The 58,104-nt window shown below is 45.0% G+C and overlaps 3 protein-coding genes and 1 long non-coding RNA gene across 11 annotated transcripts; all 4 read left to right on the top strand.

Moving 5' to 3' along the window:
- The first annotated feature begins 7,175 nt into the window (after positions 1-7,175).
- LOC112888637 lies at positions 7,176-16,662 on the top strand. 3 transcript variants are annotated; one of them, XM_025954907.1, is made up of 5 exons: positions 7,176-7,380; positions 8,118-8,246; positions 8,373-8,482; positions 14,930-15,149; positions 15,276-16,662. In XM_025954907.1, the coding sequence occupies exons 2-5, from the start codon at positions 8,180-8,182 to the stop codon at positions 16,145-16,147; spliced, it is 1,269 nt and encodes a 422-aa protein (XP_025810692.1). In that variant the 5' UTR covers positions 7,176-7,380; positions 8,118-8,179; the 3' UTR covers positions 16,148-16,662. The 3 variants fall into 3 exon arrangements, with proteins under 3 accessions (XP_025810692.1, XP_025810691.1, XP_025810690.1); XM_025954906.1 differs by having other exon boundaries at positions 8,391-8,482; positions 14,930-16,662; XM_025954905.1 differs by having other exon boundaries at positions 14,930-16,662.
- Positions 16,663-18,581: 1,919 nt separating this feature from the next.
- On the top strand, positions 18,582-20,435 carry LOC112888929. The gene is made up of 2 exons (XR_003227968.1): positions 18,582-18,815; positions 19,128-20,435. It is a non-coding gene; the product is annotated as an uncharacterized LOC112888929 (long non-coding RNA).
- Positions 20,436-21,886: 1,451 nt separating this feature from the next.
- On the top strand, positions 21,887-26,562 carry LOC112888928. Of its 4 annotated transcripts, XR_003227967.1 has the most exons (4): positions 22,719-23,594; positions 23,700-24,159; positions 24,861-25,532; positions 25,875-26,562. XR_003227967.1 is itself a non-coding variant. In XM_025955323.1 (2 exons), the coding sequence occupies exons 1-2, from the start codon at positions 22,130-22,132 to the stop codon at positions 25,881-25,883; spliced, it is 474 nt and encodes a 157-aa protein (XP_025811108.1). In that variant the 5' UTR covers positions 21,897-22,129; the 3' UTR covers positions 25,884-26,562. The 4 variants fall into 4 exon arrangements, 1 of the variants encoding a protein (XP_025811108.1); XR_003227966.1 differs by lacking the exon at positions 24,861-25,532; XR_003227965.1 differs by lacking the exons at positions 24,861-25,532; positions 25,875-26,562 and having other exon boundaries at positions 21,887-23,594; positions 23,700-24,145.
- Positions 26,563-33,927: 7,365 nt separating this feature from the next.
- LOC112889725 lies at positions 33,928-34,951 on the top strand. 3 transcript variants are annotated; one of them, XM_025956486.1, is made up of 2 exons: positions 33,928-33,984; positions 34,281-34,951. In XM_025956486.1, exon 2 carries the CDS (start codon positions 34,326-34,328, stop codon positions 34,794-34,796), a length of 471 nt encoding a protein of 156 aa, XP_025812271.1. In that variant the 5' UTR covers positions 33,928-33,984; positions 34,281-34,325; the 3' UTR covers positions 34,797-34,951. The 3 variants fall into 3 exon arrangements, with proteins under 3 accessions (XP_025812271.1, XP_025812269.1, XP_025812270.1); XM_025956484.1 differs by having other exon boundaries at positions 33,929-33,984; positions 34,292-34,951; XM_025956485.1 differs by having other exon boundaries at positions 33,932-33,984; positions 34,278-34,951.
- The last annotated feature ends 23,153 nt before the right edge of the window (positions 34,952-58,104 follow it).

Raw genomic sequence — 58,104 nt, 5'->3', positions numbered from 1 at the left:
GGTGTGTTCATTTTGAGTGTGCCTCTAGACATATGATATATTAATATGAGTGAGGCACATGTGTGTATTTTCATGTACAGAAAAAAAAGGATAAAAGGATAGCAAACATCCAAAAGGATCTACAAGGGCATAGAACCGACTGATCTGCTCAATCAAAGTTCCCACGTTGTACGCATTCTATAAGCTTGTAAGATATTTCAATCTGCCACAAATTTGACACAAAGAATCTGAATTTCGCAAGATATTGTGAATCCCGATTATTTTAATTTGCAGGAGACCAAAGAAAAAGAAAAAATGAAATTGAAAACCCTTGTCTCTCTCCTCTTACTTCTCCGAGGCGACGTGGTGCTACAATGTCAACAACCAACCTGTGCACCGAAGTAGATAGCTTTTTTTTTAGATTAAAACAAACTTTGTGGCTGCTGGGATTCCGAAGTAGATAGCTCCCCTGCATCTTCTTAGAGAAATGAGACGAAAGGCAAACTGATAAATACTTATTATTTTGTTACCCAAGCCCCAAATCGTTGTTTATAGATTGACAAGCCCCAAATCGTTGTTTATAGATTGACATGTACACGATCGATGTCAACTCTTCCATAGGTATAAGGCCGCTCAGCTGGAAAGGAAAAAAAAGAACGCAAATTAAATCTTAATATTAACTTCATGCGACAGGAAGCTAGCTAGCTTCCATGGGTGATCCATTCGGCTCGCGCAGAAATCAGTTTTAAGTATATTCTGATCCATATAAAAGGCATACTAATCTATTATTATTGTCTTTTCTTTGATATTGGTACCACCACTGCTAGAAAATGGCCTATCGGTCCCGGCCAAAAGTACCAGCAACACCGATTACAATGGCGGCCGGTCCAGAAAGAGCATACCACGGCCCGGTTCTAATGCTCCGTGGTGCCAATAGTTCCACGGGCATTAATGTCGGGTCGTGGCGCGACCCGGTGCTAATGAGCGACCATTAGTACCAGGGTTGTGCCACGATCCGGTACTAATATCTCGCCTATAAATACCAGACCTCCCTCTCTGAGCTGCTACGAACTTAGCACTATTCATGGCAGCCGAGTGAGGGGAGGGGAGAGAAATTCTTGCAATTTTTTGGCAAAGAAAGGTTATCATTTCTTATTCATGTGATATTTATTTTTTTTAAATAGTTAGCAATTGATTTAGTTTATTATTATTTTGTACATGTGATAATATTTTTTAGATGTAGTTAGCAAGTGATTTAGTTTATAATTGTTACATTTATTGTTATATATGTGATAAATAATTTTTAGATATAGTTACCAAGTGATTTAGTTTATTATTTTACAATAATTGTTACAAATGTGAGAGAGTGTATTCAATTTTAGTTCTAATTTTGTATTCTGAATGAACTATTTTGACACTCTAATGATGTATATAATGGACCACTTGCAAAGTTATGAACCCTAACTGTTCAAGGATAAGGGACTAATTGTGAATGTGTTCAAGGATAAGGGACTAATTGTGAATGTGACAACTCATTATGAATTAATCCTATCTCCTTGAACAGTTAAAGTTCTGTGAAAGTCTAAACAAACTGAAGAGTATCAAAATAATTATATTGACTTGTGTATTCAATTATTGGTTAATGAGTAATTAGTATTTAATCCGTAGAAATGGCTTTGCAACATGGTGCATTAGAGCACCGTGCAGCCGGTCGGGTGTCGGTATGCAATCATGTTATGAAATGAATAATTTAGATCTTTTAATTAATCATGGTGTATGAATCCATATTGATGTCGCGAGGGGTTTAGAACTTGTAATTGAAAGTGCATCTAGGCAGGCGCCAAGTGGGTTTTGGTGAATAGAATGATACCATGATTAAAAAAACTAATGATCTTGTTGAGTATATGAGCAGGAATTAATTTTTATATCAATGGAATATTTGTGATGAAAGATATTAAAAGTAAAGATAAAAGGTTCATATGACAAGACGTGTGACTAGGCTATGATTAAAGTGATAATATTGACAAGCAATGAATACTATATAGATTGAGTTGCGTGTTCGATGAAAACTATTTATTCTCATATCTAAATGAAGCTGGTTGATAAAGTCATAGCACTAGAAGGGAATTTCTTGTGAAGAAATGGACAATCTATCAATAGAAGATATAAGTTGTAAAGAATTGTGAAGAATGGTTTCCATTGATGATTTAATTATGATACAAACCTATATGGAATTCTATGTGATGCAAGGATGAAGAGTTGGAATTCAGGACTAAGCTTGGCGAAGGGCAATTGGTTTGTGCCGAGGTACCAATGCTAGGGGGAAGAAATTTTCTTTGGATTCAACTTGAAGAATCTTGATCATGTATGTGTTCATATTAGCAAGTATCAATCTTTCTAGCATCTTATTGTGAAGATGGTGGTTTGAATTAGAAGTGGATTTTATTCAAAGATAATGGTTCAAGTCACTAGCTCAAGAAAGTTATGCTCAATTTGTAGAAATCAAATTGGATGCACTCCTCAGATTGAGAATGATCAAGGCATGATATGGTACACTTTTGAGAAACTTAAATGGTTGAAATGTAATCTATTTTTGATCTTGAGTATAGATGTGCCATAATATCAAGAGGGATGCATCACATTATATTTTGGTTTAGTCTCAGTGCTCAAGTAACCCAAATGCTCAAGTAATCCAAGTAAGTTGAGAGAGACACAAAAATCTCAGGTGCACATTGGGTGAAATTAATAGGGGCAACCTGGAAATTCTGGGTTTCCCAACTCGGAAGTTTCAGGTTTCCCAACCCAAAAGTTCTAGGTTTTGCAAACGTGGCACTAACGGCTAGTAGGTTTGAAAACCCGAAAGTATGAGAATCCGGAAGTTCTGGGAATGAGAATTCGGAAGTTCCAGGTTCTAACTATCACACAACGGCTAGTTTCTTTGGACCTAACTATTTATACCTTTGAGCCCCCTTCATGATGGGCTACTATTCCATGCATTATTCTACTGTTTGCTGGTCGTTCTAAGAAAGCTTGGTAGCCTTGTTGAGCTCTTCCCAACCTCTCTTTGTGAGATTGTGTGAATCTTGTAATATCTTTGAGTTAGGTTTGAGAGAGTGAAAGTTTGAGAGCACTAGAGAGCACAACAAACCTTGAACACTTGAGTTTGGCCGGAATCGTGTGTTTTGCATTTGTTACTCTTGGAGCTTTGGCTCCTAGACGACTAGATGTTGCCCGGCGAGCACCCAATTGTAATTGGGTAGGTTGTCGTGGGAAGTCTGTAAGGGTCGGTTTCCACCTCCGCAAGAGAAGAGAATCAATATAGTAGAAGGCCCTTGCATAGCGCCTTGGCGGGGAGGCTTCGCGGAACTCCCTCAACGGAGAATATGATTCACTGAGCTTGTGTAGCACATGCAATGAATCCGAACTTCGGTAAAAATCCTTGTGTCAATTGTGTTCGATTTTATCTTGTGGATTTGAGGAGCTCTTCATTAAACACTTGTGTTCTTAAAAAGATTGTTATTTTTGTAATTATAGGGGCTGTGTGGACCTGCTCCAGAAATTCCACTTAGCCTACTCTATATATGGGGTTTGAACTCGTATCCATTTACTCATAATAGATTTATTATCTTCACTCTGCTTTGTGTGAACCCAGAAGTTCCGGTTTGTAGAACTCGGAAGTTCCGAGTTCATCTACTGCCCTACTCAAATTCGGAAATTCCGGATTTGATAACCTAGAAGTTCCGGGTTTCTTAGGTAGTAAATTTTATCCGCTGCTTTGAAGTGAAAATTTGTAGGTGCGCCTATTCTCTCCCCCCCCCCTCTAGGCGACATCACAGTCCTTTTAATTGGTATCAGAGTGTGGCTTCACATCAAAGCTTAACCGCCATGAAAAAAGATATCGACAGCTAATGGGGTATTCTTTGAGCCACTTGTAAGTAATGGCTCTAACTACGCTTCTTGGTCTGCTCATATACGTAATGCTTTTAGGACCGTGGGTCCAAATGTTGAGCAAATTTTAGTTGCTAGCATTCTTTCTCCAAAGTTTATTGACCACATCAATTGGAAAAATATCACTCAAGAGGACTTGGATTGCACCAATTAATTGCGGAGTATTCTTTGTAAAGATATTCAGGAAGCTATATTTGAGATGAAAGAAATACATCATGACGCACATCTTATTTGGGCCAATCTCAAGGATAAATATGATGAGGTCAAATATGATGCTCAAATACAAGAAGTTAGTGAGTCTTTTGAGGGTCGCACAATATCAGCATCAGAAACTGAACCTCACATGACAGTAGGCAAGATTCAAGAAGGCAAAGATTCTGTAGCAGAGACTTCACCTTTGATGTTGCTACATATCCGGAAGTTCCGTATATGGAACTCTGAAGTTCCGGATTTAGCAGAGAGGCTGAAAGACACCAGCCAAGTGAAGAGTCCACTTTTGCAGGTCCTGCTCAGTCACTTTATGATCATTATCAGTGCTGTATGGCCATGTCTAAGTGACAGTGATGATGATAATGGGAAATTTATGATTGAGCTTGAAAAGATGAACAAGAAAAGTAGAAAAATAATAATCGAGATGATGAAGCAACATCAAGAGATTGAAATATAAAGGAACCTTCTCAGTGACAAAGATGAAGAAATCAAATCTCTTGCTCTAGTAAACAAGAAGGATCAGCTCTCACAGCTCAAGTGGATGAACTCACAATCAAGCATGTGGATTTGCAAGCTTTTTATATGGAGATCAAGGGCTCTAATGAAAAGCTTATAGAATCATATGCCATGTTAGAGGTATCTCATAAGGTTATGATCTCAATGATAAAATCATATCAACTAACTAACGATACTTGCTCACAAAATAAAAATAAAGCAAAACAATTTTGGTTTGAGCAAGTAATTATGGAAGATTGTAATGATGACCTAATTCAAGAGAATGAAGTGCTCCAGCAAGAGGTTGAGAGGCTCTCGAAGGAGTTGACAAAAATGAAAGGCAAAATTGTTATACAACCTTCTCAAGATAACCGTGAAACCATGGTGAAGAAGCTTCAGAAGAGATCAACCGTGCAAAGCTCATGCAACCAAGTACACAAATCCAACAAAAACGAAAGCCTCAGGCAAAGAAAAAGAATTTGGATCATATCAAGTGTTTCAAGTGCTCCAACATGGAACATTATGCTTCAATATGCTCAATCAAGCTAGAAGGCCATAAAACACTCTCCAAGAGATAGTGAAGCCTTACCGAGAGAAGATGCTTTGGCTGCTGCAAAAAGGGACATAAAATTGCAACTTGTCCAAGCAAGTCAAATGTGCTATTTGGAAAAACCGGAAGTTCCGGGTTTTCTAAACCGGAAGTTCCGGATTTCGCTGTGCAACATCACTGCAAGGTGAACAAAGGTTTCAAGAGAGCTCAAGCACAGTACTTGGAAGAGGAAGGTTGTTACAAACAATAAGAACAAGCCAGCAAGCAATCTCAAGCACAAAGTGTGTTACACATGTTGAGGAAAAGGATATCTTGGTAAGGATAGTCCAAATGGTAACACTTCTAAGTCCAACTTGATCAACAATCTTCATGTACAGCTTAGGAGGTCCCATGATGGCGTTTATGTTGGTAGGATGATAAAGTCATCAACTATTATTTTTATGATAAAGTCATCTTCATGTACAGTTATTTTCATGCATTATTTTAACTCAAACGTGATTAATAGACGTATAGTAGTGTATACCTCGGGTACGTGTATATATTTGCCATTGCTGATCGGCTCTTTTCCAATAGCGTACGTTTTCGGCCTCGGACATCCAATTATTATACAAAGTAGCTACCGCGACAAAGGTTAGGCACATCTTCTAAGAAAAATAGTGTAGCCAAAACACAGAAGCTCTGATGTACAATGGGAAATAACACATCACATCTAGAACAAAGCGGGAAAAAAATCAACATCAGCAATCTGCAGCTTGAGTGATCCTTCTTTCATGGCATGTTTCGTAATATTGACTCCAAATTCAAGTTAAGCTTTAAGGGGTCACACTAGTTGGTGTAGGGAGATTAATACGATGATTTTGCTGGTCAGAGATGCATTTAGTAAGTGTTGGAACAAAGACCTAATGGCTCTACTCAATACCATATTGTTTAGAACAAGCTAATTAAATATATAGTCCATTTATTTTTTAGTTGGTGCACGCTTAGTTTGGGTCAAAGAACCCACAGGCCTATAGTACCGAGCAGGCTGGTGGAGCATATGCCCGTCGACGATGGAGCAATAAATCCGCGGACACGTATGCCTCCCCTCCGCGTCCCCTCGCCTCCGAACGCGCTGTGTCCGCTGCCGGGTGCCGCCGCGCGGAACGTCAGGTTCTGCCGGAGCCGTGCCACGCGATGCAGGATCGGGGAGGAGCAGCCCTCGATCGGGAAGGAGGGAAGTAAATTAACACACGCTAACGCTTGGAGTTGTAACGCGCGTCGCGTCCGCGTCACACGATTGGCTTAGCCTCCAAGGAAAGGATGCAGAGAGAGAGCGTACGCGCGCCTTGCCGACTGGAGTAGGCTACCAACAAATCTACATAACCCTCGACTAATAATATCGGAATATTTCACCTCCGAACTGTAAAGTCGAATATTTAAATTCTTAATTTTGCAAAACCATTCAGTTAGTCCATTTCTAATTTTGCCAAGTAATTTTGTACACGTGACGTGCTGAGCTAGACGTAGACAATAAGATAGACCATCTGATATGTGTACAAAACCACTCGGCAAAACCAGAAAAGGAGCATTTTGCCTTCTCATTGATTACCTCTGCGACAAATTAACGACCCTGATCTGAGGTTCCTCTGCATGCATGGGCCACGGTGTTCCTCTTTTGTCGAAACAGGTTTCTTCTCGTGCCGTAAGCATATTACGACGACCACTTTAGGAAACTTAACTCGAAAATGGATTTTAAATAAACGTGTCTAATAATTCAATATATACTCCAGTCAGGTTGCTCGTGCTCACACCAAAACACACGTGCTAAGCTGCTGCGCACTTATCATTGCAAAAAGTCAGCATGATGAAACAACGGGTGGCTCCAGCTAGCCGCTGAAGTCACATATTTCGTCACTGACGCCGCTGCCACGGCCCGCCGTCCTCCCTGTCTGATCGTTGACAGGTCAAGTACTCAAGGAGGACGCGCGCAGCCTGCCTGCCTAGGTGTACAAATCAAGAGGACATCTCTGTCCCCGTTGCCACTTGCCTTCCTCTCCGGAGCTCGCGAAGCCAACCAGCTCCCGCTCCGTGCCCGTCACGCTACCTTCCGGCCGGCGCCGACGGCGGAGGTCCAGGGGAGCGGAGCTGGCCGGGCCGGCAGCTGCTCGCCGGTGACGTTCCCGAGTCCCGACCGGCCAGGCGATCCGCCGCCGCCCCAGGTCAGCCCAAGGACCGGCCTTTATTTTCCGTTCCCTTCTCTGCTAGCTGCGGAGCGACGATCGAGGAGTTCTCGTGCGAGTGCTGGCTTCCCGCTGTTATAGAGGGCGTCGGCCTCTGTTCTTGCCTAGCTAATCGTCGCTCGATTCCATTCTTTGACCGAGTCGATGTTGTTGGGGGCAGGAACATGCCGGACTCGAAGTAGCCTATGCCTATCTAGTACGTAGGTAGGAGCAGCTTGTTCTTGGGATTTTCGAGGTCGTCTCAGCTTCCACATGGACACATGGGGTGCTTGTTTGCTTGGGTCGGAGCTGATCTCGACGTTGATGCCCACGCGCCGGATCGGCCCGGATGTTCATACTTTTCTGGTTCCCCAGCTTTTCCCCGTCCGGGGAGCACATTAGACCTAGATCTGCTTCGTTCAGCAGGGATCTGCCTGCCGATCCAAAAAGGCAGAGCATCGCCTATGGTCCACGGCATGATCTCGTCGTCGTGTTGATATCGTGCTTTTTATCCTACCTTTTTGCATGCATGCATGATGCTGTAGCTAAGCGTTTTATCTTCCTTAGCTAGTGGTTAGTGAATTCCAATTAGGTGACAAACAGCTGTGGTTCTTTCCCTCTCAGAAAACTAGTTTGGACAGCGACAGAGATCAAGGTTGTTTCCCCGCTTTACCGTACATCTCCCCACCACTAATTGCGATTGACATCCCTCGTTCTCGTTGCTTTAATGATTGTAGAGCCGAGGACAGGAGATCGATCGGCTGAGTTGATCGAGTCGCGCCAAGACTAGGCGACGACCATGACCGACGAGCGCCACTCCATGGCTGAAGAGGGGCGCGCCGCCGCCGTCGGGACCAACGAAGCAGGTGAGGACCCACGCTGAAAGCATCTCGATCGTTTCCAAGTTTTTTTTTTTGGAGGTGGGATCGTTTCCAAGTTGTTCCTTTCGCGGTTGATTTTTTTTTCTTTTTTTCCCCCGACCCGTGTGACAGTGACTCGGCACTGGGCAGGTTTGCCGGCGCCTCTCCGGACAGAGAAGAAAGCCGGCGCTGCGCCACCGCCGGCTCCGCTGCCTCCCCGGCCAACGGAGAAGGCGGCTCAGGTAGGCGAACCAACGGAAAAGTAATTGAAGTCGTAGATTCTTTCTTTTTAAGTACTTCTCTGAGAGTTGGACTGGTTGGTGTGCTCAATTTTTTCTTTTCTGAGGCCTTTTGGGATCCAACTCGCACGTCGAGAAATTGACTCAACTGGCAGACCCAGCGACCTTGTCCAGCCGCCCAGGCCCCAGGGCTTGTGGAGCCGTGGTTCAATGGTCAACCAGTCAGCCGATGCTTCGAGATCTAGCCAACGTGCAACGACTTTCCCGTACAAGATAAATAGATTTTTCTAAAATTACACAGTACAACTTAGATACTCACGCATACTCATCCACTTTCAACGTACCTACACAAACTTTATTCCTATGAGCATCTTTTGAAGTCCGAGCTGGTAAATTCTCGAGATTGACGAAATCACAATAGGTACCTCGCTGTCGACGGGAATGTCACCTACCACAGATATTGTAGCACTGGAGGATTTTTATTCTAGAATGAATGGATATATCGCTTTGAGTTCATAATAACATTCTCGTACGACCTAACGAGTTTATATATATGGAAGTAAATTTTTCGAGATGAAAATGGTCTAAGAGCATCTCCAATAGGAGTCATAAATTAGGTCTTATCTTGAAATATAGGGCTTAAGATAAAAAAAAAGCCTCCAACAGGAGTTCTATTTTAAAAAAAAAACTGGCAAATCAATTTAGGACTCAGTCTCCCGGATCCTAGATATAGGACTCAATTGGTTGGGTCCTATCTCCCTTTTGCCACGAAATCTAACTGACAGAGACTTCTTTCCCCAATGCCTCCTCTCCAATCTTTCCCCAATTAGTTGTAAATGATATGATTTGAGATCCCGCTGTTGGAGTATAAGCTTTTTTTGGCCCTAAATATATCAAATATGTCCCTAATACAAATTATAGGACCCAAATATAAGACTCATGGTTGGCGATGCTCTAACCCATGTTATCCCAAACTTAGATTGCAGAGAACTAAAGTCTAAACCAATAGCTTTGGCTCAAAAGAAATATTTTTCTCATACAATCATAGAGCCGAGCTTTAGATTGCCCTCAACTGACATCCTCCACCTTCGCGCTAAGCTTAAGACTTCGTTTCACATCCAAACTAAAAGTACCTTACATGTGGGGCTGCAGTGCCATTTAATCGATGTCCAAACTAACCGCGTTATTAGATATAAACAGTATAGATTTTCTTGAGCAAAATATGAAAAAAATTAGTCTATGATAATATTGGTAAGTTGTGAAATGAAAATCGGTTGACAAGTTCAGTTTTTGCCAAAATTTGGATCGTGTAAAGATAACTCTTTCTTTACATAAAAATGAGATAGATGTTGCTTGAAAAAAAATTGAGTCCACGTTGTTAGGGTGTGCTGGGTTTCCTTTGTAGAGTTCTTGATGAGTGGAAACAGGTTTACTGAATACAAAGACTCAAAAAGAATATTGCTTTGATTGGTTACAAGGATGGATCAATGATCATACATGGACGGATGCAGTAATGTTGACATCTAAGACTGATGACTTGCGATACAATGCATCCACTGAGAGTCTGTATGAGCAAAGAAGCTCATTTTGGGTATATCCACGTGATAAAAATAAGAGCTTACGTTTACATCCATACATGGGGTTAACCAAGCCTTCTTCTCGTACGATTATTACGCTTAATAGTAATGGATTTCGCCAATCCATGGCCCACGAGTTAACGGGCTAAAGGAGCTGAGCCATTCATCCTTTTCTACTTTCCTGCCAGCCCTATTTTTTTTTATGGTCTCGTTGCTCCGTATGGCCAGTGAGCTAATAAAACGAAAGAATGGGTTACGTTTTTCATATGCTCTCCTCTTATAGATACGACGAAAAAGAAGAAAGTTTTTCGATCACTTACTTCGCTCATCTTTTTTGATCGGTTTTTTTAATGCAATTTTTTTTAATGCAAATAGATTTAATCTAATAATCTCTTTTAGATTAAGTCTTAGGTCTCGTTTGACCTGTGAAAAATCTCCTTTGTTGAAATGAAATGTTCCCAAAATTCATAAAAGAAAAGAAAAAAGTATCTAATCTAAAGGACTCATTTTCTTTTTTAGGATTAAGCAAAAGGGTTCGCAAATAAAAGCGCTAGTGCCACAACCAGTCCATAAATTGTTAAAGCTTCCATAAAAGCTAGACTAAGCAATAAAGTACCTCGTATTTTACCTTCTGCTTGTGGCTGTCTCGCAATACCTTCTACAGCTTGTCCTGCAGCAGTACCTTGACCAACTCCGAGCCCAATAGAAGCAATTGCCCAATATGGATCCAATCTTATTTTCTATACCTATTTCAAAAGCACGTAAAATTTTTATCTAAAATTTTGGTTGGTCTGTCTGGTGTTATTGACATGTGAGCCCGTATGCAAGTCGGATCAGCCATCCGTCCACAAATCAATCACGTAGATCTCTACAAATTAACGCACGGGCAACTACGCAATGCACGGGCATATTTGCCTAGTTTAATATAATGGGCAGCACTCAAACCTGATTTGTTTTTTTCAAAACAATTTGACTTCTCCGTGTGTTCCAAAATTTTGAGCTAGGATTTATTCAGAACCGATTGGACTCCTCTAGCGGCTCGTCGTTTGGGCTTGTGGGCACATGAATCCAGAAATGGTGGTGTGCTAGGGAAAGAAATTGAGGGTCTGTATGATAGATCTCCATCTAATTTTAATTCTCTATAGGAGCTTTATTTTTAAAAGAAGTGATGAATCCAGAAACGGTGGTGTGCCGTGAAAGAAACTGAGGATCTGTTTGGTTGTAGATCTCCATCTGATTCTGATTCTCTATGGGAGTTGATCTTTAAAGAAGTGATTCTGTGGCTGAAAGTAATTCTCTTTAATTCTCTAATATAAACTCTTAAAATTAGGATGGAGAATCACTCTATAGAATCATGAGAAGCTACTTTTTCCAGCTCCCAGTTGTCGGTATTTTACCGCCACGCCCACCGAGGGATACCCGCGAGGTAGTGAGTTTGTAGGTAAGGTGTCGCCGAGATCAGAAATTCGAAGGTGCAAGAAACACAAGGTTTAGATAGGTTCGGACCGCCGAGAGCGTAATACTCTACATCGTGTGTGGTTTGTATTTCCCTTAAGTGGTGATCGGCTGATCTCCTGGTGATCTATTGCATTGCATGAGGCACGAGTTGTCCCTCACACTTCCTTCTTGGGGAGGATCTCTGTCCGCCATTGTATAATCTTGAGGAACAGGGTTACATAGAAGTCGTAGTTGGATACGAGTCCTAGAGTTCTATCCAGTAGTTGGATACGAGTTCTAGATTTCTATCCAAATACTTTTCTGATAGTTTTCTACTGTATCCGACTAGTTTTACTGCTGCCCAAGTAGTTCTACTAAACTACAATTAGTTACAACCAGTGTATGGCATGGACCATATCCCACCCCTTATCTATAATATGTATGGCACAGTTCCGTATGTCTAGATCTGACACCAGCCTCTTAGTTTATTTTATAAAATTACTACACAAAATCAGCGGAGAATTACATTTATCTAAAAACTATTTAGTAGAAAAACTGTTTCAGCTGAATTCAGCGGAAAATCGGCTCTGGACCTCTGCCAAACACACCCTGATAAACGGTGGCACAAGAACTTCAGATTCGGCGACTCTCCGGTGGAGTACTCGAGGATCAGCGATGCGTCGGTGGCGAAGGCGCCGGCGCGGGCGGATGCCCCAGTTAGCCACTGCGCTGACGAGGGAGCTTATTTCGCCGGAGCGGCGAAATGTTGCTGCGGAGGAGGCTCGCCGGAAACGGCGATATTGTGGCGCGGTGGAGCTGTTAGCGATGTGACGTCGAGTAGTTGGCTAGTTGCGGACCACTGGACCACGGAGCTGGGCTCCTTGCAGTTGCAGATCCCGGCCGCTCTCCATGCCAGGTCAATCCCCCTTCTTCAGGTATCGATCCATCCGCCTCAATTCTTAGGCAGATCATATGAAGATTTTGGATACCATCCCTGGTACGAGCAGTACCTATTATAGGTTGGGGCATTAGATTTATCCATGAGAAAGAAGTGCTTATGGATGCAGATATGTTATTTTTTCCTCGAACGCGCAGGAGAACTGCGGAGAAGAAGAGAGGGGTAAAGAACCCTTAAAGTGTTACAGATATCAGGCCTGTAACCCGCCATTTTTTATAAACAAAAGAACTAACTAGCTTACTCAGATAGAACTCGACCAGGAGCACAAGACCAAACACTTAAATGTCTCCAAGACCAAACACTTAAATGTCTGAAGATGCTTGGCCAAGGAGGAAAGAAACTCCTCGAGCCCCAGCAAAAGACCACTGCAGCAGCTCCTGTTATGTACGAATGCATGATTTGGGAACATCTCAGTGTTTCGAAACAGTAAGGGTGTGAAAAACAGCACCGCACATGGATGGATTTGATGATAACCATTCTAAGCTTCAAATTTAAGGGCAATCGTCAGTTTAAACTTATAAGTAAGGAAAAGGTGCATATTGCTCTCTTGAACTCTCATGTCTGTATTTTGAACCCTGTATTATTAGACCCTTTAGTCTACAGCCTTAAATTGTTCAAACCAATGTGAATGGCCCTCTATGTCTGGATCGATTTGGTATTTTTGCAACGTGTTGCAGCTCTGCCAATTGTTTTTGCCATTCAATTACCCACATTGAAATGCAAGCAATACAAAACAATCTACAGTCAGTAAACATAGCAAAAGGGTAAAAAAAAAACCATTGCAATGTTGGCTCCACGTTAGATAAAAATGGTTTAGACATGGAGGGTGTATTGAATGATTTTGACTGTCCGACGGTGCGACGATTTTTGAAAGTTAATCTGTGTTATGCAGACGTTTTCCTTTAACTAATTTGCGAATAAAATCTGGTTATTTATCCTTGAAAACACCAGGATTGAATCTTCGATAACGAATGATGCCAAGGATGTATCTGATTGCCTAAATTCAAAAGTATTGACCCATGTTTCCCTGCTTAATGAAGTCACCATTTTGTTCTAGGAACACTGATGCTGAAATGCAGGGCCGTAGCTAGGAATTAAAGGCCCCTGTGCGGAATTTATAATGGAGGCGCTAAAAAATTGAAACTGCAGCATAACATAAATCAGCATTACATGAATGTTGAAAGTGAAAGATCATACTTTCACTTAATTATGAAACTCTTCAATATACAGAAGCCCTAGCGTTTAGCAGCGTGCAACAGGAAGAGACACATGTTTGATTCAAGAATTCAACGACAGATGCCGAACCAGCTAGGCTTCAAACTTGCAGATTCCTGATTCTGGTTATTTTCGTGGGCCTCCAAACTTGCCTTCATACTTGTACTGTCTTTTTCCTTTTCTATTAATTAAACTTTGTTAATTAGTACAAAATGGAGATTTGGGGCCCCCTAATTTTTGGAGGCCCTGAGCAACCGCACAGGTTGCACTGGCCACTCTACGGCCTTGCTGAAATGGTGTTCCCTGCGTTCTTGATAAACGAAAGGGAGTATAAGAGCTTAACAATTTTTATGGAATAATCCAATTCTAATGTAAGACAGTAAGAGTATTTTGAAATCTCTCATTTCCGTATTGACTTTCCAAAATACTAAAATGAGTCTAGAATTAATGCCTTTCATCTGTCATTTGTTGAAATTCAAATAAGTGTTGGATGCCCTCTCTTGAAAAAGGATGAGGCTAGTAGATCATAAAAGAAAGAGAAGAATCCTTTGGTAACATCTTTAAGCTTTCTGTTTGAGAGATAGCCGCAATGTTAAAGGCCCAACTTCACTTCAAAGATCACAGGAATCTAGGTTTATCCCATCTTGATGTATAAACTATAAAGACAATGCTATTTGACCTGTGATCCATTTCTAAGTGCTATTCTGGTAGCTTTACACATTGATACATCATCTAGCCTTTTATGATACTATAATCTATTATAAGAAGACATTAGGATGATTCCTCCTATAAATGCGCTATGCTGTCAGTCAGTAGTCAGTACCTTGGGACGTTGTGTTGTGTCCCTGCTCTCACTACGAATGATTGCGTGATTTTGTTGGCAACTAGAATTGGTTGTCCTGGTAGTGTATGGTGGGAAATTACTTATAATTCAAGTTTTATCTTTAACGTCTAATTCTTCATCGTGCAGAAAAATGGAATGGGTCCATGCTGTTTTTTTTGTTTTCTAAATGCATATCAGTAGCATATTCTCTGTCATCACCAGTCATCAGAGTGTGATGTTAAGTGGTAACTTCACTTGTTGCAATGGTATAACTTTGTTCCTTTTTTTTCTTTTGATTGTGAAATGGAGTAAGGTTTGCATTTCTTTGAACTAGCATAGAATGTATTCTGCGAGCAGTCATTTGGCGTGATCTGATCCTTGTACACAGATTCATGTATTGGCATTTTATTAAGTTTGATTTATAAAATTGTCAATTGCAGGCTGAAAAAGGTGTCAATGCACCTAGGGAACCATGTCGCACAGCCAGAGCCCAGGAGAACATGGAGTTTGGTGCTGGCATTGCTGCCTTTGGTGCAAGCATGATGGTGGCTTGGTACTTCCTGTCTCCAGATGGCAGAGGCTCACACAACCTGCGTTACATCATCCCAATGCTTCTTAGCTTCGCATGCTTCACCAGTGGTCTGTGCCTGATGCTGTTGAGTATGAACATCCTCGAACTCCCGGAAAGTGTTGTTGCTGATGTCCAAGACATGGCCTCCAAATGCCTCTCTTGGTTGTGTAGCATATTACCTGTAGTAACGCTGCTTAGCCCCTTGGTCCTTTCAGGCTATAAGATCTACAGGTACGTTGGTCTCACCCTTCTGGTTATTGTGACAGCACCAATTGCTTTGCTGCGATGGTACATTGGACGCAAGGCTGAGGGAGGTGGCATACAAGCAGCACTCAGTGAGCACAGGGAGCAGTTGGAGGATGCCTTTAAGTTCATCTCAGCCATCAGTAACTCTGCTAGCGCTGGTCTGGTTGCTTTGGTGGTTAACTACAATGTCACTGGTGGTTCAGGGTGCAATAAGGGTGCCATCCTTGCAGTCATTTTCTTCATGTTTACAACTGCCGTCTGGGGCCTTCTCTCAATGGAAATCCGGGCAAAGGTACTAGAGATCAAAAGTACAAGGCTCCAAGGATTCATCATCCAAGCTCTGTGGTTAGCAATTATCTTTATGCTGTTATCACTGGCCTGTGCGGTTTTCACAGAAGTTTTTGCTATAGTTGAGTTCTGGATCTTTGCTGCATTCACACCTTGGGTTTTTGCATCTGCCATCTACCTGTTCCTTGAGAACTGCATTCACCAATCTGTGCCTAGAGACAAAACTGCCAATGTGTCCCTGGAGCTGGAGGTCCAGCTCAACTTGAAGGCTGAAAGGGGGATCAAAGTCACCATGTGGTCATTTATGGCAATCATCGGTATCTTTGGAGGTTTCCTCCATGGCCATGACAAGATAGAGTCTCTGAAGGCCTGCATCGTCTTGTTCACCTCAGCGTTTATGTCTGGCTTTGCTCTAACTTTAGTTACTATCAGGCCAAACTTAACCAGCACCAGCCTTGCTGCAGCCACCAAGGCACTAGATTGGACTGCTGTAGCGACTTTTGTTGCTGCAATATTTGCCATTATCGTTGCAATGATTTTGGAAGTACTATAAGCCTTGCGAGTCATTTGGAGCAGATTCATTCTTTGCAACACAGCCTGCATGCCGATCTTTATGCAGTGACTATCAGATCAAGACATCAAGCAGTGAATGTCCCAATTAACTATCAGACCAGGGATTATCTAATGTACTAATCTGGAGCATTTAGTTGCTTTCTTTCTCTATCTTGATGAGAGGGGGAGCTGATATGGGCATTCTGATTCTTAAAATATGGTGAGATCAGCTCTTGGACCTGGCCACCTGGGAGCTTGGAAGATACCTCCTGCGACCTTGCTTTCTATAAATTTATACCGCAATGCTTGCTCTCGAAGGAAAAATGAAAATAAGACAAAGATACAGACAAGGGGAAATATAATTGCTTAAGGGTGAAAGTTTTTTTTCTTTATCCATTGCAAAATCTGACGGTTGTTGTACTGAAAATTGCCCCTGGAATTCTCACTAGAGTGTGAGCTCCAAGATCTGATTTGCGGCAAGTTGTATTTTTAGTAAAAAAAAAAAGTTAAGACGTGTGCTACTGTCAAACTGTATAAGTTTTGTCATGCTTGGCTTGTTATCCTTTATCTCACGTTTTCTTCCGCATCGCAAGTGTTTATTTATCCTGAGCTGAACTATGCGCATGCATATGTTTACGTGTTTTACATGTTCTTTTTCCAAATCCACTACTACAATATGGAGTGGCACACGGCAGCCTGGGCCGGCCGCAGCCGGCGGGTGGAGCTGCCAGTAGCCAGTGGGGGCTGCCGGGCTGGGGGGCACGGGGCTCCGGCCGGCCGCGGAGGGGAGGGCCGCCGGCGGCGCACGGGCGGAGGCGGCCAGCCGGCCAGCGGTCTGCGGAAGCTAGCGCGGGACGGAGGGCGTCTGCGTGACTGCATGAGGAGGCCGGGTTGGGCTAGGGTTGGCTTGTCGGGCCAATTTCTTTCTGTTTGGATCACGAATTTTCAGCAGTAAATTTCTTTTGTCAAAAATTTTAGGACAGGTCTAGCCCTACCTGAACTACCCTTTGCACCCGCTTCTGGGCCGAGCATATAAAGCCATCAGAGAGGACGCTCCAGGATTGCGACGAGCTGCTGGGAGCCTGGATCCGAGCGGGAACAGGAAACGGAGGGAACGATGTGTCACGAACACTGGCACACGTTCGGAAAATCGAAACATAGTCGGCAGGCAGCAAGGTAAGATGGAATCATCCTTGTCAAAAATATCAACGATGGACGAAACTGTCCACCTTTTAGATTAGGAAAAGAAGTAGAGGACCCACCCGTCAACATCACACAACGGATCAAAAGTCAACGACGGATCAAGAACACGGCCTATTCTTTGAAGATATAAATATATTATTTGTACCAATTGGTTTAAATAGATTTAGCTATTTGTATTTTTCTATAACTACTGTTACTCTTTAATTGAATCTAAGTAGGCAAAGAAATATTTATTTATTATTTCTATTTAAAATTTAGTTAGTAACTAAACATATTCCTTCCCTCCAAAAAAATCTAATCCGGAAAGGTTCCTCATTTTTTCAAGGAAAATCTAAAGAAATATTTTTTCACTATATTTGTTCCGGTTGTTTTGTAATTCTTTATTAATTATATTTGACATGTATTCTATATTAATCTATTTTTATTCCCAATGAATATGTAAATCATATACTATTTTTTTTAAAAAAATTAAGTGTATGTATGTTTATTCATCGATGTGGTCTTTTTGTAAGATTAGACCATTAGATGTTTAAAAAAAAATAACGATTGTATCCTTCAGTATTTTTGATTAACATGATAATTTTTTATATTATCTTGATGAACGTGGTGGTTTCATTTAATACTACTATATTATGATAAATAATAGATTGATAACCTAATTTCAATGTGGATAGATAGGATCACCTTTCTCGCGGCACGAGTCTGGTGCCTAGAGCGTACTGCCATAGCTTATGGTAAAATTTCTCCAAATTAAAACAAAAAACAAGCAGAGTGTCAAGTGCACACACATACTCCTAATAGAAAAAAAAAGAGTGCAAACTGCATCAACATATCATCTTGATACCAATATCACACTGGATGAAGCAGCGCGGCAATCTTAGAATAGCTTCTACATATTTTACATAGCAGCACATATATAGAACCACGAAGATCAAGCATGCTTCTCCGTGCCTATAAATGAAACGGTTGCTTCTTAAACGCTGCGTCGACAAAGGTAGTATGTATACATATGTGCCGGGCTGTTGGCACGCGCTTGACATCTTTTGCTTTTGCAGCCACCGCTCGGGGACGACCCGGACAGGAGACGTATCCGACTTTGACGACTTGGGGGGCAAGGCACACGCCGCGTTAACGCGGTTGCGAGCGGATAAGCGCTAGGGCCGGGAATATTACCTCCCGCGAAGAGCATATTCCGTCTCTATATAACCTGCCGTTACCGCCGCGCTTCCTCCCGGTTCCATCCATCCCATCCCCACGCTCTACTCTACGCTTGGACCTCGCCCTCGCTCCTCTCTACTCCTGGCACCGGGCGAAGTTTCCGCGAAGCTTCCTCGCCGGTTTAATTTGGTCCTTAACCACGTATAAAAGGCGGCGGCGACGCCGACGCCGGCGCGTAGCTGGGGAATTATCCTGTATTCTTGTTATTGACGGATGATGAAGAAACCAAAGCCTGCCGGCGATGACGGGTATCATCTTCCTCCACCCAGCACCTCGTCCCTGTCTTCTCTCTTCACCCGCACCCTTTCCCTGTTACTGGCTAGGACAGCAAGCAGATACAGGCAACTTCCTCTTCCCTTTTGGAATCCAGTAAGGATGGATGGAACGGGATGACTGAGAGACAGTTGCAAGCTTGCAGTTGAGAGGGATCAACCGATAAACATGCTGCAGCAGCTAAAATTTTGGCTCGAGAGAGCGGTTAGAAACTAAGCAGGTTGATAGATGATATGCATGGACTCATTAAGCACGATCCCAACTGGATGCAATCCATGAACGTGCAGTGCCCACGGCCTCCGGCATCCACCGCAGCGGTGCCCGCCGCTGGTCGGACCGGGGCGACGCGAGCATGGCCGGGTGCGGTGGGTGATGTCGGGAGCCACGCGCATCCGCCGGCGCCGGAACGCGGCAAGGTGAGTGGGTGGAGCTGGCCGTCTGGGTGGTAACTAGGGCGGCAAAGGAGGGGAAGCGGCGGCGGCGGCACCGACGTCCTCCGTGTACTGTGGAGTATGATGGCACAGATCCCGTGAAGACGACTCTCGGTACTGTAATCCCTCCTCTCTCCTCCTGTTGCTCCTCGATCTCTTCTTGCAGGATCTGGAGGATTTGTTTTTTCATAAAGCAGAATACCAGAACACAGTACCTTCTGCGGCTCGTAACGCCTCTCTCTCTCTCTCTGTTCATAAAGAAATATTGTAAAACCTAACTCTTTAGAAAATATTTTATTTTTCGTCGATCTCCTCTTCTCCCTCATTGTTTGTTCACAACGTACGTAGTGCGCCAGCAGTTGCATCCGATCAGCTGATGATGACTTAGGTGGCAATGGTAGTCCTTTCTTTAGGATTCTTTTCTTACGTCTTGCCTCCTCGTGTGTGTCGCCACCCTATTCGCTGGCCGGCCGGTCGTTCAACGATCACCCCTAGCTTTCTCCGTGTTTGAATTTGCATCCCGCGAGTTGCAAAAAATTCCAGTCCGTGGATAATCAATCAGAGGAGTGGTGGACCACCACGTGTGCTGCTAGCTTCACCGAGACCACACAGCGCGTTAGCTGCCCCCGGTGTGATTGTGCTAGGTTAACCAAAGATTAGTGGTGTTAACCCTCAACTTAGAGAAACCCTGCTGCGCGAGAGCTGGCTGTCGGTAGCTATGGGCTACTGCCACAGCTATAACTAACGCGTTTCAAATTGCAGATCGTTTTCGATAACTTAGAGATGCATAATTGTTGCTATGCATCTAAATACAATATTTATCTAGATGCATAATAAAAACTATATATCCTATCTAGATTTTTCAAAATAACCCACATTTTAGAATGGAGGGAGTACTTCGTATGCTCCTAATTGTAGGTGGTTTTAGCAAATTTAGATATATAATTTTTACTATATATATCTAGATACAGTATATACGTAGGTGCATAACAATAACAAAAGCAATGTATCTAGAAATTCTAAAGCAACATATAATTTGAAACGGAGAAGTAATGTACTATTTCAAGAAGACACTGTGCGGAATACATGCATGGTTCCATGAAGTCAGTAGCGCAGGCCGTGAGAGACCGCTTCGTTGCAGACTTGCAGCTGAAAAACATGCGGTGTGTTTTGCGACTTGCGAGAGTGGTTTAAGTTCCGAACCTCCTCTACGTGACTAGGTTCGTCGTCGTTGGTTTTATTTGGAGAAAATCTTACTGCGCGGCAATCCCTACCGGAGGACTAGGTTCGTCGTCGTCGGTTTTATTTGTAAGCACTTCTTCTTTGTTTTTTTTGAGAGAAGAGCATACTTCTACTTTGGAGGAGGAGAAAGTTGGCTGCCAATTCTTCTTCTTTTTCTTTAAAAAAAAAGTTAGCTGCCGGCCGGCACTTTGGAATAAAGGAGGAACCCTAGCGTGTGCTCCACTCGATTTCCTTTCGTCGCACTCGCACTGGTACGGCGACGCGACTTGGCAGGGCACCATGCCTGCTGGTGGCAGCTGGCACGGTGCAAAGTTCTGGTCGCCTGTCCTTGCGTGGCGGGTGACCCGCTCCAGACGCGTGCCAGGAAAATGCAGCAGCCGCCTGCGCGAATGCGATGCGCATTTCCCTCCTCCACGCCACGCCAGCGCTGGTGACGCCGTGGCTGTTCAGGTCGACGGAAATGTCCCATCGTTCTCGGTTTCGGTTCGGGCCTCCCTCCCCCGGGGAAAAAAGGAGGAAGATAACGTGTGCAGCACGCCGTCGGCACCGTCCCGAGGGGGCCAGACGGAACGCGACAGGCCGATGGTCCCCGTACTCTCCGCCAGATTAATCGGCTCCACCCACCGGCATGGCAGATGGCCGGTAGCGACGTGTGGCCCCCGACTTTTTGTGCGGCTTTGCAGGTGTGAAATCCCACCACTGCCCATCCGCTCGAACTCGTACTACCTACTGCTGCTAGCATTACCGTGCGCCGTCCCGTGATCAGTGGGGATGCAAACACCGGTATAGTATATGGTTACAAATGAGCTAATCTATGCGTAAGAAAGAGAGATGAGTAAAGTCCGTTTTGCCCCTCCTAAACTTCTGACGAGTTTGAGCAACCTCCTCTAACTCAAATCGTATCTCGATTGACTAAATATTAATTACTCTTTTAAAAACTCGATCAAAGTGAGATCAGATTAACTTAAGTAGAAATAAAATTGAAATAAATAAAGCTCGAGTCAGCTTACTCCACGTTTTATAAAAAGTTAATCCAGTTATCACGGTGTTTGTCGCGGCCCCATCGAAGACATAATATCTGTAGACTATCTACTCTGGAGGTACTAATTATATTCAAAAGGCCCGTTAACCTTTTTCGCCTAAGCTAAGAGCATTCCAAGTATAGTAATCTTTGCATTAATTCTCTTCGGGGGCATTATCGAACATTTGCTTGAGCAAGATGCTTCTCTCTCCTTGGGTTCACACCCTCATGGACACCGACGGTGATGCCCGTGGACTTTTCCTTTTGGCGTGGCTTGCCGGCAACTTCGTGCCTATCGCCAAGAGCATTATTGATTACGACGACGCATAATCTGACTAGTCACAGTTGTGCCATGTTGGTTGGCAAGTGGGTCATCCTACCTATTATTTAACATGTAAATAAAAGCAGGCGGCAAAACTTTTCCTTAGTTATAGCGGGCCGCGTTCGAAGCCCCGGATCGGCGAAAATACGGTTTCGGCCCTGGTGTCCGTTTACCGTCCCCTCAATCTCTCTAGCACCCACGCGCTGCGCGCGCCGCCGGCGAGCTGATTACGTCAGTCCGGCGTTGGCGGTTCCGTCACAGGGCCCACGTGTCATGTCGACCGAGAAGACCAAGATGGCGGAGGAACCCCTGCTCCCCGCGGAGGCGGGCGCCGCTGCGGTGCCGGGGCGGCGCGAGGCGGACGCTGGCGGCGGCGGCGGCGGCGGCGGCTTCTCGTGGCTGACGGCGCTGGGGTTCCTCTTCCTCACCTTCAATTCGGGCATGGCCATCTACCGGTCCAACGGGGAAGCCGCATCGGTCGCCTTCGTGGCGTTCTCCTACATCGACCTGGTGCTGCTGTTCTGCTGCCTCCGCTGGTTCGAGAGCGCCGCGCCAGGCTCGCCGGCGAGGGGACAACTCAAGGTGGCCGTGTGGGTGCTGACCACCCTCCTGACCATCGCTTTTTCCTACAAGGTGGCGGCAATCATGCCCGTGCCGGTGCAGATCCTCGTGTGGGGAATGGCCGCGGCGACCGTGCTCGGAGGATTTTACGCCTTCTTCCTGCACAGGGAAGGCAAGGTGAGTTCCGACGGCCGTGCTCCTCCTCGTCCTCGTTTTGCTTTACTAACCAAACTGAGCTCACCTCAATTGGCGCCTCATCACAGTTACTTGGTTTCGCATCTATTAAACATATGACACACGGAAGCCCAAAAGAAAAAAAAAGGGGATGAAGAACGAACTATATATGGGTGTTTAATGGGTGAACTTGTGATTTAAAATTTGGTTGGCACGAGAATTTAAATCTTGGCGAACGTTATGACTTGAATTTCAGTTGGCACGAGAGTTTGAATCGTGGTGGATGTTGTGAATCTGAATCTTAGTGGGCACCAAGATTTGATTTTTGATAGGATTTGAGGTATTTATGTTAGGGTGTGTTGCGATGCGCTTTAAGGTGAGGCACGCAACGCTTGCACGACACGTTAGAGAAGAAGCACCATTCTCTGGGTTCAAGCTGGTGCTCGCCACCTGGGATAGTATGAAACTATCTAAGGATCTGCATATGATGGCATGCTTAACTTGATTTTGTCTCAAGCGGCTTGGTCGGATTGGGTTCGATTCAGACAGGCCATGGGCTTACAAAACCTTGGTTGAGAGCCATAAGGTTAAAAAGGCTGGAGCTTGGCTCAAGCTCTATCGCGTGTTACCTTGGTCAATGACGCTTTTGACTTGGAATGAATTTAAAGATAAACATATACTCTAAAACTAAACAAGATCTTTTTCAGTTTTAATATGTATTAACAAAAGTCTGAAACCATATATATTGTGTTACAGCATAAACGAGCTTCACTTTCAATTCACTCACTAATAAGAAAGCGTCACTTTCATCCAGCTAACATAACATACTTTGCAAACCAAAACAAATAATAAAAAGCCAGTTTATTGAAAAGAGTTCTACGCTATTTTCTAAAACAAGCACAATAAGTCCAAATGAATTATCACCGTGATGCCACCCCTGCTGCGTCCTGGTTCGGCAACGAACAATTTTGAAGCGGAGTTGGAGGGGAGACAATCAGAAAATGTGAGTCCCTTTCTCCATTTTCTTCTAGTTCGAGATGTTTTGCTCTATAGCATTTCCAGTTCCAGTATTATGTTTCATTGTCTAATCCCCTGTGCATTTGTGTAGAAATGGAGGAGCTCCAGTTGCAGGCTCATCCGCCTCGGCGTCTGTTTGGTACAACACAAACGCATTTGATGATCACAACATCGAAAAAATAAAGCATGTGTATCTCGTACAAAAGGAAAATGATCCACCAAAACCTCGAGTCCTCATGTGAGAAACAATTGAGTCCTGGGGGTGCCCCGCTCTTTTGGCGCGTGCTCTTTGTGGTGGGCCGTAATACGTTCTTGCAGTACGGTGTAAGTGTGCAAGCTGTTTCTTTTGAGGCACCGGACTGTACATTGGAGCACGTTTATATTGCGACGCACATGGCTACTTCTGCGCCGGGATCGGCTAACCATGCTCTGTTCTGGCTGACCTTGCAACTTATGGTCGTGGAGACTAAAAAGTGTAGCTAGTATATGATTCTCTTGGTCCAGGATGGGAGTAATTTGGCTGATTTAACACCGACAGCGAAGGACCTAAGGTCTCTTGCTCTCACTTCATTTTCTTTTGCTTCATTTCGCCAATTACATTTTTCTGTCCGCCTCATATTCTGGTTAGCGTTTCTATAATATTATTTTCTCTCAATATTTCTGGTTCTTTTCACTTTTGCTTTCCTGTTAATCCTTTTTCCTTTTTTGTTTAAATTTTATTGCAAATTTGGCTTTAGAAAATCTGGTTGAATTATGTACGTAACTTTTTCTACCTAGTTTTTTTGTTTGGTAACGAGTCTGAACAATGGGCCCTGGTTATGGATCAAAACATTCTAAACTTAAGCTGCATCAAAAGAATCTATGTACTTAGGGAAATCAAAACAACCTATAGTTTAGAATGGAGAGAGTATTTTAAACAATGATCAACAACACAACAAGAACTCACTATCAGTTCAACATTATAAATATACAGTTCACAATTTAGGGCTGCATATTTTTCCTTTTTCGTATTTTGAAGATATCATCCCCCATTTTTTTTAAAAAAAACAGAATACCGGCACTTTCATACGGGCACCTGATTTAATGACGTTTTCTTTATATTCTTTTTGTAATAGAAACTATTCTTATTTATGTTTACAAAGAGTTGACACTTATAAATTCTTTTCATGGATCTTGATATTTCATTTTCTTTTTTTGAGTGTTTTGTTTGAAACTTTGTTTTACTGAAACCCCTATTATATATTTGAAACAGAACCTGGCGTCAATTAACTCAAACAGCGTCAAAAGATTCTGCAAAGCTACCATCTCTATTTCTTAATAAAATACATTTTATTTGCTTATTTCCTTTTTGTATTGAGGTTGGACGTTTGGAAAGGATAAATAGGTTCACCTCAAAAAGGAAATGAAAAGTAGTTGTCAAAGTCGTTTTGAGAAACGTGGCCACATCACTACAAAGCCGAAGAATTGGTAAAACCGGGTTACTACATTGTGAACAAATTGTTCCAAGGCTTCTGTAGTCAAAGGAAGGTAGATGGCATCTCTATGTGATGATTGGAAAGGTATCACTGAAGGATAAAACCAGAAAGTGGTGGTAACCCTGGCCAAGTCAATGCTTAAGGAAAATTGTTGCTACCTTATGGCAAGCAGTCTCCTCTTTCGGATGACATATTTAGACACAGTCACGTAACTGAACATGAATCCGACAGAGCAGTTGGAAAGGGACTGTGCAGTTGTGTGCAACTCTCAAAAGAAAGAACCAAGTGAATCCAAATAAAGCTTTCTTGATTTCTGAAAGGAACCAGCATAGATTAGTAGTCGAAGTCTTCTGGTCAGTGCCGGACGATTGAAAGCTTCGGTTCCATCCCTCCTTTTGTCTGTCAGGTGAACCCCGAAGAAAGAATGGGAAGAGTTCCTGACGCGACAGGTCAACTATCATATTCTTGAGTCTTGTCTATAGCTGATCCGACATGGACTCATGTTTGGTCAAGATTCATTTTGCGTTGGTCCAGTGATACAGTAAAATTAGTTCAAAAAAGACCAAGTAAATACTAGAGTCTGTTCGGCTGGGCGTTAAACTTGGCACCCACGTTCAAGGAAAATCGTTGGCTAACAAATGCTTTGAGCTTAATTAGAAGCCTTCTTGTTTAATTCTTGCTATGTAATGTATTATGTAGCATCCATCCATTCATATTACACGCATTCTTATTAAGTTTATTCTCTGTTTTGTCGAACAAACATGACAGGACTTTCCATCATTGTTTTGCAGGATGGCTAAGCCCGCGTGGCAAAGCTTGGATAGGGAGCCCTGTCCTGACTTCGGTATCAAATGGTCCGATATTCCTAATCAAGGTAAATGTTTTTCTTAGGAAAAAAGGGCACAATTTGGACCGATTTGGCTTGCAACTGGGGCTTTTTTTTTTGCCACCACCGACCTTTCCAGCCAGTCTCGTGGAATGCCGTCGCCTCTTTAACGGCCTGCGAATGCCGTCGGTGCCTGAACTCCCTCGAGCTTAAACTTCACCCAATGAAGTCCAAAACGTGCCTGATTTTCCGACAGAAAACATGAGCCTTGCAAAAGGAGTAAGGTCCCCGAGTAAAACTGAAGTAGGATCAGTTCTCCCCTGTCGAGCTCTTGCCACGGAAGGAACAGAGGGTGTTTCTTGTTTTATGCTCTGAGAGACGTCCGGTTTGCTTACTACAACTATTTAGTACGTGTCTACGTGTTGCGTGTTGGTCTGTCTCTGGAGTCTTTGTTTATAAAGCCCATGTTGACTGTAACTAGTAAAGCCCACAAGTGAGTCAGTTGCAAATAGGGTGGCTCAACCTGATGGGCAGCTCTATTCCATGTGTGTATCCTTTTCCAAGTCATGAGTCAGTAAAACATTGTGAGGTATGTCTTTGTTATGTGATATTGATTAGTATGTGAACCTGAATGTGGTGATTGGTTTTGGCTACCAAAGTCGGCCTCCGGTCTGGTCGTTGGTCGCTGTCATTGCAGATTCCCCTGCTCATTTCTTCCTGGTAACTGTTGTTGGGCCGGGGATGTGACTGCCTGACTGAATCTGATTAGCCAGACATTCTGAAGCTGACTTGTTCGCTGGTTGGCCTTATTTTGTCAGCTTATCAACTCCATTCCTGTTGGTTTCTTTGGCAATGGACTAACAGTTTCAGATCGCATCTGCTGCGTGTTTTCTTGCCCATTTTCGCCTTTGGAGGTGTGCATGTGCACACACAAGCATTACGGGGGGAACTAGAGGAGAAACAACTCAACCATTGATTTGCCCTGAATTCTACTGCTTACTCTCAGCGTTTGTATGTGCCAGCGCTGGTGCCGGTGGCATAAGGAGAAGACACAATTCTATCACTCTGAAACATATATACTCCATGTGTGAAAACTTGCACACGTTCCTTTTGAGATGATTCTTGCGCATGGCGTCACCGAGGATTCTATCACTCTGCAGCCTATAATATTTTATGCATCTGATATAAAAATACATTTGAAAGTATGTTGAATATGAATTTAATATTAATTTTGTGTCACAAAAACTATACATTAATAGAGAGGTCGGTGGTCAAAGACCTGTCTTCATGAAACAAAATAAATCTCGTAATTTTAAAAGGAGGGAGTGACTTTATAGGAACCATGGAGCCTTTCTGAGCGGTATTTAAAAGGATGAGAATACAAAACCTTGGTTAAATCGATCTGGTCTCCAGATGTTCTTCAGAAAATTTAGCATCTACTGTTCAAATAAACGCAATCTTTTCTGATCGCAAAAAATATGAAAATCTACTCAATCTTATAGCAAAACTCTTTCAGACTGTTTTGCCCGCAAAAACCATAGCAGAAAGCTACTCTCACAGATGGTTTTTATCCCATGAAAACTAATGCATTTTAGTGACAACTATTTTAATTCCTAATTGCATGAAGATCATAGGAATCGCATGTATATTAGGCATACTAAAAAGCATTGTCAACCTAGTGATAATGATTTTTGACTTGTGCTATTTGTAGATGTATATAGGTGGTCCACCAGTATAGTTTTCCATCTGGCCCGAGGCCCGTGGGCCGGCTCATGACCTGACTTTTTGGCTCAGCACGGGCACAGGCACAAAGTTAATCGAGCCCGGTGGCCTGGCACGGGCCTCATGCTGTGCCTGGACCGACATCTCGGCACGTGGGCTGGCCCGACTCGGTACGATTAAGCCTTGGCCCGACTAAGCATGTGGGCCGGCCTGAGCATGGAAGGCCTGCTAAGGCCTGAGAGCCCGTGAGTCTATGTATGTTTAAATGTGTATATGTGAATGAAAATATTTGAATATGAGAATGTGTTAAGATTTTAATAAATTTCTTATCAAATTTTAAATTTTGAGACAATTCTGGATAGGGGTTAATGGCTATATGGGCTCACAGGCCGACCCGACACACATAACTTGTATGGGATATCAGACCGGGTCGGCACAGATAACAGTCCTTCGTGCCGTGCCTAGACCAAGGCCTCGGCACGTGGGCCGGCCTGGCCCGGCACGAATAATTAATTAGGCTAATGGGGCCGGACCTAATCGTGCTGGACTGATGCCGTGATGGGCGGCCTGAATGGCCGACTATATCCACTAGGTTCGATTCTTCAACTTAACATTAGTGTCCACTAATTTTGGGAATAAGCACATGCATGTGTATGTGTGTTCACGAGGAAAACATTTATCCACGTGACGTGAGTCATTCTATGTCTACGAATAATGTGTAGTGCGTGTAGTAGATGTAGATGCACAAGCACGTGCGCGTTGCTTGGTGCGCGTTGCTTGGTTAGTGTTTGGTGAAGTTAGAGTTGAACAAAAAACTCGTGGCTCGTTACCTCGACGCTAGCTCAGGTCGGCGCGTTCTATTGTTTACCGAGCTGAGCTGGTATTTTAGCTCGTTAGTACGGTATAACAAGCGAGCTCGAGCCGCTGAACGAGGCAAAGGATATCAACGCTGAGCAGACCACGATTCGCAGCCCAACCAGCCCGATAACCCCCTCCGGCCATCCCTATGGCCCTATCTCCAGTTCGCTCGGTACTGTGCATCCAGTTCAGATCGGCACCGACGGAACCCCTCCGGCCGCTCCTCTCCTTCGCGTCGCGCTCGCGCCGCCGCCTCAGACTGCTGCCGCGCCGGTGCTGCTCCACCCCTAGTTCCATAGTCTTGATTCTGTCCCTCGTCTATCCTTTCTGTTCTCCATCGACCCTCCGTGGCTAGGTGCCAGTTCAGGGAAGAAGAGGACGAAGTGCAAGAGTCCTCTAGTGCCGCGAGCTCGAACTTGTCGCCTATCTGTGTGGATGCTTACCGCTGTTGCCTCGCGAGCTGGATGGAGCCGAGTCGAGCTGGCTTTTCTGCTCGTTTTCCTAACGAGCCGAGCCTAGCCGGCTCGTTATCCACCCCTTTGTTGGGATGTCCATGAGAACCGGAGAACTAGTGCATGCATGGTGGCGTGAGTATCATATGCGTTAAGTATTTAGGGTCTTCAATGTGCTCAACCAGGCAACTGATTATCTGTGTTCTAACATGGTACTTAGTACAATGTACATGTCTTCTCCCAACACCGGTACCGGTGACACGGTGACACCCTCCAGGCAAGGGTAGAGAAAACACGCAAGAACAGAGGGCAAAAACTGAATATGACCGTTCGGTTGGGGTTAGCTAGTATTGGTTCTTTTTATTCTTTTATTTTTTGTCTTCTGATAAAAATTCGGCAAACCTCTTGCCGCCCATTAAAAGAAGCTGAAAAATGGATTGTCATTCGTGTGTCCGTTAAAGGGCACGCCTTCATGTTCCCGAAGATAGAAAACAAAAACTTTAAGTTATATTAGAGGAAATTATTAGTTCCTGTGCCAACAATCACACGCACAATTTTCCTTTCTAGACCACTTTCAAGCTGCGTGAGTATTTCCATATACAATCTTTGGGTGACAAATGCAAAAGGATGCCGCAACCGTATTTGTACCTAGATGAGAAATTGCTGGATCATTTTAATGCCTTTCAGTGAAAACGATTTCACTACTTGATTGATCGAGTCAGTCTCTCCTTTCACACTTTTTAGCGGTCTGTGGCAAAGCCACCTTTTAACAGTGTCCCATGGCAAATTTTGCCAGAGTAATACGAGGCTAGAGCACCTAGCGGAGCATGCATGCCCGTATGAGTAGTAGCAGGTCTTTGAGATTTATACGGAATTCCTATATCGGTTAAAATCTGCATGAACGGAGGACACTTGCACATGATGGGACCTGTCAATTTTGTGGGGGTGGAAGAAGAGGAGCATGGGCAACAACTTGCTGCAGGAGGGTGCACGAAAGCAGATGCCCGACCCTTAGATTAGCGAGGGACATTTTTGACTCTGCCGGAATAATGCTTTATGGAAAGAAAAAAAACAGGACCTCAATGGCTACTGTCGAGTCAGTTTCAAAGGAGGGCGCCTACTAGCTATGTCCTGGTGCTTTTTATGGAGCGAGCCAGCACCCAGCATTATCATTGACTTGGTTTGCGATCCTCAGAATTAGCACACCGTAGAAACACTGTTCAGCAACCTAGCTGCTGATGAGAAAAGAGGAACCGAGCAGGAAGGACGGAGAAAAGGTGTCATTCACAGATCACAAACTAGGAGTGCGGGGTCACAAGTCAACAGTGATGAAGTGAGAACAGCTGGGTGTTAGAACTTAAGCATGATAGTTCCCTTAGGATCTTGTCTAGCCTTATAATATGAATTTTTTTTTCTTATGAAACACAGTAAAAAAGAGGCATGGGCTGAGGAAGCCGGACGCAACGAAGTGGACGGATTCCTCTGCAGTAACTGCAGAGGGACCCGTGCCACTGCTACGCGAGCCTTGTTTTCCAACATAGTGGGCTCGTCAGCCGGCGGTGCTAAGAGTCGCTCACTGGTCATGGATGCTTTTGAAATAGAGATGACGCTTTTCGGAACATTATAGCTATGGTCCCTCGACAATGACCTTGACAATCCTGGGCAAACTGCCAAACATGGTGTCAGTTTAGATTCATAGTGTTCTCAAGTGCACAGCAACCTATTTACTGTGAAACTGTGAACGAATCTTCCTGTACGGAAAAAGGAAAGAAAGATGTCTTGGATTCATCATTCCATGGGCACTTCAGAAAAAAATTGCAGCGGCCCACTGCCCAAAGCTAATTTATTCATCTATGCATACTCTTTCTGCTCTAAAATGAATATAACTCTAAGGGCCTGTTTAGATGACCTGTAAACACAAAAAGGTGTAAACGCAAAATGGAGGGTGTAAAAGTTTACAGATTTTTACGTTTACGGCTCCCACCCCGTAAACGCAAAAAAGCCGTAAACGCAAAATTTTCGAAAGAATCTTACCAATTTGAAATACTAAATGAAGTCTATTTATAAAACTTTTTGTATGGATGGGCTGTAAATCGCGAGACGAATCTAATGAGCCTACTTAATCCATGTTTTGCAATAGTAATGCTACAGTACCATCCGCTAATTATTGCTTAATCATGGATTAATTAGCATCATTAGATCCGTCTCGCGATTCACAACCCATCTGTGCAAAAAGTTTTGTAAATAGACTTCACTTAGTACTTCAAATTGGCAAGATTCCGTCGCAAATTTTTTTTACGTTTACAGGGCCCAGATGCCAAAAAAAAATGCGCCGGTCCGTTTAGATGCGTAAAGACAAAAACGTCGCTTTTGCAAAATTTTTTTGCCTTTATGGCCTGATCTAAACAGGCCCTAACTCTAGAGATGTGTCCTTGCATACTCTTTCTGCTCTAAAAAGAATACAACTCTAACTTTATTCTAAGTCAAACTATCATAGGGCACCTCCGATGCTGGTTCGAACCACACTGACAGAGTTCGCTTAACGTATGCTCCGGTTCACGAGTCTCAATGTAACGTTCGATCAATACTTCAAAGGAAACGATAAAAAAATTCTCTTCGATGATGGATTTTCACGCAACACACCTATGCTCAGTTCCGTGAACAGCACCTATTTTAATCAGCGTGGCAGCGCATGGTTCGACTTGTCTGCAGAATCCGATTTTTACTCATAAGTTATTCTTCTATATACTTGATTAAAAGACAGTTTTCATAGCTCAAAGGTAGTATTGTATTTTGGGTAAAGGACAGCCCATTGGCATATTGGTCATGTTAGATCTTTGCTTAGAGAAACATAACACACGGATCATTTTAGCCCAATGTAAGGAAAATAATTCCATTAGACCATTACCTGTGAATTGTGATTTTGATGATTATTTGATAACATAGTCATTGGGACTAATGAGTTTGTGAGCGTATATTTGTAGGCATTTAAGTTCTATGGATGAACTCCAAATGATAGCAAGACGGTCCAAAATAAATGGTCCAAATCATAGTAAGTGCAAATTATGGTAAAAGTTCAGAGGTAATCCGATATTAGCAAAATTACAATTGTCGGATCAATGCAGTGAAGCTAAAGGAGAAATGTGAGTTGTACCGGGGTACCTTCACCTTCAGTATTGGATGATCGGTACTATATAGAAGAGGCAATGTATTAGGTACCAGACCGTTATACAAAGACGATCTTTGCTCCATAAAAATTTTCTCAAAGATGTCTTAAGCACCGGATGAACCGGCGCAGAAGATGGTTTGGGCAATTTGGGCAGAGGGTCCAACGGCTATATAGATCAAAACAGGATACTGGATGGTCCGATACCTACTCTACCACATTACCGGATTATTCAGTGCTACTGCACTTTAAATTAAGTAGTCATTGAGCAATGACTCTATACCCCTTCTACTTGCCCATTTAGAATTACTGGAGTCTGGAGAAAGCACATACACACTGAAGAAGATATTCATAGTACTAAAGTGGTCATATCCAAGGCATTGGCACATGCTTAAAAAGTGACCAGTGCTAGCTAGTTTAGGCTATCTTTGTGCTTGGTTCTTGGAGTGAACCAAGCTTAAACTTGGTGTGCCGGCCCCTTGGACTCTTAATAACTCGTCGGCAAGTTATTGATCCTTCAGCTTGGTGTGGAGTGGTGACGACGATCTTGTACGGGGGACGAGGAGACTCCTTCCTTGATGGAGAAGCTTTGAGGAGACAGTGTCAAAGTGATAGGAAGAGAGCGAGGTAGTAGAAAGTCTTGCCTTTTTGGCAATCATCTCATTCGGCTTGCGCGGAAGCCTTAGTGGCAAGTCCAGGAAAGGCTCGGTGTCCAGGAACATATTTTTGATTGAGCTCCAACATGAATTAGAGATGTTATTTTTCTACGGATACCACGGGATAAAATCACCATTTTCTCTAACCCACTCTTTTACGTTTCTAAATTTCAAACTTGCAACTTGCGTGCCTTTATTATCATATAGTAGTTCATATTAGGATTGCCTCTAGGTTGCAAAACTCATTTGCGATGGTTTAAACACTAGTTGAACCATATTTGCATATCTAGATGGTATGATCTAGTTGAAGTTTTGTGCAAATTTGTGGAAGCCATAGGTTAAAGTTTTTAATTTTTCTAATTCACTCTTCCCTTTTAGACTACGAGCATCGATTCCTTTTACTCAGTTATGACTGTCGTTGGCAATTAATACAATAAGTAAGTAAATATATTTGACCAGGACTTGACTTCACCTTAGATGGATCTAATGTTGGTGTAGATTTTGATGTATAATCACCAGAGACGATATTGATCACCAATATGAGAGTAATGAATTCTCTGATGTTTATCAGCATGCCTGGTCGTGGGTATATGCTTATGCACCCCTCCAATGTCCTAATTGATTGGATGTAGATGCGTTTTAGGTGGAAATCATGTGGGTCTAATTTAGTCTCGCGATTAGGTTCCCTTTAATGTACCCCCACAAATTATTGGTCACTGTAGGTTTATTCTATATCAAACTTCCTAACTTTAACTAAGTTTATAGAAAAAATCATCCACATATAGAACATCAAATTGATGCATCAAATTGGTGTGATTGAATTCATGATGAAATATGTTTTGATATTGTATTTGTATGGTATCTAGATGTCAATAACTAATTTTATAACTAATCGAAGCTAGAAAAGTTTGACTTAAAACAAAGGTAAATTAACTAATAATTTGAAGCAAGGGAGGTATATAGCACTGGCAGAGGTAGGACCGTGCCCTTTCCCAGTAACTTAGGGTTGCCGTCGATTGTAGCAAATATTTTAGTTGGTAATTTTCTCTTAATGCTAGATCAACTCTTAATTAATTAAGGTGGTTGGCGAAGATCAATTTTCCCAACAACTTACAGCCCTCGCTAGTATATATAAAAGATAGCCCGGCCGGAGCTGGCCCGGATGCTTCGGCCACTTCCGTGAAGCCAACCCTCGTTCTTTCGATAGATACAGACATTTAGGTACGCATTTTCTTACTTCCTCTTCCATGTCTTTTTCGTCCTATGAGCTTCTTCATCAAGAGGACGATGCTTACAGTTTTTCTTATACTTCCCCCGGCAATGAACCTCCATATATATGTTGGTTGAGCTTTATTTTGGTGTACTCTAGCTCGTCCCTCCCTTGTAGCAAATCTCTCCCATCTCTCCTAAACCCTAGATATCCACGATATAGTTGCCACCAATTGTTTGGTGATGGCAGCTATCTTTTGACGATGGCAGCTATCAATCGCTTCTCACGTTTGGCTGAAACCCAGAAGTTGCATTGCAGGTGTGTTGCCTGGCAAGCTGGCGCTGGTACATTTATGCCTGCGGCGTCTCCAAGGAAGCTGCCACTTCAGGACGACGACGAGGAATCAAGGGACCGAGGCATGAACCAAGGCGGCCATGGCGGACGATTCTCATGGCTAACAGCTCTGGGGTTCACGTTCCTGACGTTCAACTCGGGCATGGCGATCTACCGGTCGCAGCGCGACCCTGGATCGGTAGCATTCGTGGTGGTCTCCTACCTGGACCTGGTGCTGCTCTTCGCGTGCCTCCGCATCTTCGAGAGAACGCCGCGGGAGTCGCCTCGCCGGGGATGGCTCAAGGTCTGCGTGTGGGGGCTGACCACGCTGCTCACCGTCATGTTCTCGCACAAGGTCGCCGCCATCATGCCGCCGCTGGTGGCGCTCGTGGTCTGGGCCATGGCGTTCGCCACCATCGGCGGCGGCTTCTACGCCTTCTTCATCCACGGGGACAAGACCGCCCAGCTGGAGGAGGCGGGGAACCGGTGAATGTTGCCGCCGTGCATGGCGTGGACCTTGCCGCTGTGGACCTCCGCTATGTTTGTTGTATTACCATTTACCCCTATATTCGTGACTTGTGATTGCACATTTCCGTGTTTCTGCGATCAATTAATTACTCTCTGCATGCCTTCACGTTTCGGTTTCAAGCTGAAGTTGCTGCCTCTGAAGTTTTCACCTTGTTGCACGAATTACTGCCGTGCACTCCGACACCGAAGCGAGCAAACGGTAGCGTCACGTCACCTCGCACCATTGCTTGCACTCATCATCAGTTAAAAAATATCAAACCGGTTGCCCCATAAGCTTGATCTCTATCTGAACGAAATTTCTGCAAGATTGTACACGAGTAGTGCTTGTCTCAGGACTGAAAACTAGGATGTCGCTTTCAGTTGCAGAGTCCGCAGTGCCGTGTTCCTATCAGAGCATTTAGCTTGGATAGACATTCCATGCACTAAAGGACGATAGGCAGCTTAGGCTCTATTTTGATCCCGGGACTAAGTATTAAATATAGATTAATTATAAAATTAATTGTATAAATGGAGGCTAATTCGCGAGACAAATCTATTAAGCCTAATTAGTTCATGATTTGACAATGTTGTGCTACAGTAAACATATGCTAATGATGGATTAATTAGGCTTAATAGATTCATCTTGTGAATTAATCTTCATTTATGCAATTATTTTTATAGTTAGACCATGTTTAGTGCCCTAATTGGCATCTAAACATCCGACGTGACATAAACTAAAAATAAATCACTGGATCTAAACACCCTTTTAGTACGTCACCGCGCGCTTACGGCACTTACTTTTCCCTTAAACTTGCTTGCTCCTGTTTTATCAAGTCAAGTGTGAAAAAATAAAACAAGAGGAAAAAACCACTGCTATGAACAGAGGGCCCTAGAGGCTACCAAATAATGCAGGAAAGCTTCCATGAATGTACTTAATGGATGAGAGGCAGAGGCAAGTCTAACGTCTCCGGCTCTTCTGATTTCTACTAGTCAGTCAAGACATTTTACGTCCTATCGTTGGTAGGCATGGGTAAAGACGTCATTGACCGGCCAAAGCCCATAGGTTAGCTCATCTCCTTTTTCTTTTTCTTTTCTATAGACGTAGGCCACACGCTGCCATGCTCATCACGTCCAAAGTGCACGCGAATCTAATCAGAAGTTGCGTTCGAAGTTTCAAGGCAATTGTGTGTTGTGCAGCCTCGTCGAAGCTGACAGAAAAGGATCCATCGATCCAAGCTAATGCCAATGGATTGCTGTGTATCGATCTGTCAGCGTCACCCCAGGGCCCCAGCCTGGCAGATGCGTGCGCGGTGCCTCACGTCCACTCGCTCTCGCCCACAACTCACTCCTGTTCTGGAGTCTTCCCCTTTCGACCGTCCTGCAGGAACCGTCAAGTGCAGTACATTCATGGAGCAACTGAGGACGATTGATCCATGGAGCCACGCTTGTTGCCACATACACACCCTACATTTATCTGCTTTTCTGCGGAGTTGACAAATGTTATTTTAGGTGGGGTTTTTTACCCTAGTTGCTGGGATTGTGCGTGGTGGTGTACTCTCTAGTAGTATGATTTTTAGGCTTGATTTCCAGTCAAAAACCGGAAAAAAATTTACCCTAGTTGCTGGGATTTTTTTTCTTCTTCTAATAAACCTTGTGGCAAAAATAAATTCCGTCCTTCCAGACAAAAAGAACAATTTGCTGCTTTGCTGTAACGATCTCTGACATGAGGTGACTGCGAAGGAACGAGGAAGGGTGAGCTGTATAAAGAGAACATCTCAGCGGTCAGGTGCTACCGTATTATCAAATACGGTAGCACCTAAACCTTACATATAAAATTGCAACAAAAATATTGATTGATAGACAACACAATTATCTAGTTGCATGAAAAATTTGAGCGTAAACAAAAATATATGCAAGAAGAAACAAAAAAGAGAAATCAACATTTAAGTAGTTGCGAGTTGCGGATCAGATATGAACAATTCTACCCGCAACTATTTAGGTCCTGATTTTTCTTTTTTTTCTCATAGCACAAGTGTTTTTTACCTCAAATATTACATGCACATGGACGATTGCTTCTTCTATCTATCCATATTTTTTTGTTTAATTTTACATGTTACCATGTCTAGTAACACGGTAACACATAAGAGATAAGACATGATAAGAGATGTGCATGTTGATGCACTATTTTCTCAGTGGCAGACGATGTGCCTGTCGATAGCGAGGGCTAGCGGTAACTTCATATGCTAGTTCAGTCTTTCGAAGATGCTCATATAAGTTGGATTGCGTGCGTATATTCATAATTAGATACGGAATTTCTTAGGTCAACCTAATGACCCGAAACCTAATTTCTAACTAGTAGGGTAGAAACCCAAAGAGTCGACCCAAAAAATCATCTAATGCTACACTGGTTCACCTGAGATGGGTCATCGGGTTAACCTGAGAATATCGCCGCAATGGAGGACTCCAGAACTATGAGAACCCACCCGTCTGCTCTTCCTCTCTCTTCACGACGGCCATGCTTGTAACAACCACAAGCTAAGAAGCTCTCTCCCTGATCTCCAGCGCCGCTCTTCCTCGCCAACCTCTCGGAGGGCTCTAGTGGCCATCGTCTTCAACCTCGACCTGCTCCTCCGTGCCATGCACGCACGCTACGGGTCCCATCATCTACCTACTCGCTTGCACACTCATCTTCATCGCCGACCGCCGCGCCTCGCACACTGCAGACCTGGTTGACGAGAGTGGGCCCTTGGCGCGGGACACAGCGCTTGCGATGACGCGCGACACCGATGGGCTCTCGGCAGCGGCGGTTATTGGGCAGGCCAGGAGGACATGGTGTGATGCCGTGCTTGTGGGAGCTGCGCCGGGCGCGGCGGTTCATCTATGTGCGCGCAGGTCCTGATTTGAATAGATAGATTTGAAGCTAGTTAGCCTGATCTGGTGTGCGGCAGAGGACCTCGATTTGGTGTCCGCCATGGACATCGATCGCGTCAATGGCCATGGAGAGGAAGCTTCACTTCGATATGTCCGGCGGATTCAGGAACATGCTTTTTTTTACCCACCAGTTTTCTTTTTTGAGTAATCTTATGCTTGTTTTTGGGTCAACCCGTTACTTAAACTATTTAAATTGGGTTGAGCGGGTTGAGCACTGGTTGACCCAAAGCTGACCCACTTGCATCGTGAATTCATAGAGATAGAGATAAGTGTAGGTGCATATATACGAGCGTCTGCGTCAGTACTATGTTTCGTAAAAAAAGTTTAGTTTCTTAACTATAGTGATTTCAGCCGCAGATAAGTGTACGTGCATATATGTGAGCGTCTGCGTCAGTACTATGTTTCGTAAAAAAAGTTTAGTTTCTTAACTATAGTGATTTCAGCCGCAGATAAGTGTACGTGCATATATGTGAGCGTCTGCGTCAGTACTATGTTTCGTAAAAAAAGTTTAGTTTCTTAACTATAGTGATTTCAGCCGCAGATGCATGACATGGTTAGACTTAGACCTCTGGCCTAAGATGTTTGTTAGCAACCCCCTTTCTTAATAATCCAACAGAACAACACAAGGCTGTGGATGCGAATTTTTTTTAAAAACTTAATTTGAAAAGGGGTGCCGTTTTGAAAATTTCGAAAAATGGGTACCTCCCGCCCGATGAACAGGCAGGAGGCGGATGGGCGGGAGGTCCGAAAATTTTTCCCAGGCCCCTCCCGAGGCCTCTTCATGAATAAGAAAAATTTCTTATCCGCGAAGAGGCCCGTGAGGCATCCCGCCCGCCCGCCCGTCGGGCAGGAGGTTCTCATTTTTTTTATTTTTTATTCAAATTTTTATTTTACAAACTACTTAAAATTTATACTTTTTTCAAATATAAGATTTATTCGCCATACTCTTTTGTAGACATATAAAATTTTAATTCAATTTTACGAAAAAGATTACTGTATGTAAAACTCGTATGAAGATGGTTAAACGATAACATTTTGCAACGTAGAATCCAAATATTACGATAGTACGATACATCAACCCATTAAAAATAAAATAGTATCATGCAAAAAACAGTTTAAATATATAGAGTCCATCGAATCAGGAGTATCTACTCCGCCTGTCCCGGACCTTGCGCTCTTTTGGTCCTCCCCCCTAGTCCTAGGCCGTCGGCGTATGTGCCCCTCCGAGTACGTGAGTGCATCTGGAGCACGGTGAGGACGAGGCGGAGGAGGCGCCGGCGTGAATGGGTCATCCTGGGACTATGGAGCTGGAGCGTCATGCGTCTGGGAGGGACCAATGATGTCAGGCCCGGCGCCGCCGCCCACCAACTCCGACAAATTGACGGAGCCGCCGTCCCAGTCGTCCCAGTTCGGCACACTGAATAGACCACCGTGTGCAGAAGTTCCCATCGACCAAGCATGCTGAGTATAGCTCTGAGAATACGGAGCAGCTGGCGTCGAACCTGACGGGAGAGACGTTCCTGGAGCATAGGTGCCAAACGTCTGAGGCTCCATTCTTGCAGGAGGAGGTCTCATTGCCGTCAAGTGCATGACTATAAAAACAAACGAAATTAGTTGTGTAAATCAAAGTTGATCGAAATGGCAATTATAAAGGACTTACAGCTCGAACTGGCGGCAGTACCGCTGGACGCTGCGTGCGGTGCTGCAGAGGCCGACGGGCCAGCTTTGTACACGTGGGCGGACGCATGAGATGAACTGAAGGCCCCCATGTCGTCTCTGCTGCGACACGTTAGTGCACGTAACGCTCGCATCAAGTTGTCATGAATCCGACGAAAGCTCTCTTTGTACTGTGCGTCCGGTACACATACTCCATGTTCAAACAACGTGATCTGAGATGCAGCTTCGACCTCCGCGCAGTTGATCAGATCGATCTGCATAAGTAATGGGAAGTAGAGTAATATTGTTATCGATTTTTTATAAACAAAGATTTAATAATTGAAGTTGCGAAAGACGTACCGCGCCACGCTGCGCCTGATCACGGTACAAGGGATACGTGTCCGAGATGGTCGGCGGGTGCTGATGCTCCGCGTCATCAATACGTGAAAGAGTGACGTACGAACGCAGGCGAGTGAGGTACCAGCAGAGGTATGTACCGTAAGACGCCTCCGTGTGTGGCTGCGGCTCGTCCCACACATCGTCAGGTGCGTCTAGCCACCCTCCTACATACTCCTGCAACTTGACAACCCAGTTGACTTCGTTGGCATGATATCCCCTGCGCGAATATCTGTTGCAAATATTTGAAAGACAACATTATTTTATGATAACGGTTATATAATTAATACAAAACGAGTTATCACAAACTTACTCGTGTACGCTGCGCGGCACGGCCTGGAACGCTCGGGGTAGGAGAGGGAAGTGCTGTCGTCGCCCGAACTGCCTCATCACTCGCTCGACGCAGTACGGCTCGACGATAATATCGAACACTAGGTTCGCCTTTGTGAGCCAGTGCAGCGCACGCGTCTAGACAGCCGTAGAGGTGTACGGGGTCCAGATGACATCCTGTGGCCGCATCCGATCAAATTCAGATACGAACTGCGGGTATGCTTTTCGGACCTGCCGATGTGCCCAGCTCATCTGCAAAATTACACAACTGCGTCGGTACTTTGCATATACAGAAATGTACAACGGTTAATTAAAGCGCTTACCCGTCGATCGGTCCAAAGCGAACCCATCGTGGGGCTATCCTCGTGCCACAGCCCATACATCTCGGGCGGATAAGGCTCCTCGCTGATTAGGGGGCATGCTATGGCGAATCGCTCGTACGACCATAGCAGCAGCAGAAATGGACAGCCTATGATGACGACGGTCCTCTCCGTCTTGAAACAGGCCTGGCAAAGGCCTCGGTACGTGGTATCAAGCACTGCCGATCCCTAGCTCCACCCAGGTACCTGGTCCGGCTCCACATCCGCAATCGCGCGCGTACTGGATGAGAATCTTGTCCACATAATTGCCGCTAGAGTTGCAGAAAAGAGTCCAGCCGAACAACCACAACAGATATGCCTCCAGGCAGCGCGACACCTCGTACTGCCCAGCCAGAGGGTGGAGATCCTGAGCCTGAAATATAATTGTTCAATGCTTAGAGGTAGTCACATATGATTCAATTAAATTAATTAAAAATAATTGTACGTACCCTATATTGTATTACCCAACCCTTGGCGGGGCCGGGCGCGTCAGTTACGTCCAAAAAATGTGGTGGGTTCACTGGAGTAAACCGCTACTGAAGCTCCGCCCTCTAGGTAGGTGGCACGGCAACTGGGCCAACAGCTTCACCCGCAATGGGAAGCCCGAGCAGGTACGACACGTCCTGCAACATGGGGGCCATCTCCCCGCACGGCAAGTGGAACGTGTGCGTCTCCGAACGCCACCTGTCCGCCAACGCCGCAAGTAGAGAGCGGTCCAGCTGCATCCGCTTCTTGGCGCCACCGTCTTGGCCGTCGCCGGCCTGAAGCATACGTGCGAGTGGTAGCAAACCAGCCTCACGTAACCTGTATATTTTGCATTGTGGTTACAATTGTCGTACAAGCAATACATTCATTTCGTAAAAAAAATACAAAGTATCACCTATCAAGCCAGCGGTCGTCCAGGTGCAACAACTCCTTAGCTACACGAGGGCGCAACTCGTGAAGCTGTTGCCCCTCCACCGCTGCCAGGTACGACCTGTGCTGTTCGTCGGTGTTCGCTGGAGCAAACCGCTCCTGAAGCTCCGCCCTCCAGGTAGGTGGCGCGGCAATCGAGCCAACAGCTTCACCCTAAGAAATATTTCTAAAAGCTATTCAAAATACTAAAAACTATTCAAAATATAACTACCCTAACAAATATTCCTAAAAATAATTGATAATTATACGACTAGAACGAGAATATACCTCCAAACCGATGTTTGATCAGGGCTCGCCGCTTCGTCTCCTGTCTTCCTCTCCTCCCTTTCTTCTTTTCTTGATTTTTGCTGAATAATATGGGAATTTGGGGTAGGTGGGGGCTTATATAGTGGTGGAGGAACGTCCCGCCCGTTGGGCGGGATGGATGACCCTCCGGGAAACCTCCCGCCTGTTGGGAGGGCGGGATGCCCCTCGGGGGACCTCCCGCCCGTTGGACGGGCGGACAGCCTCTTAAAAGTTTCTTGGAAAAATTTTCGGACATCCCGCCCGTTGGATGGGCGGGGGATCTCCGGCCCCACGTCTCCCGCCCGTTGATCGGGCGGGAGGCACCCATTTTTCGAAAATTTTCAAAACAGCACCTTTTTTCGAATTTAATTTTTTAACCTCTTTTTATAAAAAAATTCCTGTGGATGCCTGCCATTGTACTCCTGACCCAACTTCTTGGACTCCCTCGGCCCATCGCCCATATGGCCCACCAATGGTCGGTCTAACAATGCCATCCTCACAAGCAGATAGTTCTTATTTTGTCTCTGCAATCTGCTAAAAATTGTTTCAGTAAAACTCAGTAGTGCTTGAATTGGCGTCAAATAGTAGTTAAAAGTCTCCCTCAGTTGGACTGTAATTACTATATGAATCAAAGAAGAAATGTCTACAGAATTTATACGGTCGTCAAATACAACAAACTTTTGGTTGTAGACAGTTTGAATTTGCAATAATCAGAATATTAGACATTAGTTTCACCAAAATAATATTAGACATTAATTTTTGTTCCACCAATAATAGCCCTAACAATTGTATGGTTCACGCTTGATAGTTGAGTATTTATAGTTATATTCCACAGTTTCAATTTTGTGACTAAAAGAGTGATACTACAAGTAATGTACACTATTTTTGCTCCTTTTACAATTATGGATTTTAAAATATAGGAGTATCGTTACGAGGCACTTAAATTTCCAATGAAAAGCATTGAAGATTATAGCAGCACAATTAGTGCAGGCAGCTTTGCGTGTCACAGTTAGACAAAAAGTACTCAATTGGGATGTAAGGTAACTCTTTAGTGATTGTATGCTCACATGCTTTGTTTAGTATTAAATCAAGCCGCTTTATAATTTGTGCCGGCCATCCTGCTAGTGTGATACTACATGATAGCGAGTGGCTCGAAAGGGATAGAGGGTGGTCGTTCTTACCTAGTTTCTTCATTTTCTTTTACGAAACAGAATACAAACGGATGCAGATGTTTACACAATGAAAGCACATAATTATATACCTATAAGATTAAACCAGCAGATCTTGAGATTGACAAAATCACTAGAGACGTCTCGCTATTGATAAGTACGTCGCCTAACATTGAAATAACTCTAGAAGAATATGAGCATCCATACCTAAACGAGAATATAAATCGAAATCGGCAGATAAATAAATCCGGGTGAGCAGATTCCATTTGAAGAAATCTTATCCGGTGCGCGACCCCTATTCTACCATCTGCCAAGTTTTAGAGACCTTAATTTATATACATCTAATAATGACCTGGCTCTGATAAGAAGAAAGAATGAAGGTTCGTACGCATTTAGGAAGGAATGGATCTAACCATGCGTAAGATGCTCCGCCAAATTTACACAGCCACAAAATTGAGCATTCGTCCTTGGCGTTAATATTAACTCAAAATGAACCGCTACTAACGCCTGCAGTCAGTTCCGGGCTGAAAGAATAGTGCCCTAGGGAGCCATTTAGTACCGGCTGGAGCCTCCACCCAGTACTAAAGTGCGTCCACCAACGTCCGGGGGCAACGGCTAGTGCCACTTTAGTACCGGTTGGGAGCTCCAGCCGGTACTAAATGGCGCCGAGGATATTTAGTGCTGGTTGGGGTTCGAGCCGGTACTAAATGGAATGATCTAGTACCGGCTTGAGCCACCAGCCGGTACTAATGTATCTTCATCTATATATCAGCACCTTTCTTCCTTCCCGAGCTCGGGCCATTCATTTGGAACTCGTGCTTCTTCTTCCCTATAGCGTTTTAGAGAGAAGGTGCTGCCTATTTTTCTCAAGATTGGTAGGAGTTTCACGCATCCAAGTGCTCAAAAGGTTAGTGTTATCACCACAATTTGACCGGGCCGGAAGTGGGCCATGGAGCAAGATGGGCCTAGAAAACAATCACGATAAGCTTGCGAATCGGACCCTGTGCGGGTGATTGAGGCCAGAAAGGCCGTGTAATTTAGGAATAAGTAGTTAAGATTCGTGTCGTGTTGGGTTAGGGTTAGTTAAAGAGAATAAGTCTACGGACTATAAATATGTACCACAAATAAACAAGAAAGAGAGATCATTCATCAACAACTCACGGCGCATCGTCTCCCCTATTCCAGGGTTTTCATCGGGTAAGTGCCATGCGGTCCCGATCATGCTCTGCGTGATCGGGGCAGCATTACTCTTGCTCGTTCGTTTCATGTGTTGCTCGTTCTGAAGCCTTGTAGATGGCGAGTAGCACTAGTTATCATAGCGCGCATAGGGTAACGTTAATCTCTTTATATCCCGATCCTGCTCTGTTCGTTGCTCATGTGCGCTTCGCAATCATCGTGTTTGATTATGGACGCGATGGTTGCATCTTGCTTCGTTTTTATTAATAGATCCAATCTGTTATGGCTAGTTTCTATCTATTAGAGATTTAGCTCGATATGTGCACGATTAGGCCTTGCAAACGAGTTGAAAGTTCCGGCAGTACGTTTAGTATCGAATCGTAGCTTGAGTAGAGGTTTTTCTAGGAATCGGCTCTCGGGTTGTTTTTAGGATCTCTGTTTAGGTTGTTTGTTTCGGTGCTTTTGCGTATTTGTTAGGCTCAATCACGTGTAGGATGTTCCGATCGCGCAGTGAGGGCTTAGCTATCGTGGATTGGATTAGATTGATATTTACGAAGCAAGGTTTATTTTATTATATATATATATATATATATTGCCTGTCCCAAAGATCCGATCCGGTACTGATGCAATCGGTTCTTCATAGCCGATACCGGGGAGGAGCGATGAGTTGATCACGGCTCGGACTAACTTTTACAAGTGTCTGTGCTTACAGGAATTTAATACGTCACACCTTCCTGATAGGGTGCAGGATCAGGTGGCACGCCTAGCGACTCTAAGCCAGGGTGTGCGCCAGATCGCTGGGCCGTTGACCGAGGGACCGGGGCCCACCAGCCGTCCCGGAAGCCTCCCGGCTCCTCGTGTTGCCTGTCGTTGCTCGCCGGTGGGTTTCGATCGACAACACATTCTGGCACGCCCAGTGGGACCATCTTCATCAAATTCGTCATCACCATCTTCAATCAACTTCGTCATCACCTTCTTCATCGACATCATCATCACTGTTGACTTCATCAACTGCGGATGATAGAATGGCAAGAGACGATCCAATCACTTATGAAGATCTCTCTGCCGAGCATAAGCAAAGATACGACGAAATCAAGACTCAATTTGAAGCCGATCTCATCGGCTCTTTTGAAAGGACTCGCAACCATGGTGTCAGGTGGAGAGGGTTTTCACCTGAGGGTGCTCTTGATGGAGTAGATCTGTCTACCCCTTCTGAAGATCATACCAAAGCTTTGCGGCAGGAGGTAAATTATGCGGTGGCTCATTCATTGCACCGGCATTCTGAAAGTTTGATCAACGCTTTCGAGCGTGTAGCTTTGCGAGTGGTCCAAGAAATTATGAAGCATCAGCATTCTCCAATTGGGCCTACTTTGGGCAGTCATAAGGGAGAATTGCCCTTCCAGACCAGACCTCCATTGCCTTATGCACTTACAGCTGTAGAATCACGTGGCGCTCCAGCTTATGTAGTTTATAAAGTGGGAGGTGATCCCATGGATCACCAGTTCTTCAGCGAGCCACCCAAGGAAATGCCACATGGTTACATGTGTGCATACATACCGGACAGCAATAGCCCGGTACATGCTGCGTAGAAGGTAGTTGGAGGGATTTCTGGAGCCGACGCGGACAAACAAGCGTGGTTGGCAACTTATGCTACCGGGCCGAGTCACGACAGTATGCACTCGGCCCCTGGGTCACAAATAGCGGAGCAAATCAGCGCCATCCTGAGGGATCAGTTTGGCATATTACCAAAAAGGAGAGCAATCGGCTATACTAAGCCGTATCCAAGTGATTATGATCTAATCCCATTGCCGCGGCTCCCCGAGTTTACCAAATTCAGTGGGGCAGAAGGTTCTAGTTCTATCGAACATGTGAGCCGATATTTGGCACAATTGGGTATGATTTCCATATCGGATCCGTTGCGAGTAAGGATCTTCTCGCAATCACTTACAGGACCGGCTTTTGGATGGTATACGTCATTAGGTCCTGACTCGATCCGTACCTGGAAGCAACTGGAAGAGCAATTCCATATTCAGTACCATTCAGAAGCTGCGGAAGCAGGAATTGCTGATCTGGCGCAGCTCCGACAGAAGCGTGGAGAGACCGTGGTAGAGTTCATTCGACGCTTCAGGGAGATGAAGAACAGATGCTATTCAACATGGATTTCAGAAAAAGAAACTGTTGAATTGGCATCAGTGGGATTATTGAAGCCGATCAGGGATCTGGCTTTTCAATTGGAATTCACTTCTTTGGCGCATCTAGTCTAGAAGCTGACAACGCATGAGCAGCGTCATCCCGAGCTATACCAAGAGAAATTTAAGCGTCAGGTAGCAATAACTGATACAGAAGAAGCCTATGATTCCGGGGAAGAGCTAGAAGTATCGGTTGCAGAATAGGCTCGCGGCGCAAATCCTGTACCTTGCAAGTGGGTAAAGCAGACTGGGCCATCAAAAGGGTTTGATTTTGATGTCAGTAAAGTCGAACAAATTTTTAACTTGTTATTAAAAGAAAAGCAGTTGAAGTTTCCAGAAGGATACAAACCTCCCACGGCGCAGGAGTTAAAAGGAAGATCATATTGTAAGTGGCACGATTCTTTTACCCACGGCACTAGTGATTGCAAGGAGCTCCGTCGGCAAATCCAATCGGCTATTGAGCAGGGCCGATTGATCCTAGGCCAAACCGCCATGAAAGTCGACACCCAACCGTTCCCTGGTGTCAACATGGTGGAAAATTATGATCGGTCTGCAAGGCGACAGCTAGACTTCGCGCTTGGCATCAACATGGCGGGGGTGACATCACGCCGCCAGGGCAAGAACAGAGAGGCTGATCCTAGCGATCGGCCCCAAAAAGAGAAGAAAGAGTACGTCACAGAAAGACAAGTAAGGTATGTAAGGAATCAACGGCCAACCTCCTCTGATCTTCTCAGAAAATATGAATACCAGTACCAACAGCGCCTCCAACGGGAATCTAAGGAAGAAGAATATGAACATCGCACTGGAAAGCGCTTGAGGAAGCATGAAGATACCCGCGATCATTGGTACTGTCCCTTCTTCAGGTACTGTTGGAATTCCGGTATGGCTCGGCTGCCTACTATCAGGGATTGCCCGGAGTGTAGACCTATAAAACCAGATGCAAGGGATTCAGTTTTTCAGCGGCTAGGAAATGCTCCAACCCGGCAAGATTGGGTTCGGTCATCACAAAGGGAGGACGAAGAGGAAGATAGGTATCATCGTCCTCGTTGGTGCCCAGATGGACTTAATCGTTCTCAAAAGCGCAGGGTTCAGCGGCTACGTAGCTTGGAAGAAGCTGAGGCCAAGTACATCGAGACCTTGAGAAAAGCGCGGCCTGATCTGGCGGAACAAGTCCATTATGTGCAGGAGAAGGAGGCGCGTACTTCAAGAAAAGAATGGCGGCCCAAGTCGACAAAAGCCGATAAGAAGGTATCGGCTGATACACACATGGTTTTTGTACTTCCTGCAGAATTCCATGCTCGGACCTACGAAGAACCATCGGTGGCCCAGCTTGACTTGGGACCACGGCCAGTGATATTCGAGAAGCCGCAAGCCAAGAATTACAAGCATCTGAAGGCTTTGTATCTTAAAGGGTATATTAATGGTCACCCCGTTAATAAAATGCTGGTGGACACAGGAGCGGCAGTCAACATCATGCCGTACTCAGTTCTGCGCCGCTTGGGGCGGTCCACCGGAGACCTGATCAAGACTAATGTCACGCTAAGTGACTTTAATGGGCAGACTTCAGAAGCTCAGGGCGTCCTCAGTGTAGATCTCACCATTGGAAACAAGACCGTCCCAACTTCTTTCTTCGTCGTCAACAGCAAAAGTACCTACAAAAGTACCGTCCCTCTACAATGCATCAATGTTTGATCCAGTGGGATGGAGACGAAGTGGAAGTAGTCCAAGCAGACGGTTCGATTGAAATTTCGCATGCAGCAATGAGCATCTGGGATGCGAAAGATCAAGAGCCGATTTCAGGGATGAGTTTAGAGGGGTGTGATCGCATCGAGGCTACAAAAAATGGAGTAAGGCTGGTCTTATCCACTGGCCTTACAGAGTAGAAGAGTTGCATGGGATAAGTCATTACAACGTATTTATGGAGGCCGATTCCTGCAATTGGCCCCAAAAAAATGAATTTTTGATGACAAGTGTTTTACATAGTTGTTATGAGATGGCCAGCGCTGGCAGCCGGCCTTATTCTTTTCATAAGAAGTTGGAAAGTAATGAGATGCGTGGATCGGCCGATCTTAACGATCGGCCAGAATTCTTTTTACTATCTCCTTTTCCCATTTTCAGTATTGATCTAACAGAGGACGGGAAGTTAGGATATGGTTTCACGTCGGCTGACGAACTTGAAGAAATAGATATTGGTCCTGGGGATAAGCCACGACCAACGTTTATTTGCAAAAAGTTGCATCCATCCTTACGAGAGCCGATGATAACTCTATTAAAGGAATATGCCGATTGCTTTGCCTGGGATTATACGGAGATGCTTGGGCTTGATAGGCGTATAGTGGAGCATCGGCTCCCTCTTAAAAGTGGATTTCGACCGTTCCAACAGCGAATACGCTAGATGAAAGCCGATGTCCTGGTCGAAGTGAAAAAAGAGATAGAGAAAATGTTAGAAGCCGGATTTATCAGGGCTTGCAGGTATGCCGAATGGATCTCAAGTGTTGTACCCGTGCAGAAAAAGGATGACCGGTGGCGGGTTTGCGTGGATTTCAGAGATCTCAATAGAGCCACTCCGAAGGATGAATATCCAATGCCTGTAGCAGAAATATTGATTAATGCGGCTGCCGGTCACAAAATTTTGAGTTTCATGGATGGTAACGCTGGATATAATCAGATTTTCATGGCCCCTGAAGATATACACAAAACTGCATTCAGAGTACCCGGAGCGGTGGGTCTGTTCGAGTACGTAGTTATGACCTTCGGTTTGAAAAATGCCGGTGCAACGTATCAGTGTGCCATGAACCACATCTTCCATGATCTGATCGGCAATCTGGTGGAAATTTACATTGACGACGTCGTAGTAAAGTCAACATCGGTCGAAGGACATCTGGATGATCTACGGCAGGTTCTGGAACGAACTAGAAAGTTCGGGCTCAGGATGAACCCCAAAAAATGCACCTTTGGTGTGTCAGCCGGGTAGTTTTTGGGTTTTCTGGTTCATGAAAAAGGAATAGAGATTGGCCTAAAAAGTCAAGAAGTCGTGCGCACCATGGCGCCACCCACTACCAAGAAGGAACTCCAGCAACTTATTGGCAAGATTAAATTCGTCAGGAGATTTATTTCTAATCTATCTGGGCGGATTGAACACTTTATGGAGTTGGTAAAAATCAAAACCAATGAAGAATTCCGCTGGGAGGCAGAACAACAACGGGCATTCAAAGAAATTAAAGAATATTTATCGAGACCACCTGTGTTGGTGCCACCACAGCAAGATAGGCCATTTTACATATATTTGTCAGTCGGCGACACCTCTATTGCTTCAGTGGTAGTACAATTATATGATGGCAAGGAGAGGGTGGTGTTTTATCTCAGCAGGAGGATGTTGGACGCAGAAACAAGGTACCCCGATATGGAGAAACTTTGCCTTTGTTTATGTTTTACATGCACCAAGCTTCGCCATATCCTGCTATCGGCTGAGGTAATCATCATTTGCAAATCGGTTGTTATAAAGCATATGCTATCGGCTCCTGTGTTGAAAGGCCGATTGGGAAAATGGATGTTTGCATTATCAGAGTTCGATATCCGATATCAACCCACGAAGGCAGTTAAAGGGCAGGCGTTGGCGGATCTCATTGCTGAGAGGGTTAATACCAACATAGCAGCGCTTTCCGTACAAGCCTGGGCTATGTACTTCGACGGATCAGTTTGAGGAGATGGATGTGGAATCGGCATCTTGCTGGTATCGCCTCGGGTAGCAACGTATTCTTTCTCGATCAGATTACCTGCTACTTGTACTAATAACCTTGCAGAGTACAAGGCGGTGCATAAAGGCATGGAATTGCTTCTGGAGGCCGGAGCCGAAGCTGTAGAGGTCTTCGGGGACTCAAAATTGGTAATCTCCCAACTCACAGAAGAATACAGGTGTGAAAGTGAGCTATTATTTCCGTTGTGGGCGCAATGCCAGGAACTGATGGCCCAGTTCAGGTATATAAATTTTTATTGGATACCTAGAGCTCGGAATGCAGAGGCCAATGATCTAGCGCAGCTGGCTTCAGGGTACAAAACCGATGGGTCAAGTCATCAAGTGTACTTACTGGACCAGGGAGATTGGAGAGCCGATATCTTCAATTACTTGAAGGATTCGGCTCGGGGGCACCTAAGAGGATACGGTACAAAGCCATGAGGTACGTCCTGATAGGGGATGATATGTTTTACAGGACCTTGGAGGGACTGTTGCTTAAATGTCTAGGGCCAATCGAATCCAATCGGCTCCTGCATGAAGTCCACGAAGGAACGTGCGGGACTCATCAGTCGGCTCACAAGATGAAGTGGCTAATTAGGCGATCAGGGTACTACTGGCCCACCATGCTTGAAGATTGTTTTAAGTATTATAAAGGGTGTCAAGCATGCCAGAGGTTCGGAAAGATCCAGATGGTACCAGCGTCCGTAATGAATCCCATTATTAAACCATGGCCGTTCAGAGGTTGGGGCATGGACATGATTGGCAAAATTAACCCTCCATCTAGCAAGGGTCATCAGTTTATTTTAGCTGTCACAGATTATTTCACCAAATGGGTAGAAGCGGTCCCAATGAAATCGGTGGCATCTAAAGATGTTATTCAGTTCGTCAAGAAACACGTCATCCACAGATTTGGGATCCCACAGACTATTACGACGGATGGTGGTTCGGTTTTTATTTCAGAGGAATTCAAGAAGTTTGCCGCTGATATGGGTATCAAGCTGATTAGGTCGTCTCCATATTATGCTCAGGCGAACGGACAAGCCGAGGCGTCCAATCAGAGCCTTGTCAAGTTAATTAAGAGGAAGATCGATGAATACCCCAGGCGCTGGCACGAGGTTAGTCAGAAGCATTATGGGCGTACCGTGTATCTTGTCATGGGGCAACAAAAACTTCCCCTTATCACTTGGTTTACGGGCAGGAGGCCGTGTTACCGTGGGAAATTACAGCCGGGTCCAGGCGTGTGGAATTCCAGAATGACTTATCTGCAGAAGAATATGCTACTCTGATGAGTGACAATGTGGAGGATCTCACGAAACTCAGGCTATGGTTGCTAGAGAAGATTAAGGAGAACAAGGCTAAAGTAGCCCGTGCATATAATAAAAAGGTCAGACCGAAGGAATTCCAAGTAGGAGACTTGGTTTGGGAAGCGGTATTACCATTGGGAACTAAGGACGCGGCATACGGCAAGTGGTCCCCAAACTGGCACGGGCCGTACAAGGTTGACCAGGTCCTACCTGGGAACGCGTACATGCTTGAAGAATTGGATGGCGTCAAGTTTCCAGTAGCAGTCAACGGTCAACACCTTAAGAAATACTTCCCAAGTATGTGGGCCGACGAGCAGTAAAGCCATCAGGCAATAAGCTGATGTGACCAGCGAGCTAAGAAAGGGGACAAAGGCTAAGTCGATGGCGTTTTGGGTTCGACAAGACAGGGAATGAGGCCGATGAGCATGATCGACTTTAGAAGTTTGCTCGTAGCAATTAAACATCACAAATTATCAAATAGCCGATGTATCACCATCGACTTTAGGTTCACTACATAAAAATACAGAGTTCATCCTGGGCAGGTTTTCTGAAGGAAATCATTGATGGCAGCAATAGCATCAAGACGGATGCGGTCAACTTCAGCAATTGCTGCTTCATCCTCTTCGTCCGCCCCCGGCACCACATGTTTGCTCAGGCCGCTTAGCTCGGTCAAGTCTGCCTTCAGCTCGACGGTCAAGACTGCTGCCTCTTGCTTGGAACCCGCGATAAGATCCTTCTCCTCTTGGATGCGCTGCTTGGTGGCCCGGACTTTAGCTTCGGGGTCTTCTAATTCTTTCTCCAGGAGGAGAAGCCGCTGGGCAGAGGCAGATGTGTCGACCTTGGCGTCGAGTGCGGCTTTCTTCTTATTTACTGATTGGCACATCTCGGCAATGATAGTCCTTAGGAGCGATTGGGAACGCCGAGTCTCAATCCTATGGCGAGCCTCTGCCACTTTTGCTCGGAAAGAAGGAAGGTACCCGGCCGGCAAAAGCTTGACCTGAAGGCTCACGAGGAGACGGGGGTTGACCTCATCAAGGACCTGCTTCACCGTGCTGGAATCTTGAATCAGGGCGTCGATCGGACCCGATAGAAGATCCTTCATGCGAAGGAGTCGACTGGCAGTGCTAGTCAGGTCCAGGGGAGGGCCATCGGCTTCCAATATGGCCGACCCGATTGAGGCAGGATCAAACGCGAGCAGCTCTGAAAGATTCAAGTTCTGAAGGAAAAGAGGGTGAGTAAGGTACTGCGGAGGAAGACCAAAGTAATTATAAAGAAAAAAGGCATACCTATCCCGAAGAGGTGATGATAGCCGATGAAGGAACGATCGGCTCCTGGGGGCGCATCCCTTCCGAAGGACGAACGGTGACGGAAGAGGCCAGATGAGCCACTTCTTCAGAAGAAGAAGCGACAGCTGGTGAAATAGCGGTTGGCTCCGCTGGAGTAACAGCTGATGAGACAGCGGTCGGCTCTGCTGGAGGTGCCTCTCGTGCAAGGAGATTGGCAGTAGCCGAGGCAGTGGATGGCCCTTCCAGACAGGGACAGGGGCCAACAAGGGACGCGGTCACGACCGGTTCCTACGGACCTGGCGAAGCAACTGGGACATTGGCCGATGCAGAAGGACCCTCCAAGATTGCCGCACCAGGGTCATGGAGAGTAATCAAAGCCCTGATGGGCGCGTCCACGTCCTCTGGCACCTCCGAAGATGGGCCCTTCTGGCATGGGGGCTCCTCCCCGCTGGAGACTTCCACAATGGCAGGCTACAGGAGGAGAGAGTATAATTAAAGAAGACATAAACAGAGGCCCAATTACGAAAGCAGGGGGAAGGGCCGAACCTGGTTGACGACTGGAGATGCCGGATTAGGGGAAGATGGCGCAGTTTCCTTCTGGACCTTTCTAACAAGAACCTTCCTCGTCTTAGCGCGAGCTCGGGGGGCAACAGCTTCAAAGGATCGCCTTCGCTTGGGAGTCAGCTTGACAGTGCTCGGCTGAATTTGCATTACGCTCTTCGAAGGAGGAGGTGCATTCTTGCCAAAGAGAACCACAGGGGCAACTGGCAGGAAACAAAAGGGCGATCCATCATCGTTCATCGGCTCTGGGCCATCTTCTTGCTGCAGAAACAAAGAACGAAATCAGAAAGAGTCCAACAAAAGTCAAAAAAGGAAATGTTAGTCAAGAAGCAATACCTCTCCGGCGGGAATTTCATATTCAGGATGGATCCGTTGCAGCATCGCACCCAGAGCTCCTCGGAAAACATGAGTTTTCCACATCAGCCACCACCCATCAAAGTCGATAGCCGAAGAAGTAAAGGTAAGATTCGCAGGAACAGATGAGGGAAGGTCTGTAAACAGACTGTAACACCTCTGGGTGGTCAGAGCATCAGGGAGATCCACCCTGTTTGATGTCAAGAAGTGAAGAAGAAAATGGGGAGGCACCTGCCCGAGACCAAACTGCCGGGCTGCTACGACCGGCTGGTAGAACTCATAACCGGGCTTGATGATCCGATTAGAGGTACTCATGCCAACTGGAAGAAGACAGGGCCGAACCATGATGGAGTATAGGCGCCTAGTGTCGGCGTCATGGGCAAAGTCAGCTAGGCGGAACATGGCCGGGTTCTCAAAAAGTTCAGAATCAATGTATGGGAGAAAGGTTGGGCCGTCTAGGCCTCGGTAAAAGACCTTGAACCAACGTAAGGCGTCTGGGGGGTTCAATTTCCCACCGGGAAGACTGTACAGAGCCTGTCCGAAGCTAGTGCATCTAATCTGTCTCCCACTCAGGTCAGGAAAAGAATTGCCGACTAGAGAAGGGAAATTGGGGATGGAGCTCTGGAAGTAAAGATGAGCCCATAACTGGATGAACCACCACGGACCACCAGTTCTGAGTTTTTTCTGCGAAAGAAGGCTCGAAGTCATCAGGTGAAGATATCTGTAAAGTTCCCCAAGGAATAATTTACCTAGGCCAACAGGGTGACCCTTGGCCAGCTCGTAAGCCAGAGAGAGGTAATTCTTAGTGGGAGCAAGGGATGGGCCACAGAAGAGAAAATGTTCAAGCCACAAGTTTAGGAAGGCCGTGTGTTCCTTCTCCGATACAGGACCCTTGCTTTTCTGGTGTTGGCTCAAGTATGTACTCCAGTTAGTACATTCTGCCTTGGAAGACAGTTTAAAGGGGACTACAGAGAGTCTGTAAGCAGAGGGATAAGCTGATGATATGTCTAATCCAATGATCATCATGACATCCAGCAGCGTTGGTGTCATCGGACCATGCCCAAAAAGAAAACAATTCAAGGCATCGGACCAGAAATAGCCGATAGTCTTCAGAAGATTCTCATCTTTTTCAAGAGGAGAAAGGGACAGAGACTGGGCATCGGCTATCCCAATGGATTCCCATAAGGGCTGGTAGGCGTCTGCTACTCTGTTATACCAAACTATCCAACCTTCAGGAGGATTTGGCCAAGCGCGGAGGCTATCTGACCAAGACTCTAGGTCTATGTCCTGACTCACGAAAGGGATCCGATTGGCTTTGGATGAAATCAGATCTATGGGCTTCTTGAAGGAACGAGGTCCGAGGCAGTAAGAATTGGGGGAAGAAGGGTGTGGTAAGAAGATATCGGAAGCCTGAAAAAACCCCAAGAAAATAATGTTGCCAAGGAAGGAGTCATTTAACCACGCAGTAAATTCCACGGTTGCTGCATTAATTTAATGGGGGTTGAAGTTTACCTTCAGGCCAAAGACGGCGGCGGCGGTGCTCGAAGATTCCGCCATCGGGAGTCTGGAATTGAGATCTTGGAGAGTAGATCTAAGGTTGGCGGCGCAGGATCGAGTGTGCGTTTCAAGGAGCAGAGGAGGATTTTGCGGCTAGGGTTTATGAGCAAAAGAGGTGCGCAGTCAGCCTGGATTCCAGGACCATCGGAGATTTGCTTTGAACTTAAGGTCCGACAGAGGGTAAAGTAAATTCGAAGGTTATTTCGGATCCGGATTGGTATATCTTAAGGCCGATGCGTTGCCATCGGCTCTTGAGCAGAATGTTATGTGCAAGAAAAGTAGTAATACGAAGAGGATTCCATTCACAGCAAGCCAGTAAGTACAAAAGAGGAGTTAACTACTCCTTGAGATAGCCTAATGGAGACACTACGGCCTACCACCAGTACACGCCAGCGGTCTTGCGGCGCTTGGTTGGCGGAGCAACGCTAGCACCGCTATCACCGCTATTGCTGCTGCTGCCGTCGTCGTCATCCCCGCTACTGTCGCTGGCAAAGCCGTCATCGTCTTCGGCTTCTTCGGTGTCGTCGGAAGTTTCGTCCGATGACTTGCCGAAAAGGAAGGTACCTGCCATCGGATCTTCCTTGGAGAACGAATCGGCTCTTTCTTTCGAGGAAGAGAGGTCTTCCCCCCAAGATGTGTCGTCTTCGTCTTCCTCCAGCTCGGCTCCGAGGAGGAGTGCGAGATCTTCACCATCAGTCAGGGATTCGTCATCCTCTGACTGGGAACGAAAGTCCCATTCCTCTGCGTCCCAATGCAGGGGGGCACGGACTTCGTAAGTGGCAATCGGATCGTATTCTGGAGTTGGCTCTCGGGAAGATTCAGATTCATAAGAAATGACAGAGGAAGCAGAAGAAGAAGAAGCCATGGCAAAAGAAGAGAAGGAGCATAATTGACAATGGCTGTGAGAGAAAGATAGTTGGGGAAGATGCCGGGGGTAAGTTTATAAAGGCAAACAGAGAGGTGAAGTGAATCGGCACCGTGACAGTTCCCTAGGAGACTGATTTAGAGCAGTCACATCCGTTGGAAGTCGAAAGGGCATGGCTGTACGGATCGGAAGCCGAAGGGTCGTGGCGATTTTTAAATAGGTGATTTCAGAATTACCATTGCCGAAACCAGGGGGGCATGTGTTATCACCATAATTTGACCGGGCCGGAAGTGGGCCATGGAGCAAGATGGGCCTAGAAGACAATTACGATAAGCTTGCGAATCGGACCCTGTGCGGGTGATTGAGGCCAGAAAGGCCGTGTAATTTAGGAATAAGCAGTTAAGATTCGTGTCGTGTTGGGTTAGGGTTAATTAAAGAGAACAAGTCTATGGACTATAAATATGTACCATGAATAAACAAGAAAGAGAGATCATTCATCAACAACTCACGGCGCATCGCCTCCCCTGTTCCAGGGTTTTCATCGGGTAAGTGCCATGCGGTCCCGATCATGCTCTGCGTGATCGGGGCAGCATTACCCTTGCTCGTTCGTTTCATGTGTTGCTCGTTCTGAAGCCTTGTAGATGGCGAGTAGCACTAGTTATCATAGCACGCATAGGGTAACGTTAATCTCTTTATGTCCCGATCCTGCTCTGTTCGTTGCTCATGTGCGCTTTGCAATCATCGTAAAGAACATGCTTCCCGAGGGTAACGAACTACCCTTGACAACATACGAAGCAAAAAATGTTGTTTGCCCTCTTGAATTAGATGTACAGAAGATTCACTCTTATCCTAATGACTGTATTCTTTATCGTGGCGACGAATATGAGAAATTGGATGTTTGTCCTGTTTGTGGCGCAAAGGGATATAAGATCAGACAAAATGATACCGGTAATGTCGACGGGGAGCTTGCCAAGAAAAAAATACCCACTAAGGTTATGTGGTATTTCCCTACAATACCACGCTTGAAGCGCTTGTTCAGAAATAGGGCACACGCTAAGTTGATGCGGTGGCACAAAGAAGAGCGTAAGCATGATCAGATGCTGAGACACCCCGCAGATGGGTTGCAGTGGAGAAACGTGGATAGAGAATTTTCAGATTTTGATAATGATGCAAGGAACATAAGGTTTGGTTTAAGTACGGACATAATGAATCCATTCGGCTAGTGGGGCAGCAGTCACAATACATAGCCTGTGACTCATTGTATGTTCAACCTTCCTTCTTGGCTATGCATGAAGCGGAAGTACATCATGCTGCTGGTGCTTATCCAAGGTCCAAAACAACCTGACAACAATATTGACATGCACCTAAGACCGTTGGTTGATGAACTTTTACTCTTGTGGAAGGAAGAATGTGTACGTGTGTGGGATGGGTACAAACAGGAGACTTTCAAACTCCATGCATTGCTTTTCGTAACCATTAATGATTGGCCTGCACTTGGTAACCTGTCAGGGCAGTCGAACAAGGGATACCAGGCCTATACCCACTATCTAGACGAAACTGACAAAACTGATAGCTTTTTCTCAAAAAATTGTCGGAAGGTCGTGTATATGGGCCATCGTCGATTTCTTCCCCTCAATCACCCCTTAAGAAGAAAAGGGAAACATTTTAAAGGGGAACCAGAAACTCGTGTTAAGCCTATGTTCTGTGATGGAAAGCATGTTTTCTTGATGATAAAGGATGTGCATGTAGTGTTTGGAAAGAGCCGTGACAGCCAAAAAATTCCGAATGATGAAAATGGACATGCACCAACGTGGAGGAAGAAGTCTATATTGTGGGAGGTACCTTATTGGAAAGTATTAGAGGTCCACAACGCAATTGACATGATGCACCTGATGAAGAATCTTTGCCTGAACCTACTCGATTTCCTAGGTACGTATGGGAAGGCAAAAGATACAATCGAAGCAAGGCATGACCTGAAAGAAATGAAATAACGAGAAGACCTTCATCCTGAAAAGAGAGAAAATGGACAACACTACTTGCGTCCTGCTAGCTACACTCTCAGCAAAGAGATGAAGGAAAGTATGTTTGATTGCTTCAACAGTATGAAGGTATCATCCGAATACTCCTTGAATATACAAGGAAGAGTAAATATGAAAGAGAAAAAAGTTCACAAACTTAAAGTCTCGTGACTGTCACATCCTGATGACACAATTGCTTCCGGT

Source organism: Panicum hallii, chromosome 4 (genome assembly GCF_002211085.1).
Source record: "Panicum hallii strain FIL2 chromosome 4, PHallii_v3.1, whole genome shotgun sequence".
Classification (NCBI taxonomy): domain Eukaryota; kingdom Viridiplantae; phylum Streptophyta; class Magnoliopsida; order Poales; family Poaceae; genus Panicum; species Panicum hallii.
Note: the sequence above shows the minus strand (reverse complement) of the source record. Positions and strands in the feature narration are given on the sequence as shown.

Excerpts from the sequence above, each read along its gene's own strand:
- LOC112888637 (XM_025954905.1), top strand. The coding sequence starts at position 8,180 with ATGACCGACGAGCGCCACTCCATGGCTGAAGAGGGGCGCGCCGCCGCC. Across the intron at positions 8,247-8,372 it reads CGTCGGGACCAACGAAGCAG|TGACTCGGCACTGGGCAGGT; the intron begins GTGAGGACCCAC and ends CCCGTGTGACAG. Across the intron at positions 8,483-14,929 it reads CAACGGAGAAGGCGGCTCAG|GCTGAAAAAGGTGTCAATGC; the intron begins GTAGGCGAACCA and ends TGTCAATTGCAG.
- LOC112888928 (XM_025955323.1), top strand. The coding sequence starts at position 22,130 with ATGTCGACCGAGAAGACCAAGATGGCGGAGGAACCCCTGCTCCCCGCG.
- LOC112889725 (XM_025956486.1), top strand. The coding sequence starts at position 34,326 with ATGCCTGCGGCGTCTCCAAGGAAGCTGCCACTTCAGGACGACGACGAG.